This window comes from Miscanthus floridulus, chromosome 4, assembly GCF_019320115.1.
Source record: "Miscanthus floridulus cultivar M001 chromosome 4, ASM1932011v1, whole genome shotgun sequence".
Classification (NCBI taxonomy): domain Eukaryota; kingdom Viridiplantae; phylum Streptophyta; class Magnoliopsida; order Poales; family Poaceae; genus Miscanthus; species Miscanthus floridulus.
In genome coordinates this window covers 117,987,052-118,053,439 of record NC_089583.1, presented here as the reverse complement: position 1 = coordinate 118,053,439, position 66,388 = coordinate 117,987,052, and the positions used below count along the sequence as shown (strand labels likewise).

Sequence of the window (66,388 nt, the reverse complement as noted above, 5' to 3'; positions counted from 1 at the left end):
GTTTTTGGACTGGGATCTATAGGCAGTTATAAAAAGCCCAACGGTTTATAATGGGTTAAGTTTCTAAAAAAAAGAAATATGTGGATTCTGATTTTGTTTAGAAAAAAACATTTGTACCGAAGTCTTACAAACTTTAGGGTAGAAGAATGATGCCGAAATTTACGTGTGATAGCTTTGTGTGTGTATTGGAAAAATAGTCATTTTTTCTATAAAATAGTGCAAGGCATGTTTGGGTCACCTAACAAGAAAAGTAAGAATGAGATCCAGACAACTAGATTCTAGAATGAGATTTCAGATTTCAATTATATCTACCTAAACCTTAATATTTAGATATATAAGTTATCCAAAGACAATAATCGCTATGACAATAAGATCTAAATACCTCTTATCTTCTTTATTTAAAATTCAGATTCTCTATATCACTATCTAGCTTCATTGTGAGAATGAGATACAAACAAGGCCTAATTAAAACGCAGCAACACAGATGAAAGCGATAAAATTCATACTAAACTGTATCAAGGCAAACCAGATGAAAGCTGGTTCTGGGCCAAAGGCGTTTTGGAGAAACAAATCAACAGAGCAAGGCAGCCAAGTAGCAGGTGGGGAAAACACATCACATATACGTACTTGTACAGTTGCATGTACACGCGAGCACGTACAAGTACAAACAACATACATGGCATGGCTAATTGGTTATACACTGTGAGTGTGACGCAATCGATCGTGCGACAGCTGCGAAGAAAGGGAAACAAATGGAGCTCGATCGATCCCAACTCGTCATCGGCGCCCTACTGCGGCGCTAGCGCGCTCGTCCCGGGCTTGGACGGCGGGTACCCGATCCCGTGGCGCGTGGAGGGGAACACGACGAAGACGACGCTGGCGACGGCGCCGACGACGACGGGGAGCGCCATGACCACCTCCTTCTTCTTGTCCCTGAGCGACGGGTAGAAGCACGCCACCGTGTTGGCGTCGGCCAGCAGCGACACCGCCGCGAACACGGCGACGGCGAACGCCGCGTGCACGAAGTCCCCGAACCGCAGCCGGTACTTGGAGAAGTCCCTCCCGCTGGTTGCGGCGCCGCCGTCGGTGAAGGGGAGGAGACCCCGGGGCGTGACGAGGCCGTACTTGACCTTGCCGTCGTCGGCGCCCACGTAGCTGTCCGTGAAGGTGGAGAAGGCGCAGAAGAAGGCGGAGACGGCCAGGAGCACCCCCGTGGCGATCTTGTACCCGACGGCGCCGCAGTCGCCCGTGTTGGTCACGATCGGGTTTCAGCACCTCGTACACGATCACCGTCGCCGTCGGCAGCAGCTTCAGCACGTCGCCGATGCTCTTGAACGTCACGTCCGCCATGCCCGACGACCCCGCGACGGCGCTCGTCGTCGTGCTCTTGTTCGCCTCGCCGCCTGCTTCGGTGGTCGCCGCTGCTTTGTTTGGCCCCTCTTTGATGCCTTCTTCCATTAGCCGGCTCTTCTTCTTGCTTATATGTACTGCCGTCTGCCGGCTAGGCTGCTGCTGGTATCGATCTGTCTGCTTATTGCCTCATCGTGCAGTATTTATAGACCACTTGGGTGTAAGGAAAACCTCAACCCATATTTCTTCAAAAAAAAAACATATGGGATTAGGAAGTACTTAGCTTGATTTGGATGTAACGTGATATATAAATACATGCTATGATGATCGACGTGCCTACCGTGAAGGTGCATTTGAAGAAAAAATATTTGTTCCATACGATAAGCACGAAATTAATTATGGTCTTGACTCTTGACGGGGATAGATCGATAAATATAGATGCACGTATTTGCAGTTTTCTACTTTCATGTGCCCATAGTTGTTGAGTGCCTTGCTTGTCCTTCACTGAACATTGCTATAAACTGGCTCAAGTCGTTGTAGCAACTTTGCTGAACTCAGTTGCTCCGGATTGGCCTGGAGTTCCTTGCGACAGTGGACGAGAGAAATGGTCGTGTTAGTTTATCGTCTGCTGGTCAGTGGTCAGTGGTCACCGTAATGTAGTATCTTAACGACGGCGGTTTGGAAGCTGATCTGGCAATCATTGGGTGGTTGGTTGTCTGTAATCGCCACCTGGGATTTCGGGAACACCTTCCCTTCTGATTTCTCAAGGATGCATTTTCTATTTCCCTGCTCGATTCCGGCGGCTATTTCTCAGTCATGCATTTTCTATTTCCCGGCCTGAATCCGGCGGCTACGTATACCAGCTGGAACAGAGAGGGAAAAAATTTGGGTGGAGCTGTGATCCTCGTTAATCTATGAAACAGTTTTTCTTTCCAACTGTAGCTCTAGATCTATAGTACGAAATAGTCTTACGTGATTATTTGGGAAGTGTCAGGCGCCCGGACGTCCGATGGATACGGTGCCGCGGATGCAACCCCTCGCACGTCTATGTGACGGAGACCCACGATGCTCCCCCTATTTGTCTTCTGTGCTTGTTTCCCCCGCGCTGCACGCGACCCCAGCTCGCCCCCGCAGCCCGTCTCCACAGCCCGCCGCGTCCGCCTTCGCACCGCCCCACGTGCGCGACGAGCATGCCCTATCGCCCCCCTGACCGCAGCACCCCCATCCGCTCGCCCCAACACTTCCGTCCAATATCCCTCCGGCGAGCCACGCGCCCCCGGCCGCCTGGCTCATCCCCTGGCCGAACAACATATAAAGCTGGAATAAAACACGTGCAACAACGTGGAAACAATTACTACAATATTAGGCTGAAACAGCTGAAACACCATGAACATATTATTGCAACAACACGGAAACAACCACTGCAACATTAGCCTGAAGCAGTTGAAACACCATGAACATATTATTGCAATAACACGGAACAAACTGCTGCAACAATAGGTTGAAGGAGCTGAAACATCTGGAACATATTATTGCAACACTGGATGTGAGGCATATGAAACAACGCTCGAATAAAAACACTTGCAACAACATGGAACATCTACTGCAACATGAGATTGAAGCAACTGAAACATTTTAAAAATATTATTGCAACATTTGTGTCAAGCATATGAAACATCCAGATCAGAACGATTGCAACATCATCTAGAAACAAGTGAAATGTTTTGAAATAGTGCCCGCAACAAAACCTTTGAAACAAAATGCAACATGGGCAAAACATCCCCTAGATCTACTTATGCAACATCCTTATGATTCAACTGTAACATACATCTGAAGCGTCTGAAACAACTAAAAGATACAATTGCAACATATAGAATAGGGGGGAGAGCTTGCACGGGGAGCCCCATGGCCGCCAGATTTGAGGGCGTCAGGGGCTCCCTGTGGGGGAGTACGCCGGTGTCGGGGAGGGACGCCGCCGGTGTGCGGAGGAGGGACCCGGGATGTGGGAGGAGGACACCGGGGTCGAAGAAGGAGACGTCGTTGTGGGCGAAGGAGCTGCCGTGGTGGGGGAGGACGCCAGTGTCAGGGAGGGGCACCGCCGGGGTGGGGAGGAGGGAGCCAGGGTGGGGGAGGAGGGAGCCAAGGTGGGGGATTAGGACGCCGGGGTCGGAGAAGGAGGCGTCGGTGTGGGGGAAAGAGACGCCGTGGTGGGGGAGGAGGATGCCGGAGTGGGAGAGGACGCCGCCACCACCGGCCAGGAAGGGAGCGAGGTGTGTGGAGGACGGGCGGAAGGCGGGGAGGAGCGCGACTGCTAGCTCGTGGCGCTGCGGAGCCCAATCGGGGTCGCGCGGGGCTCCTGGATCCATGGGGGAGGAGAGAGAGAGGAGGGGAGCAGTGGCAGCGGCAACGAACGTGTGGACGGGCTGAACTGCTATGCGAGCGGATAAGACCATGAGAGACGAGTAGAGGAGGACGCACGGCGCCGTATCGAATCGTTATATGACGTGTGTCAGAATCGTCGAACGTCAGAGTCATAGCAATACCGTCATTAGATATTTATGTATGGACACGGATCCGTGATCCGTGATAGATCCTCACGACGCCACTGTGGGATGAGTCTACCTAATATTTTCCCCAAACATCACATGCGTCTCTGGCTGCTAATGATAAGGATTTTGCCTCGCAAAGTCAGAGCTTGCATACACTTTTGTTAAATCCAGCGGATATAATCTTCGAGAGATCTATGTCTCGTCGTGTCCCAGTTGGTGCCTGAAATTGAACCGTGATTGTTAATTAAACAGATAGTAGAGTGGGAGAAGCACGACGCCACAAGCAACAAGGCTTAATTTTGGCAATCTTGCAAGGAACTCCAGGTAGGGACGAGTGAGTGACCTGGGGACACGGCGATGGCCGTACCGTACCTGTCTAGACGATGCATGCCGGCCGTTGTCTTTCGGCGTCACGTCCCGGGCGGTAGACGGAGCGTGAGTGAACGAACCAAGGAACCATCAGAGTCATCAGATCAGAGGGGCTCGGTGGTAGTTAGCAACACGCGAAGCACGTCAGGAGGATTAGGACCGCCGGGAGCTATTCGGTTTTCGTCCCCGCACCGGGTGGAGGAGGGCTGGCGGGTGGTGACCGGCTTTGCCGTACCGGGTGGGGGAGACGTTGAAGTAACCACCACCTTGCCTGCTACCTAGAATGGAATATATTTGGCCATGCAGCCCGCGGCCCGCCGACCCGGCCCGTGGCCTGTTGTTTTGGCCCGGCCCGAGCCCGACCCGGCCCGGTGACCGCCGTGCCCGTGCCAGCCCGGCTCGAGACACCGGGCCGTGCCTGGGCCGCCGGCCTGGCCCGTGGCACGGCACGGGCATGGCACGGTGCATGAGGCGGCCCGGTGGCGGCTCGGTCGGAGAAACGGCCCACAAAGGCAGGCCGCCGGCCCACCCCACGCACCCTCGTCGTATATAAGCTGTCCGCCCGTCCGGCCACGGCGCATCCCCCTCCCAAACCCTAACCTAATCCTCTTCGGCTCTTCCTCTCCCCCACCGTAGCTCTCTCAGTCTCTCACTCTCGGCCTCTCGCTCCGCTCTCCCATTCTCGATCTAGATCCACCGCCGCCGTCGCCGACGTTCGTCCATCCTCCCCGTCACCGGTGAGCGGTGACCGCGCCGGCGCTCCTCCCTAGTCCCTGCTTCCCCGCCATCTCCTCCTCCCTCCTTTTCCTCTACTCTCACTCCCCTCTCGGTGAACCATGCGAGTGTTCATGGCAGTCCCTCCTCCTCCACCACCTCGCCGTCGATTCTAATCCATGTCTGTCTGTCTCATCTGCTGCTTGGCTGGCCTCTTCATCATTGGCACCGGGCTTCGGGTACACAGGTTGGACTTCTTCCCTAACCCTAACCCTAGATCTGTCATCTGTTCTTCTTCTTCTCACTTCTTCGTCTTCTTCTCACTTCTTCTTCTTCAGTTCTTCACTTCTTCTTCTTCTTCTCGCCGTCGATTCTAATCCGTGTCTGTCTCACTATATGTCTCATTCGCTGCTTGGCTAGCCTCTTCATCACCAGCACCGGGCTCCGGGTACACAGGTTGGACTTCTTCCCTAACCCTAATCCTAGATCTGTCATCTGTTCTTCTTCTTCTCACTTCTTCTTCGTCTTCTTCTCACTTCTTCTTCTTCAGTTCTTCACTTCTTCTTCTTGTGTGCAGGTTGGCGCCTGACGCCGCGTCTTCCTCTTCTAGAGTAGACATGGCCAGGCCACCCAAGCGCCCGTTGAGGGGCGGTGCTAGTGCTGCTGGAGGTCGAGGTCGGGCACGACTGTCCGGCTCGTCCGCGGGCGGTTCCGGCCTCGTAACGCGGGGGGAGAATCAGCATCCCCTCGGCGACGGCGAGGACCAGGCGCTGTCGCAGATGACCTACTGGAAGTCGAGGACGACGACAACATACGTGATGATGCAGCCGGTCTGTTCGGCGTCGACCTCGGTGACGGCAACCAGCCCATTGATGTCGATGGCGACGACGACGATGGTGGAGTTGAGGTATCCACTGACACTCATGGTACCTCCTCTGGTAAGAAAGTTTCTGCTGTTTGGGAATACTTCCATAAGATTAAGGAGAAGGGAATTCGAGTACGTGCCATCTGTAAACATTGTCATGCACGATACACTGCTAGATCGGTCGCTGGCACTGGCCATTTGAGACGGCACATGAATTCTTGTATGAAAAAACGTGATCAGGCTAGTCTTGTCCAGTCTAAGCTTGCTCTGAATCCTGATGGTTTGAACAATTGGGTGTATGATCCTTTGATTGCTCGCACTGAGTTGTGCCGTTTGATTGCTAGGCTAGACCTTCCTTTAGGGATAGGTGAGACTGATGCTTGGGAGGATTACATTAAGCGTGCTCATAATCATCTGTTCCAAAAGGTTTCTAGGCAGACTACCACTAGAGATATGTATAAACTGTTTGATGAACAACGTGATATGCTTATGAAATCTGTGTTGCCTGCTGCATCTTCTGTTTCTTTGACATCTGATATTTGGTCTGGTAATGCTAAAGATGATTATATATCTGTGGTTGCTCATTATGTTAGTGCTAATTGGGAGTTACAGAAAAAAGTAATTGGTTTAAGGCTGATTGATGTTTCACATTCTGGTGATAACATTGCTGATAGGATTGCTAGTGTGGTTGAGGAGTTTGGTTTGATAGACAAGGTATTTTCTGTGTCTCTAGACAATGCTTCTGCTAATTCTAGGGCATATGAGATTTTTGCAGCCTATGTTATTTGGTTATTTGGGTTCTTATCCTGCACCTACCCCCACTGATCCTAACAAGGTGCAGTACTTGCTTGTGCATCAGCGTTGTGCATGCCATATCATCAATCTTATTGTTAAATCTGGCATGAAGAGGTTAAAACCTTATACTGAAGATTTCAGAACTACAATAAGTTTTTTAAATTCCTCTAATCAAAGAATTGCATTGTTTAAAAACTACTGTAAGGCTCAGGGTCTTAGACCTAGGAAGTTTGGCTTGGACATGGATGTTAGATGGAATTCTACTTTTTTGATGCTCAAACATTTGCTGCCATACAAAGAAGTCTTTGATGTGTTTATTACCTCTAATTATGGTTCTACTTTGTTGACTGCACAGCATTGGCATGTTGCTGAACAAATAATGATATTCCTGGACTCTTCTATAACTCTACTGTTGTGCTGTCTGGGGTTTATTATCCCACAACTCCACTTGTTTTGCACCATATGCTTGACATGGCTGAACATTTGCAAAATGCTGAAAGAGATGCTAATTTTAGAATGATTGCTACTCCTATGAAGCTTAAATTCCTTAAATATTGGGAGAAAATTTCACTCATTTATTCATATGCATTCATTCTTGATCCTAGAGCTAAGATGAAAGGGTTCTTTAGTGTGCTTGAATTGCTTGCTAAGGCAACTGGATGCATTTATAGTTCATACTATGCTGATGTAAAAGATGAATTATATAAATTGTTTGGCAATTATGAACAGAAATTTGGTGCAGTGAGGTCTCAGAGGGTTTCAATCCCTTCAGCTCATACTGGTAAGACAAAACAGGCATGGGGAAGGATCTTTGGAGGTCCTGGTGATTCCCCTGTCTCTTCTTCCCCCTCAGCTCATACTCCATCTATTGTTAGTGAGCTCAAAGCATACTTGGACAATGTCCTTGTCACATGTTATGAGGAATCCTTTGACATAATCCTCTGGTGGCGTGACCACAAGCTAACTTATCCAATCCTGTCTATTATGGCTCGAGATATTGTTTGTCCCTGTGTCTACTGTCTCTTCTGAGTCCTGTTTCAGCTGTACATCCAGGATACTCGAAGATCGGCGGCGGCGCTTGTTGCCTGAGCATGTTGAGATACTCACCTGCATCAAGGACTAGGAGCAAGGTGTAAGAAGAGAACAACATACACCTGAGGACCTGGACCTTGAGGAGGCATTCAAGAACCTCTTCCTCGATGAACAAGGCTAAGGCAGCGGCTCCGGCAGTGTCAGCGGCAGCGGCGGTACTGCTGGTGCTGGTGCTGCTAATGGATAGAAGAAGAAGAAGAGAAGATGAGAGGTAGTCACTCAACATTCAACTATTGAAGTTCCATTTTGCATCTTTTCTTTACATTCAAGTACTGCTGGTACTAACATTGCTTTGCTTGCAGGAACTTTTGGTGTGCTGGAGTGAGTCACTATGATCAATGAAGGAAGAACTTTGCCACTGATGACCTGATGTTGTAATAGGATAGAACTTTTGCTGTTCTTGGCTTCTTGTTGCTGTGATCTGTGAACTCACTAAGTCACAATGATTTTGCCACTAATGTTGGCTATCCTAATATGATAGAACTATAAGACCTCATTTAGAGCTGGCTGCACTCTTTTTTTTTCTAAGGTTTCTCACAAGGATGAGTTTTACCTAGAAAGGTTTTTAATGAGGCAGCATTGCATAAAACAGCTCATTCTGAATATAAGTTCATCATCATATGATCTGTCATATGTGTGCTGTGTGATTGATTGTGTGAACTGTGAAGTGTGCATCATGGGCCATGGGCCGGCACGGCCCGGTGGAAATGGCCGTGCCCATCGGGCGGCACGGCACGGCAAAACGGCCCACGGGTCGTGCCATGGGCCGTGCCATGGGCCGTTGGCCAGGCACGAGCACGACCTCGGCACGGCACGACGACCCGTCGAGGCACGATGGCGTGCCGTGCCGGCACGGCACGCCGGGCCAACGGGCCGGGCCGGCACGGCCCGATGGCCATCTATAGAATGGAATGACCCAAGCCCTACGACTGCGAGAGGGCAAGTTGCGACGGGAACGACGAAGCTTTGGATCTTGAGCCCTTGGTTGCATGCATCAGGTCCGGCCGGCGGCGAGTCGGTGACGTCATCGTCTCTCGCGGTGGGCCAAAGCCCATCTCGTGCAAGATGGGCGTGGGCCTCGGCATGGACTCACAGACCAACAGAATGGAGGCCGTATCTTACGAGGGCTGAGATTTCCTGATTCCTGATCCACCCAAACAAGAAGAAATACCCTCAAGAAAAAAAACTAAAAAAGGCAGTGATGACTAAATATCTGTTTGTTTGGGCTTCCCGTGAGCTTTTGGATCTTCTTTTAGAAGTAAAAAAAAAACTCTTGAAAACCAAAAGCGAGAAGCTTGAGCTTTTGGACTTTTGGCTTATAGGAGCTATTTGGTTTTTGAAAAGTCCAAAATCTAGTCTAAAAGTGACCAAAAGCTCAGACAAACACGCCCTAATCTTTTTTAGGGCTTTTCTAACACCCAAGTAGGCTTGGATTCAATGACTTGGAGGGGAGAGAAATATGTTAAGTCGCTAACCATTTGTTCGCTGCTGGCTTAGAGAACTAGGTTAATTGCTTTGATGTTACTCCCTTCAACCAGGAATACCTGACATTCTGGACAGGATGAATGAATTAAGGCCTGCCCTTGTATGAATGTTACAATTTTTTAGGTTCAATGTAACATTATTGTTTCTATAGACATAGCTACATATATATTTCTGCTTCCTACACCCTGAAATATACCATGTCTTCTTTTATTCTAAGTCAACTTGACTTATGTTTGATTAAAATTATAGGAAAATATATTTAATTCTTCCACATCAAAACGGCAAGTTATAAAAATACATTCCATAGTCTAGTGGTGGCTTTCTTCGTCAGTATAACAAAGTATAGTGGGACATGTGTGGAAGCTATCTTATTTAGCTCTTTTATTTAAAACATATACATTTTCAATTAATCACGCATACAAACATATAGCTAAGGAAAATTGATAAACAAAAACACTCAAACGCATGTCTAGCGCTCTAGGATAAGACGTCTCTAGGTTAATCATTTTATTTACTGTTTAGATGGTGTTTAAATGGAATTAAACAACATAAATTGTTTTGTAAGGTTTTTTCTGTAGAATCTAATATATTCAAAGATATACATATTAATGCATTAATGCATGCAAACGAAATTTTAGCAATTTTTTTGAAGGAAACTAAGTCCCATTTTATTCCATATTTGTACAGTATAAATCCACTAGGTGCCAATGTGATAGTTATAACTTATATCCTTCTATTGACCGAAAGGTGAACTAAATGATTGTTTAACATATTTAATCACGTTAAAATTGATTCTGTTTAGATGATTCTTGATAGTTTAAGCGGTTTTAAACGAATCAAATGTTTAATTGACCGTCTTGAGTCCAAACTCCACAACCGTTTAGGCAAACAAAGCTACAATAACAAAACAATTAACAATAACAATGGTAAGTCTCTGAAAAAACTATACTAAAGCTATAACAATGCTATAATAGATATTTAAAACCAAACTTATTTCTAACTAAACAACAAGTATTTTCTTTTTTAGTCTTGCATAAAAAAGGCAAAGACTTAGCGCTGCACGCCCCGAGGCCTCACACGCCCCCCTCCCTCTCTTTCCTCGGCGACCGGCGAGCTCCTCCTCGATGACCTCCTCCCGGTGCCCACGCCCCACCACCTCCCCACGCCCGCGCCGAGCTCCTCCCCGTCCCTACCTGCGCCGGCCATGGCGAATCCGACGAGGTAGTCCTCCTCCTCTTTTCTGGATCTTTGAGTTAGGGTTCCGGCGAGCTCTCTGCTCATCCTCTCCAACTCCGGTGGGCTTAGAAAGGGAGGGTTTGGGGGAGGGGAGAGGAAGGCTGGTCAGACAATGCAGATGGTCGGAGGGCGGTTAGGGGCTGTGGCGGCAGTGGAGGCGGTCAGACCAGGTCGGGGCGGGGGAGTTCCAGTGAGGGCGAGCTCCGGCGAGTGGGAGTGAAGGCGGTCGCCGCGGCACGCTAGGGCTTGGCGGGAGGGGGCAGCAGCGGGGCGAGTGTCACCAGTGACGAAGAAGACACAGTCGAGGAGGAAGAAAGGGGCTGCGCGAGGAAGGAGTGATTGCACGAGGTTGACGACGGCCGCGCGGTGTGCGTTAGCCACGTCCTGTAAAAAAACGACACCTTCAGCCCAAAACGTCCCTCGGATCAGCAGCAGCCCAGCCACCGGACCCGTGCAGATTCAGCCAGTCACGGGCCCACGGCGTCACGCACCCAAACGCCCGTGGTGGAGTTGACCCGACTCAACCCAACCCACACTGGCAGTCTCCACTCCCCACGCACAAGCTGAACCGCCCTTGCAGGCTTGCAGCGACCGAGCGCTCCTCGGCTCCTCGGGCCCAGCGCCCTCGTCTTCATCCGAGTCCGTCCCCGTCTCTCCCCTCACCCCAAACCCTCGGCTCGCGAGAGAGACCCCAACACGGGGGAGCCATTTGCGTCGGGGGAACCGAGCCTGCGCCTCCCGCCACCGCCCCCGCACACCTCCGTTCGGCCCTACGCTCCTCCGCCAGCTCGCGGAGCCCTTCCGGCGCCGATCTCCAAAACCCTAAGCCCTGGCGCGGTAGGGTTGGAGCCGGACGCGCACGGGCGGGGCGCCCGCCATGGCGCCCATCAACAGAGGCTACATGGAGCAGCACTCGCAGCGGCTCCTCGAGCCCGACCTCCGTGCGTCCCGTATCCCCTCCCCTGTCCCGATTTCCTTCCCATTGCGTTTTTTTGTTTGTTCTCGGCGTCAGCTTCTCCGGTGAATTCCCAGCTGTCTGATTTCCTTCCCATTGGGGTTTGTTTGAGCTCTTGAGAATTTTCTGTCGTTTGATTTGATGAGAAGGACATTAGATGCTTCTCGCTGTTTCCTCTTGTTACTATATCGCACAGTATTTAATTTCTGTCTGAATTTCACACCGGTGGAAGGACTGCATCCAGGCATCTCTGTCCACTGACGTTGTGTTTTTCCGCGGCTGGTGCTTTTTCCTTAACTGATGCCTGCAACTTCTTGCTTCCTATTTGCACTGAATTTCAAATCCAGCTAGCTACTTCCATTCACCTTTTCGAAGACATCTACTGTTGAATCCATTTAAATTGCGTAGCCTTCAACGTTATATTTCAAGCACAACTTTTTTCGCCCACCCAATTTTGCATTTTTGAAGGAATTTTCCTGGCTTGCAGGCTCTGTTCTGTAGCGGGGCGACTTATGGAGTGTACCTGCTATTCTTTATGTTATCCGGGAAGGCGGGAATGAGCATACTTTTTATGCAGCAGTGTTCTGGCACCCCCTCCCCTTTCGAGCTCACTGCCTTACTCCCGCACTTTGTTTTGTGAATTTTGCATAAACAATAAACCTCGTCTACCTCGCCTTGCAAAATAATCACTCACTCACAATCTTTGCTTCCCAAACCATAATGCTTTATCTAGCTGAATGGTCTGATCTGATCGTTTGCTCTAATACTCTGCAGCTGTGCAAGTCCGACTGCAGCTTGCCATGGAAGTTCGGGACAGCCTGGAGATGACACACACTCCAGACTACCTCAACTTTCTTCGCTGCTACTTCAGAGCCTTCTCAGCAATTCTCACCACTTACACCAAGCCACAGGCCACAGAGAATGCTGAGCACAAGCTACGGAATGTTGTGACCGAGATACTCAACCGCCTTCCACTCAGCGAGGTGCTCAGACCATTTGTGCAGGATTTGCTGAAGCTTTCTCTCCGTGTGCTGACACAGGACAATGAGGACAATGCTCTCCTTGCCATCCGAATTGTGTTTGACCTCCTCCGTAACTTCCGCCCTACTGTCGAGGCGGAGGTGCAGCCATTTCTTGACTTTGTGGTTAACATATACCATAAATTTCCCACAACTGTTAGCTACTTCTTCGAAAATCCCAACACAAGTGCCAGTATGGCTGCCTCCATGCCCATGCAGCATTTGGACCCCACTGCTGATGCTCCAGTCACGATGCAAGTGCCTGGTGGTGGTCAACTCAACCCGAGCACACGGTCCTTCAAGATAGTCACAGAGAGCCCTCTTGTTGTGATGTTTCTCTTCCAGTTGTATGCAAAGCTTGTGCAGACAAATATCCCGCACTTGTTGCCACTCATGGTGGCGGCCATCTCTATCAAGGGCCCCGACAAGGTGCCACCACACCTTAAGACACCCTTCAATGATTTAAAGGGTGCACAGGTCAAGGTAGGTCTTCAGATTTTGTTTTTGGTTGCCTTTTCTTTCAAGTTCATGATGGATTGATGATTTTTCTTGCAGACCTTGTCATTCCTGACGTACCTCCTGAAGAGCAATGCAGATTACATAAAGTCATATGAGGAAAGCATATGCAAGAGCATTGTGAACTTGCTTGTTACATGTCCTCCTGATTCTGTCTCCATTAGAAAGGCAAGATTTGACCTGGTGCTTTGTTGAAATCATCTAACTATATGAGTGTTACTTTGGAAATGCTAATATCTTTATCTCTTACACTGAATTTCAGGAGCTATTAGTTGGTCTGAAACAAGTTCTAAACACCGAGTACAAGCGAGGGTTGTTCCCCTTGATTGACACACTTCTTGATGAAAGGTAAATCATTTTTCTTTTGCCAGCAATCATGTGATCAAGCTTTTCTAGTTTATTTTCAAATGTGCTATTTCTGAGATCTCATTCAGATTAAGTTTGATATGGCCACATCTTGATTTCCTGATACCGTGTACTTATTTTGTGATGTGTAATTGATAAACTACTTTGCAAAATGCTTCATTTTGACCTGTGATCAACTCATTTCATCCCCTTTCCCCTTCTTTTCATTGGGTTTCGATATTTTTTAGTTACTTTTGGTAGGCTGAATAATCCTAAGATAAAGAACGCCTAGAAAAGTTAATAAGGTTTTCTCCGTTGATCTAATGGGTATTACAAAGATGAACAACACATGATAATGAACCAGGTCTATTTTTTGCCTGAAATATGACGAGTCCAATTTTCACCATCAACAATGAAATAAGTTGGCTTTCACACAATTAAAACCTGTTCAAATAACCCCCATACTTAAAACCACTTGTGTGACGATTCAAGGGGAGTAAATGAACTTGTTTAAAAACACAGCCTTTCCCTGATTTGTATCTATTTGAAATCAATCTGTTTTAGTTGTAGTTTTCAAAAACTTAATGGAATTATAATTAGCAAAAGAATTTATCCCTTCATGAGGCTCTGTCTTATCGTTTCCTTATGATAGTTATGTATCATTTCCCTTTACTGGTCTTGTAGCATTTATTATTCTACATGTATTAACTCTTAGTTTCTAGTCATGTCTGACACCTTACTTTTGGTGTTGTCAGGGTTTTGATAGGCACAGGTCGAGTTTGCATCGAAACTTTAAGACCTCTTGCTTACACCCTTCTTGCTGAATTGGTGCATTATGTTCGAGAAGATATTTCTCTTCCACAGGTTAAACTTGTCTCTTGTATCATTTATATTGCTTACAGATTTGGGGTAGCATTCTAGTTGTTGAATTTGCATGTACAGCTGTCACTTTTGTGTCCCCCTTCCCCTCCCCATATACCCAAACACATCCTATGGGAATTTTAGGATAGATGCATCACTTAACCTCGGCAAGCGAAGCTGTTATCTGATTTCTTCATTGCAGACACCAGACCATATCCAAATAGTATTATGGTTGAGACATGTATTAGGCATCTGATTTATTAGTAAAGCTAGGTGCCTTGTCAGATCTCCGTCTGTTGTTGAGCTACTATATGACTTTCATGGATACGATATGAGCTACTATATGACTTTCATGGATACAATATTATGCGACTAATTAGTCACTTCAATGATGCTGTGATCCTTAGAAGATAAATCTCTCTTTAAAGGCATACATAGTTCCACTTTGTCAGTATTATTTATGCCTTGGTGTTGATCATGTTGCTGCTGAACTAATGTAACTTTAACTTATTGCAGTTGTCACGGATCATCTATTTGTTCTCTCGGAATATGCATGATTCTTCTTTAACCCTTATAATTCATACAACATCTGCCCGCTTGATGCTGAACCTGGTATATTTGCTATTCTGAAATTCTTTATTAGTGAAAGTAGGATTAATTCATTTAGGTGCAGCTTATCAGTATATGAGTATGAAATCATCAAATATATATCTGTAAAACTAGGCGCTAGTGTTACATAAATCAGTACTAGTAAGTCCCTACCTTTTGCTTTAGGTTGAGCCCATATATCAAAAAGGTGTTGACCAGCAAAGCATGGATGAAGCACGGGGTTTATTGGTAAGAAGTGACTTCCATAATAGTATGTCAGTAATTTTACTTTTTCCTAATCAACTATACTTATTACTTGAAATGATCAGGGGCGCATATTGGATGCATTCGTTGGGAAGTTCAGGACGTTGAAGCGAACAATCCCTCAGGTATACAACATGTTTTGTGATTCTTTCAGTCGATTAGGTTTTAAAACCTTTGCCTAATTTATCAGCTGAGGACATCGAAACATGGGCGCATGCGTTAGATGCTGCTACACTGCAGAATCTAATTTCAAAAATTACTGGTTGAAGAAATGTGGATTGAAAACATATAGAGAAACGGTTATGTTGCAACTATAATACTCATTATAAGCTCAAGGAAATTGAATACTCTCTCCGTCCCTTTATAACTGTCGTTCTCACTTCCCGAGAAGTCAAATGTACTTAACTTTGACCAAATATATAATAAACTTATTTGAAGATATAAATGTTGCTAATATTTTATACATACCTAGTCAAAGTTAAGAAAGTTTGACCAGCACGAATATCATAGCGACACCTAAAAAGGGACAAAGGGAGTATGTAATAATCTTGCAATGAAGGGGCACATTATTGCCCTGTGCTCCTTAGGTCCTTCACTCCCAATCCCCACAGAAACATCAGTACTATCTCCTTACGTTTTCTTGCTGATATGGTCCACCTTACTCCTCTCACTATATAGTTACTTGAAGAAGGCGAGGAAGGGAAGGAACAACCGAATCTGAGAATGAAGCTTGAAGTCCCATTACAGGTATGTACTATGTGAATGTTTCTTTCATGGAGGTAGCAATACCATTCTTTTTTTTTTCTGTTTTCTAACTGCACTCCTCTTTCTTTAGAAAATCACAAAATTATGATTGAATTGATTTTTTTGACCTTATATAGCTGTCTAGATCAAATTTCTCCAGAGATAAAGGCACCGCAACTTATAAATAGCCTTGGTAGGTTATGAAAACCATAGCTAGTTTCTTAGTCATGGGCAGATAGATGATTTTTTTTAAGCTTTGCGTGTTAACAAAATGTGTGAGGTGTTTAGTTGCATCCTACTTATAAAATGAATGTTTTTTTCTGAGATAGGTTAAATCTGATACAAATTGAAATTGTTTTTTTGACTGATGATTCAATGGCCTTTCCTTTTTGGCCAACTTTACAGACTCTGCTGAATTTGCAACAACCTTTGGAATATACTAAGGAAATCAACGATTACAAAAGTCTGATAAAGACTCTTGCTGTGGGTACGTATTAATTTTTGTAAAATTTCTGCCCTGTTCCATGTCTTTCAGCATCTTATTTCAGTTATTGCCTAAACTATTTCATACTGACCTCATACAAGGAATGAAGACAATAATATGGAGCATAACCCATGCTCACTGGCCACGCCCCCAGGTATTATAAACCTCCCAAATATGTCGATATTTTTTGGCAGTTCTGATATTATACTTGAGCTCTAATTAACCCTTTGATGCTGACATTTCTATTTTGGTGAACAGCAACAAAATCAACAGTCTTCTAATTTGTCAGTTCAACCCTTCAGGGGGCTGAGGGAGGATGAGGTCCACCACCTTGAATCTTTCTTCCTCTTTATTTGATCTAACTGTTGCTAATCAGTTTTAATTATCTATTCTAGGTGCGGAAGACATCTGGTGTTCTGAAGTCTGGTGTTCACTGTCTGGCTCTGTTTAAGGAAAAAGACGATGATAGGGAAATTCTGCAATCATTTTCTCAGATGTTGGCTATAATGGAAGCTCGCGATATTATGGATATGTTCTCCTTTTGCATGCCCGACCTCTTTGATTCTATGATAACCAACAACCAGCTGTTGCACATATTTTCGACCCTTTTGCAAGCTCCCAAGGTTCTGTGGCCTTTCACAGATGTATTAATTAATTTCCTTGTTAGCTCAAAGCTTGAAGCCCTGAAGCAGCCAGATTCACCTGCAGCAAAGCTTGTTTTGCAACTTTTCCGGTTCTTGTTCATTGCTGCAGCCAAAGCTCCAGAAAGCTGTGAACGCAAACTTCAGCCACACGTGCCGGTTATAATGGAAGTCTGCATGAAGAGTGTCACTGAAGTTGAGAAACCCCTAGGTTACATGCACCTTCTTCGTAACATGTTTCGTGCATTGAACAGTGCTAAATTTGATTCATTGATGCGTGATCTTATACCATCTCTGCAACCCTGCCTCAATATGTTACTCTCCATGCTTGATGGGCCGATAAGTGAAGATATGCGGGACTTGATTTTGGAGCTTTGCCTGATTTTACCTGCCCGCTTGAGTTCTTTATTACCCCACATACCTTGTCTAATGAAGCCTCTTGTTCTTGCTCTAAAAGGTAGTGATGACCTTGTGAGCTTAGCTCTACGCACACTCGAGTTTTGGATTGATAGTCTGAACCCTGATTTTTTGGAACCTAGCATGGCAAATTTAATGTCAGAAGTCATTCTTGCTTTATGGTCTCATTTAAGGCCTCCTCCTTACACATGGGGCACAAAGTCTTTGGAACTGTTAGGGAAGCTGGGGGGCCGAAATAGGCGATTTTTGCGGGAGCCTCTTGCACTTGAATGCAAGGAAAATCCGGAACATGGATTACGCTTAGTTCTGACTTTTGAGCCCGCGACACCTTTTTTGGTTCCTCTGGACAGATGCATACACCAAGCTGTTGGTGCAGTTATGCAAGGCAATGGTATGGAAGCTTTCTACAGGAAGCAGGCTCTTCAGTTCATTCGGGTGTGCCTGGATTCTTTGTTAAATCTGAGGGAAAATGTACCTGGCGAGGGTGTGAGCCCTGGTGTTCTTGGTACATTGCTAATCTCTTCCCTGGAGCCCTCAAGACGTCGCAATGATGCTTCAGATATGAAGGTTGGTAGAAGTGATCGACAATTAATGTTCTTTACATTAATTTTTACTGTAGTTTACTAACTCTTATCACAAATTGGAAGTTTGCCCTAAGTCAAACTTTTTATCTTTGACTGTTAATATAAAGTTTGTATGTAGATTGACAACACAAGATTGGCCTTACTAAAGAACATTGCTTTGCTTTGCATCAATTCTTGTAATCTTGTCTGAGCAAAATGAACTCATAGATTGTTGAACTTACAGTTTTCTTTCTGGTGTTCTTGTGCTTTAGTTATCTTACCAACACCTTGGTTTTTTTTTTCACTTTGGTTTATTTATAGGGAGATTTAGGTGTGAAGACAAAAACACAACTACTGGCTGAGAAATCTGTTTTCAAGACTCTTCTTGTAGCTATCATTGCAGCTAATGCTGACACCAGTCTTCATGATGAGAAAGATGATTATGTTGTAGATATATGCCGGCATTTTGCTATGCTTTTCCATGTTGATTCACCATCCTCCAGTCAATCTGGATTTATGCATCCTATTGGTTCTTCACTCCCATCTAGCATCAACATGGGATCAAGATCAAGATGCAACACTTCATCTAATCTCCGGGAGCTGGACCCTTTGATATTTTTGGATGCTTTAGTTGAAGTGCTATCCAGTGAAAATCGCCAACATGCAAAAGCTGCCCTATCTGCTTTGAATATTTTTGCTGAGACATTAATCTTTCTTGCACGGATGAAACACACTGGTATGCTAAGGGGTGGTCCTAGCACCCCTATGCTAGTCTCCAGTCCATCTTTAAATCCAGTATATTCACCTCCCCCAAGTGTGCGGGTTGCTGTATTTGAGGAATTGTTACCTCGGCTATTGCATTGTTGCTACAGTAGCACATGGCAAGCTCAGATGGGTGGTGTAATGGGTCTCGGAGCATTGGTCGGTAAAGTGTCTGTGGATACCCTCTGCATCTTTCAGGTCAGAGTCGTGCGTGGTCTTCTTTTTGTTCTTAAGAGGTTACCAGTGCATGCAAACAAAGAGCAGGAGGAGACAAATCATGTCCTAACACAAGTTCTTAGGGTAGTAAACAATGCCGATGAAGCAAACAGTGAACCTCAACGGCAAAGTTTTCAGGGAGTTGTTGAGTTCCTTGCACAGGAGTTGTTTAACCCAAACGCTTCAATGGTTGTGAGAAAGAACGTGCAGGCTTGCTTATCACTGCTTGCAAGCAGAACTGGCAGTGAGGTCTATTTGCCATTGCTTCAGCCTCTGATTTCACGATCTCTTCGTTCGAAGAATATTGAGCAACAGGTACGTTAGATTCTTAGTTCTGAATTATTCAAACATGAAGTCCTTACCATTGACTGATTTTCCTCCCTTTTATGACAGGTGGGCACTGTTACTGCTTTGAACTTTTGTCTTGCACTCAGACCACCTCTTCTAAAGCTATCTCCTGAGCTTGTCAATTTTTTGCAAGAAGCACTGCAAATTGCCGAGGCTGATGAAACAGTGTGGGTCACCAGGATGATGAATGCAAAAGTAATTCTCACATGGAACAAACTCAGAACTGCATGTATTGAACTACTTTGTACTGCAATGGCATGGGGAGATCTAAAAGCTCAAAATCATACTGAATTGCGAGCAAAGATTATTTCTATGTTTTTCAAATCTCTAACATGCAGAACGACAGAGATTGTCAATGTTGCTAAGGAGGGACTTCGTCAGGTACTCTTTTAGCTGTACCACTTTGTATATTGACATGAAAATTTAATCGTTTTATTATCTTTTTACTTGGTTTCTGTACTTTGTTCTCACTATTCCGATCTTCTCATGTTCTAACTGATAACTTCATTTCTGTAGGTTGTTCAGCAGCAAAGGATGCCAAAGGATCTTCTACAGAGCAGCTTAAGGCCCATTCTAGTAAACTTAGCAAACACAAAGAGCCTTACCATGCCATTGCTACAGGGGTTGGCTCGTCTGCTTGAATTGCTATCAAACTGGTTTAATGTCACTTTAGGTGCCAAGCTATTGGATCACTTGAAAAAATGGCTGGAGCCAGAAAAGCTTGCCCAGACTCAAAAATCTTGGAAGGCTGGAGATGAACCAAAAATAGCAGCAGGTCTGCATTTCTTATATTGCTCTGCTGGCTTTACTTTTTTCATCAACATGAGTCTCAAAATAAATGCACATACCTGGAGCAAGCTATATGTTGGATTACTTATTACTTATTTATGGTTGTTGAATTACACTAGATTTGTGGAGTAGATGATTCTGGTCTGCTTTTACAAACAATCATTACAAAACTACCAATCTCTTAACAAGATTGAAATTGACTACTTTGACCTTTTCTTGTAACTAACCTTGTCCTGTGTGCTCGAGTTGGAGTTATTCTTGTCTCTTGTCTGATTTTACTTTCTTTTTGGGCAGCTATGATCGAGCTGTTTCACCTTCTTCCCCCGGCAGCAAGCAAATTCTTGGATGACCTTGTTACCTTGGTAATTGATCTGGAAAGGGCACTTCCTGAAGATCAGTTTTACAGTGAGATCAACAGCCCATATCGTGCTCCACTTGCTAAATTTTTGAATCATTATGCTGTGGATGCTGTTGACTATTTTCTTGCTCGATTAAGCCATCCAAAGTATTTCAGGAGGTAAACACTTGGCAAATTCAACTCTTCTTTTGATGTTGCACATATATTCTTCCCTATTTATCTGAAAACACTTTTGTTTTTTATGTGAGCATTCTTTTGCTAAATGCTTTAGTTTTTTTTTCCTGTTCATTGATGTCATACCAAACTTGACAAGTTCAATTGTTTGAGCTGGCCTTATTCCAAAGAATTCTCGGGTTATGCTGCCTGCATATATTTTGACATGCACCTTGTTGCTACCGCTTTTCTCTGCTATCGTGCTTATTTCTCGTTTTCCTTGATCCTTGTTCAATTTTTAGTTTGAACACCTGTGTTGTAATGAAGATGGATAAACAAATTGAATGGTTGTTGCATAGCATTAAATTGTCGATCTGATTTGTATTGTGTGTCCTCATTTTCATTCTTTGGTTGTGTACTATACAACAACAACAACAACAACAACAAAGCCTTTAAGTCCCAAACAAATTGGGGTAGGCTAGAGTTGAAACCCAGCAGAAGCAATCAAGGTTCAGGCATGTGAATAACTGTTTTCCAAGCACTCCTATCTAAGGCTAAGTCTTTGGGCATATTCCATCCTTTCAAGTCTCCTTTTATTGCCTCTACCCAAGTCAACTTCGGTCTTCCTCTGCCTCTCTTCATGTTACTATCCTGGCTTAGGATTCCACTACTCACCGGTGCCTCTTTGGTTGTGTAGAAAAAAAAAAACACCTTACTGTTCTGGTTTACAAGCATTTTATTTGATTACGTGAATAGCCTTTTGTTTTGTAGAAGATGATGCACTACCTATTCCTATGTGACAAAAGGGTACCACAGAAGCTAAAAGGCAAGTTTTATAGGACGACGATTAGACCTGCTATGTTGTATGGTGCAGAATGTTGGCCTACGAAAAGACGACATGTTCAACAGATAAGTGTCGCGGAAATGCGTATGTTGCGTTGGATTTGCGGTCATACAAGAAGGGATCGAGTTCGGAACGATGATATACGTGATAGATTAGGGGTAGCACCAATTGAAGAAAAGCTTGTCCGACACCGGTTGAGATGGTTTGGACATGTCCAACGGAGACCTCCAGAGGCACCGGTGCGTAGTAGAATCCTAAGCCAGGATAGTAACGTGAAGAGAGGCAGAGGAAGACCGAAGTTGACTTGGGTAGAGGCAATAAAAGGAGACTTGAAAGGATGGAATATACCCAAAGACTTAGCCTTAGATAGGAGTGCTTGGAAAACAGCTATTCACGTGCCTGAACCTTGATTGCTTCTGCTGGGTTTCAACTCTAGCCTACCCCAACTTGTTTGGGACTTAAAGGCTTTGTTGTTGTTGTATTTCTTGAAAATTCAGGTTTATGTACATAGTCTGCTCGGATACTGGGGACCTAAGGGACGAACTTGCAAGGTCACCTCAGAAAATACTTGCAAGTGCCTTTTCACAGTTTTACTCTCAAACTGAAGCATCTGCTGCTCAATTATCTTCTGTAAAGGATGAAGCCCTTACTGGGGCTATATCTGAGAGTTTTACAGTACAATCTTCATCCAACATGGTTACTACTTCTGAGAGTTACTTTAATGGATTAGAGCTTGTCTCAGCCCTTGTGAAATTGATGCCAGAGTGGCTCCGTAACAACCGGGTTGTCTTGGACACCTTGCTACTTGCTTGGAAATCACCTGCAAGACTTGCGAGGTTGCAGAACGAGCAGGATTTGAGTTTACCCCAGGTAGCCATAAAAATTGCTATATTAGTTTGTACAGTGCTCGGAAGCTGACATATCGGACTTATGCTTTACTAATTTAATACTAATATCAATTGTCTGTCTTCCGCTGTCAAATCTCTTCTGTCTGTTTCGAGGTTTATTTATTTTTTATTTCAATTTTCATAAATTGTTCAAGTTACTCAAGATGTCTTTCTTTATGTTTATTTTTAGTGCTGGCTTCGTAAAACGAGAGTTATGCTTTATCTTCAAAAAATAGCGGATTGACCTTAAATTCTTAATAAGTAACAAGCTGCTTAGGTAGTTGGAATGTAGGGTCACTTACAGGTAAGTTAAGAGAATTAGTTGATACCGCGACTAGGAGGCGTGTAAATATATTATGCGTTCAAGAGACTAAATGGAAGGGTCAGAAGGCGAAGGAGGTGGACAATACAGGTTTCAAGCTTTGGTACACAGGGACAGTTGCGAATAGAAATGGAGTAGGAGTTTTGATTGATAAGAGCCTCAAGAATGGTGTGGTGGGAGTGAGAAGGCAAGGAGATAGGATTATCTTAGTCAAGCTTGTCGTTGGTGATATGGTCTTGAACGTAATTAGTGCGTATGCCCCCCAAGTAGGCCTCGACGAGAGTGCTAAGAGACAGTTCTGGGAAGACTTAGATGGTCTGGTTAGAGCTATACCTAGTAGTGAGAAGCTTTTTATAGGAGGAGATCTTAATGGACATGTAGGTACTACAAGCGCAGGTTTCGAGGCAGTTCATGGAGGTTTTGGGTATGGTAGTAGGAATCAGGAGGGGGAGGAAGTTCTGGACTTCGCGGTAGCTTTTGACTTGATGATAGCCAACACTTTCTTTAGAAAGAGAGAATCTCATCTAGTGACCTTCAGTAGCGGACAACACTGTAGCCAGATTGACTTTGTCCTCGCAAGAAGAAAGGACAAACGAGCATGCTTGGATTGCAAGGTGATACCAGGGGAGTGTGTTGTTTCTCAACATAAGCTTTTGGTGGCAGATTTTCGTTTTCAGGTGCGTGCCCGTAGGGATAAACAAGCTAAGATTGAAAGAACAAAGTGGTGGAAACTGAAAGGGGAGACATCAGAGGTATTTAGGGAAAGGGTTATCAAAGAGGGCTCTTGGAAGGAAGAAGACGACATAAACAATATGTGGGACAAGATGGCAACCAACATTCGGAAGGTAGCCTCAGAGGTGTGTGGAGTAACCAAAGGAAGGGGACGCGAGGCTAAAGATACTTGGTGGTGGAACGAGGAAGTCCAAAGGGCTATTAAGGAGAAGAAAGAATGCTATAGACGCTTGTACCATGACAGGAGTGTGGACAACATAGAGAAGTACAAGGTGGCAAAGAAGACTGCAAAGCGAGCTGTAAGTGTGGCAAAGGGTAGAGCGTACGAGGATCTTTACCAACATTTGAGTACGAAGGAAGGAGAGAAGGACATTTATAGGATGGCTAGGGTTCGTGAGAGAAAGACACGGGACTTCAACCAAGTTAAGTGCATTAAGGATGAAAGAGAGCATCTCTTGGTAAAGGAGGATGAGATCCGACATCGATGGCAAGAGTATTTTGACAAATTGTTCAATGGTGAGAATATGGACACAACCTTTCAGTTGGATGACTCTTTTGATGACACCAATAGGCGCTTTGTGCGGAGAATCCAAGAATCTGAGATCAGAGAGGCGTTGAAAAGGATGAAAGGAGGTAAGGCGATGGGACCGGATGGTATCCCAATCGAGGTGTGGAGATGCCTCGGGGACATAGCTGTAGTATGGTTAACCAAGCTGTTCAACCATATTTTTCGATCGAACAAGATGCCTGATGAGTGGAGGAGAAGTATATTGGTACCGATCTACAAGAATAAAGGAGATATTCAAAGTTGTACAAATTACCGGGGAATTAAGTTAATGAGCCATACTATGAAGCTATGGGAGAGAGTTATCGAGCATCGCTTAAGAGCAATAACGCGGGTCTCTATGAACCAATTTGGTTTCATGCCCGGAAGGTCAACCATGGAAGCCATTTTCTTAATAAGACAAGTTATGGAGCGGTATAGGGAGAAGAAGAAGGACCTACATATGGTTTTTATTGACTTGGAGAAGGCTTATGATAAAATACCAAGGAATGTTATGTGGTGGCCTTTGGACAAACATAAAGTCCCAACGAAGTACGTCGGGCTCATTAAGGACATGTACAGCAATGTTGTGTCTAGAGTTCGAACAAGCGATGGAGACACGGATGACTTCCCGATTAAGATAGGACTACATCAAGGGTCAGCTTTGAGCCCTTATTTGTTTGCTTTAGTGATGGATGAGGTCACAAGGGACATACAAGGGGACATCCCTTGGTGTATGCTTTTCGCGGACGATGTAGTGCTAGTTGATGAAAGCCGGACAGGAGTGAATCAGAAACTGGAGTTATGGCGGGAGACCTTGGAGTCCAAAGGTTTTAGACTTAGTAGAACTAAAACTGAGTATATGAGATGTGACTTCGGCACTACTACTCGGGAGGAGGAAGATGTTAGTTTGGAAGGTCAAGTAGTGCCTAGGAAGGATACCTTTCGATATTTAGGATCAATGCTACAGAGGGACGGGGATATTGATGAAGATGTTAGCCATAGAATCAAAGCAGGGTGGATGAAGTGGCGGCAAGCGTCTGGTGTCCTATGTGACAAAAGGGTACCACAGAAGCTAAAAGGCAAGTTTTATAGGACGGCGATTAGACCTGCTATGTTGTATGGTGCAGAATGTTGGCCTACGAAAAGACGACATATTCAACAGCTAAGTGTCGCGGAAATGCGTATGTTGCGTTGGATTTGCGGTCATACAAGAAGGGATCGAGTTCGGAACGATGATATACGTGAGAGATTAGGGGTAGCACCAATTGAAGAAAAGCTTGTCCAACACCGGTTGAGATGGTTTGGACATGTGCAACGGAGACCTCCAGATGCACCGGTGCGTAGTGGAATCCTAAGTCAGGATAGTAACGTGAAGAGAGGCCGAGGAAGACCGAAGTTGACTTGGGTAGAGGCAATAAAAGGAGACTTGAAAGGATGGAATATACCCAAAGACTTAGCCTTAGATAGGAGTGCTTGGAAGACAGCTATTCACGTGCCTGAACCTTGATTGCTTCTGTTGGGTTTCAACTCTAGCCTACCCCAACTTGTTTGGGACTTAAAGGCTTTGTTGTTGTTGTTGTTGTTGTTGTTGTAACAAGCTGCTTAGGAATGAAATCTATTATATGTAACAGCTAAATAAAATGCTTTACAATTTGTTTCTATCATATGGAATTTACTTATATCGAAAGGATTATGTATCATTTGTAATTTAGTCCTTGTGTATGCAAAAGCCTAATACTCTGGCAATTGACTCCTGCATATTCGATATGTGCAAAAGCCTAATACTCTGGCAATTGACGCCTGCATGTTCGATATGTGTCCTTCACTGTTCACTCCTTTGAAGTTGGTTTTATTTAATTGCTATCATGGAAGTTTAGTGCTTTCATGCCAATATCTGCACTTGATTCCTTCAACATTCTAGTGCTTTTGGGTTTTGATGATCTTGCTTTCTTAACAGGTGATGGAAAGCAAGAGGCTTATCAAATGCTTCCTGAATTACTTAAGACACGATCGCACTGAAGTTGGTGCACTCTTTGATATGCTATCAATATTCTTGTACCGGAGTCGTATAGATTACAGCTTTCTTAAGGAATTTTATGTCATAGAGGTAATGCCATTTCTTGTTTCTAAATCATGAGGATTTTTGTGTGTATTTATTGATTTCCTATCTCATCTTTACATGTTCATTTTAGGTTGCCGAAGGATACTCCCCAAATTTGAAGAAAACTATTCTTAACCACTTTCTGAACATTTTCCAGTCAAAACAATATGGGCAAGATCATTTAGTTGTTACCATGCAGATTCTTATACTTCCAATGCTAGCTCATTCTTTTCAAAATGGACAAAGTTGGGAAGTTGTTGATCCTACTATAATTAAAGCTATTGTCGAGAAGCTTATTGATCCTCCAGAAGAGGTAACGATATGAATCCTGGCTGCAGCCAAATTATCTTCACTCTTAACACGTGGATGATGAATATTCATTTTCTTCATTTCTCTAGGTCAGCGCTGAATATGATGAACCATTGAGGATAGAACTTCTTCAGCTAGCTACACTACTTTTGAAGTATCTACAGACTGATCTTGTTCACCATCGAAAGGAACTCATAAAGTTTGGTTGGAAGCATCTCAAGCGTGAAGATAACTCCAGCAAACAGTGGGCCTTTGTGAGTGTTTGTCATTTCTTAGAGGCCTATCAAGCTCCTGAAAATATTATTTTACAGGTAATGTGACATAAATTTCTCTTACATTGATGTTGCATCCTTATCATTTTCTTATATCCAGCTAAAAATGTGCGATATCATTTTTCTCAGGTCTTCATTGCTCTGCTACGGACATGCCAACCAGAAAACAAGCTGCTGGTGAAGCAAGCTCTCGATATCCTCATGCCTGCCCTACCTAGGAGACTTCCTCCTGAAAAAAAAGATAGCCGCATGCCGATATGGATCAGATGCACCAAGAAAGTCCTTGTAGAGGAAGGGCATTCAATTCCAAACATGATTCACATATTCCAGCTTGTTGTTCGCCATGCGGAGCTCTTCTATAGTTGCAGAGCCCACTTTGTTCCTCAGATGGTCAACTCTCTTAGCCGCCTTGGATTACCATACAACACAACAGCGGAAAATAGAAGGCTTGCAATTGAACTTGCTGGGTTGGTAGTGGCATGGGAAAGACAGAGGCAAAGTGAGATGAAAGTGGCGCAGGAAAATGAGAGTCTGAATCAATTAGGTGACATGCTTAATCCTTCTGTTATTGGTGGTGATCCAAAACGGTCCTCTGATGTTCCGTCGTTTGCTGATGATTTGAGTAAGAGGGTGAAAATTGAGCCTGGCTTGCAACCTCTTTGTGTAATGTCTCCGGGTGGGGCATCTATACCTAATATTGAGACACCTGGATCTTCAGGGCAACCTGATGAGGAGTATAAACCTAATGCAGCAATGGAGGAGATGATCATTACCTTCCTTATCAGGGTGATTATCGTTTACCTTTTGTCCTGTAAATACATGCTGAACTGCATCCGTAGATTCCCCCTATTAACCATCTAGCTGAGAGGATTCTTTTGTTGTGTATTACGAACTTACGATGCTTGCTTGCTTTTGTGGTATATGTGATATATTCCAACTTGTGCTTGAGAAATTTTAGCATATTTCATTTATGGATAAAGGCATTTGTGTTCAATTGTCCATCAGTCTCATCTGAGTATTGGTCACATAGTGATGGCGTGAAACTACTTTCCACAGCTTTGCTACTATGTTCCACAATCAGCATATGCACAGTTATAGTTTTAGCATTAAAATTGTTTTTTGTTTCTTGCATTGGAGTTGCATATATATTAATAAATTTGTTCATTTGGAGAACAGGTATCTCTTGTGATTGAGCCTAAGGATAAGGAGTCTAGCTCAATGTACAAGCAAGCTCTTGATCTACTGACTCAAGCTCTGGAAGTCTGGCCAAATGCCAATGTTAAATTCAATTATCTGGAGAAATTACTTGGGAATCTGTCACCCACTCCTCAGTCCAAGGACCCTGCGACAGCCCTCGCACAAGGCCTTGATGTTATGAACAAAGTCTTGGAGAAACAACCCCGTCTCTTCATCCGAAATAACATCAATCATATTTCTCAAGTAATTCCAGATTATCCTTGTTCTCTCGACATGGTCTTTGTTGTAATTTATGTTTTCATTGATCAGGACATTCTCATGCTTTGCTTTTGTTTTATGGGTCATTTTGGTTAGATACTGGATCCTTGCTTCGGCAACAAAATGCTGGATGCTGGAAAGTCACTTTGTTCCTTGCTCAAGATGGTGTTCAGTGTTTTTCCTCTTGAAGCAGCAACAACGTCACAAGATATAAAGTTGTTGCATCAAAGGGTTCAAGAACTCATTCACAAGAATCTTGCTGCTGTTACAACCCAACAGATAGCACTTGAGCCCAACAGTGCTAACTCAATCATTAGCTTTTCACTGTTCGTCCTCAATGCACTTGCAGAAGTACAGAAGAATTTCATTGACCCGTTCATTGGCTTGCTTTTCCGTGTACTGCAACGTCATGCACGTGACATGGGATCTTCTGCTGGCGGCCATATCCGACAAGTATGTTAAGTGTATTAATGTCTACTCGCAAACAATCTGGATTTCTCTTATATTCCACTTACTTTTTTTTTTTTTGCAAAGCCTTTAGCTAACCTGAGTACTATTGATTGCTTTTTAGTTATTGAACACTTATTGCACACTATCTTGTCCCATGGTTTTTCTTTTTGGCCTCTTTTGCATGAAAATGTCTCTGAAATTTTGTTTAATCTTGTCTATAAGCTCTGTGTTCTGTTACCATTTCAAGGTGCCATTGACTTTTTTATAATTCCAGGGACAGAGGCCTGAACTGGATTCATCAGTTAACTCACGCCCTACCATAGATTCTACTGTCATATCTAACATGAAGACTGTCTTAAAACTTATTAGTGAGAGGGTGACGTCCTCTTCTGACCACAGAAAATCTATGGGCCAAATACTTCAAGCTCTTCTTTCAGAGAAAGGCACTGATTCCAGCATTCTTCTGTGCATACTAGACATGATAAAAACTTGGATTGAGGAGGATTGTAGGCTTGCTTCATCAACTGGTTCTGTTGGTTCACTTAACTCAAAGGAAATACTAACTTATCTTCAGAAGTTATCATTAGTTGACAGAAAAAGCTTCCCTCCAGCTGCACAAGAAGAATGGGATGCAAAATACTTGCAGCTTCTTTATTCACTTTGTGCAGATTCAACCAAGTAAGGATATCTCTACAAAGCAAGCCTTTTTAGTCTTCTGTAATCTTTTCTTTAATGGTTTCTATTCCTGCAGGTATCCATTGGCTTTTCGGCAAGAATTTTTCCATAAGATTGAGAGACAGTATATGCTTGGACTTAGAGCTAAAGATCCAGAAATGAGGAAGCGATTCGTCAAGCTTTACCATGATACAGTGGGAAAAACATTATTTTCTAGATTGCAATTTATAATACAGGTACAGGATTGGGAAGCAGTGAGTGATGTTTTCTGGTTGAAGCAAGGCCTTGATCTCATTTTGGCAATATTAGTAGAAAATGAACCAATTACACTCGCAGCAAATTCTGCTCGAGTACCAGCGCTTATGATAGCAGGGCCTGTTCCAGATCGCATCACCATGCCACAGCAGGTTCCTGATGCTCAGGAAAGCATGGACGGTACAGCACTATCGTTTGACTCTCTTGTCGCAAGGCATGCTCAGTTCTTAAATGATGCGAACAAGCTTGTGGTAATTTCTTGCGCTCTGAACAATGTGGTGCCCACGATACCTGTGTGGCTGCCTATTGTACATTTTAAATATTTTTGTTAGATCTGAATGTTTGTTGTTCTGAAATCATGTAGGTGGCAGATATCATGGCTCCATTGAAGGAACTTGCATTTGCTGATCCCAATGTTGCATATCATTTGTGGGTGCTTGTTTTCCCAATTGTTTGGGTCACCTTACATAAAGAGGAACAAGTTGCCCTAGCTAAGCCAATAATTGCGCTTCTATCGAAAGATTACCACAAGAGGCAGCAGGGTTGCAGACCTAACGTTGCCCAGGCACTTCTTGAAGGTCTTCATTTGAGCCATCCTCAACCACGCATGCCTAGTGAGCTTATCAAATATATTGGAAAAACTTGCAATGTGTGGTATACTGCAATTGCCTTACTCGAGAGTCATATGGTGCTTATGAATGAGGCTAAGTGCTCCGAGTCATTGGCTGAGTTATACAGACTTCTTAATGAAGATGACACGAGGTGTGGATTATGGAAGAGAAAATCAATCACTGCAGAAACAAGAGCTGGTCTTTCACTTGTCCAGCATGGTTACTGGCAACAGGCACAAAATCTATTTAACCAGGCTATGAATAAAGCTACTCAGGGAACATACAATAACACCGTTCCAAAGGCTGAAATGTGTCTTTGGGAAGAACAGTGGTTATCCTGTGCGTCTCAGTTAGGCCAGTGGGAAGTCTTAGCTGATTATGGAAAAGGGGTGGAGAATCATGAAATTCTTTTAGACTGCCTCTGGAAGGTTCCTGACTCGGCATATATGAAGGATAATGTAATTTCCAAAGCTCAGGTAGAAGAGACACCAAAGTTACGCCTTATTCAAGCATTTTTCACTCTCCATGACAAAGGTACTAATGGTGTTAGCGAAGCAGAGAACCTCATCAGCAAAGGTGTTGAACTCGCACTAGAACAGTGGTGGCAGTTGCCTGAAATGTCTGTACAGTCGCGAATGCCTCTGCTGCAGCAGTTTCAGCAGTTGGTTGAAGTAAAAGAATCATCCAAAATACTGCTTGACATCGCAAATGGTAACAAACCAGCTTCAGCAAGCTCTGGTGCCAATTCCAACCCAAATAACTCATTTGCTGATCTCAAGGATATTCTTGAAACTTGGAGACTTCGTACACCCAATGAATGGGATAATATGACTGTTTGGTATGATCTGCTCCAATGGAGGAATGAGATGTACAATTCAGTAATAGATGCATTCAAGGACTTTGGTCAAACAAATCCTCAGCTTCATCATCTTGGCTACCGAGACAAGGCTTGGAATGTGAATAAGCTCGCGCACATAGCTCGCAAGCAAGGTCTTCCTGAAGTTTGTGTAACTATACTTGACAAGATGTATGGTCATGCTACTATGGAAGTTCAGGTCTGTCCCTACCATCACCACGATAGTACTTCATATTGCAGTATATTTTTATTTCGTTAGTTCACTATTGCTCTGGTTGCAGGAAGCATTTGTGAAGATATGTGAACAAGCTAAGGCTTACTTAGAAATGAAAGGTGAACTAGTCAGTGGTCTTAACTTAATCAATAATACCAATTTGAAATTTTTCCCTGTGAAGAACAAAGCAGAAATATTTCGTCTCAGAGGTGATTTCCTGCTAAAAATGAACGAATGCGATCCTGCAAATCAGTCTTATTCGAATGCTATAACTCTTTTTAAGCATTTGCCCAAAGGATGGATTAGCTGGGGAAATTACTGTGATATGGTATGCTGACCATCCTTTTATGTCGTCAATAGTAACCCTTCAAATTTCCACATTTGTTGACCTTAAGTTTGATTGTTCTCTTTGCAGGTTTTTAAAGAAACAAAAGATGAGGTTTGACTTGAGTACGCAGTCAGTTGTTTTTTCCAGGGCATCAAATATGGAGTTTCAAACTCAAGGAGCCATCTAGCTCGAATTCTCTACCTTCTTAGCTTTGATGGACAAAATGAACCCGTTGGAAGGGCTTTGGATAAATATCTTGGGCAGCTGCCTCATTGGGTTTGGCTTTCATGGATACCTCAGTTGTTGTTGTCATTACAGAGAAGTGAAGCCCAGCACTGTAAATTGGTTTTGCTGAAGATAGCTCAAGTTTACCCACAGGTATAATCATTGTCAGCTGTGTTATTTGTATTTCTTGTAAAAATAGCATATTCCCTTTTTTTGCATGTACATATCTGAGACATGCTGTTACAGGCATTGTATTATTGGCTTCGTACATACTTGATGGAACGCCGTGATGTTGCTACTAAAACTGAAATGGGAAGAAACATGTTGGCTCAGCAGCGCATGCAGCAAGCTATGATGGCAAACAATGCGGCCAATAACTTACCTGACGGGAGTGCAAGGGCGTCTAATCATGCAGGTGGTAACATGACTTCTGACAACCAGTCTCATCAAGCTTCCCAATCAGTTGGTGCTGCAGGTTCTCATGATGGTGGTAATGTCCAAGGACAAGATCCGGACACATCTACTGCTGAAGGTGGCACAAATACTAGCCATGATCAAGGTCAACAGAGTTCTACAGGTGCTGAGGGCTCACAAGTTCCGCTAAGGCGTAATAGCGGACATGGGTGGGTAACTTCTGCAGCAAGTGCATTTGATGCTGCAAAAGACATAATGGAAGCTCTTAGAAGCAAACATACTAATCTAGCCAATGAGCTTGAGGTAAGAAATAATGACATTATGTTCTCTGAACTCATGTTAATGAGGATAACTGGATAAGCATTAGTTTATTTATTTTGCTACAATTTTTTTTTGGTTTTCTTTTACGGTATTAGGCTGGGTGCTTGGTAATACTGAATTTCAAGGCTGATTTGTTTGCCTGTCTAGGAAAAACATAACAGAGTGGATAAGATTCTTACAGTACAAGCTATTTGTCTTAGTTTAGTTATACAATTAGTTTAGCAAAACCATGAAGCATTTAGAAAGGGCAGAGGGTGATGAATGGTTAATGCATAGAATAACCAATTTAGAAAGACAGAAAGTGGTGAATATGTACTTGTGATTATAGAAGCTCATGAATTTTCCAAGAGTAATTTCATTATATGTGCTGATTGGTGGTTATCTAATGTTGTTTATTGCTGGTTCAGCTTTTACTGTCAGAAATTGGATCACGATTCGTTACTCTGCCTGAGGAAAGGCTTCTTGCTGTGGTTAATGCTGTACTTCATCGCTGCTACAAGTACCCAACTGCAACCACTGGCGAGGTTCCACACTCTCTCAAGAAGGAACTCTCTGGTGTATGTAGAGCTTGCTTCTCACAAGATGCTGTTAACAAGCATGTTGATTTTGTGAAGGAGTACAAGCAAGATTTTGAACGTGATCTTGACCCAGAGAGTGCTACTACTTTTCCTGCAACCCTTGCTGAACTTACAGAGAGATTGAAACACTGGAAGAACATTCTTCAGAGTAATGTAGAGGATCGGTTCCCAGCAGTATTAAAGCTAGAGGAAGAAAGTAAAACACTTCGGGATTTTCATGTTGTTGATATTGAACTCCCAGGGCAGTACTTCACAGATCAGGTTGGTTGCATTTTTACTCCGTAGTAAACATATCACTTGCAGGCAGTGCATAATCAAATGGATACTTCAGTACATTGTTTTCAATGTAACATTGTTCTACAACAACAACAACAACATAGCCTTTCAGTCCCAAGCAAGTTGGGGTAGGCTAGAGTTAAAACCCACCAAGAGCCCCAAGTCACGGTTCAGGCACTTCAATAGCTGCTTTCCAAGTACTTCTATTCAAACATAGATCTCTAGGTATATCTCAAGCTTTCAAATATCTTTTTATTGCCTCCCCCCATGTCAATTTCGGTCTTCCTCTACCTCTCCTCATATTATTAGCTTGACTTAGGACTCCACAATGCACTGGTGTCTCTGGAGGTCTCTTTTGGACATGGCCAAACCACCTCAACCGATTTTGGACAAGCTTTTCTTCAATTGGTGCTACCTCTAGGCGATCACGTATATCATCGTTCCGAACTCGGTCCATTCTTGTGTGACCGCAAATCCATCGCAACATACGCATTTCTGCAACACTCAGTTGTTGAACATGTCGAATCTTTGTAGGCCAACATTCTGCTTCATACAACATAGCCGGTTTAATCGCCGTTGTATAGAACTTGCCTTTTAGCTTTTGTGGTACTCTCTTGTCACAGAGAATGCCAGAAGCTTGTCGCCACTTGATCCACCCTGCTTTGATTCTATGGCTAATGTCCGCATCAATATCTCCATCCCTCTGTAGCATCGATCCCACCGAAAGGTATCCTTCTTAGGCACTACCACCTTCCAAACTCACATCTCCCTCCTCCTGTACAACTCCGCCAAAATCGCATCTCATGTATTCGGTTTTAGTTCTGCTCAATCTAAAACCTTTAGACTCAAGGGTCTGCCGACATAACTCTAGTTTCCTATTTACTCCCGCCTAGCTTTCGTCCACTAACACTATATCATCAGCGAACAACATACACCAAGGGATATCCCCTTGTATGCTCCTGGTAACCTCATTCATTACCAAGGCAAAGAGATACGGGCTTAAGGCTGACCCTTGATGAAGTCCAATTTTAATCGGGAAGTAATCTGTGTTACCATCGTTTGTTCGAACACTAGTCACAACATTGTTGTACATGTCCTTGATGAGGGTCATGTACTTTGATGGGACTTTATGTTTGTCCAAAGACCACCACATAACATTTCTTGGTATCTTGTCATAAGCCTTCTCCAAGTCAATGAAAACCAAGTGGAGGTCCTTCTGCTCTCTAAACCGCTCCATAACCTGTCTTATTAAGAAGATTGCTTCTGTGGTTGACCTTGCGGGCATGAAACCAAATTGGTTTGTTGATATCTGCGTCGTTCCTCGCAGGCGCTGCTCGATGACTCTCTCCCATAACTTCATAGTGTGGCTCATCAACTTAATTCCCCGATAATTAGTACAACTTTGGATATCTCCCTTGTTCTTGTAGATTGGTACCAATATGCTTCTTCTCCACTCCTCAGGCATCTTGTTCGATCGAAAGATATTGTTGAACATTGTTCTATTATGTGAAAATGCCACCAGCCTTTCTATGTTCTTATACTATCTATCTGCTGTAGGAAATCGCGCCTGACTACACTGTTAAGTTGGACAGAGTCGGACCTGACATTCCAATTGTCCGGAGGCATGGCAGTAGCTTTCGACGGTTGACACTCATTGGTTCTGATGGTTCACAGCGCCATTTTATTGTTCAAACATCACTGACTCCGAATGCTCGGAGTGATGAAAGGATGCTGCAGCTATTCTGTGTGCTAAATAAAATGTTTGACAAGCACAAAGAATCTAGGCGGCGGCATCTCACTATCCATACTCCTATAATTATTCCTGTTTGGTCCCAGGTGAAATATTCTTTTTCCCCCATCTTTTACATAGTACTGCGGCAATAATTTATTATTGTGAACTTTTTTGCTTCCAAGTACCTAGTACATGGAGTTCTTGACGTGACACCATTTTTTTCTTTTTAGGTACGGATGGTTGAGGATGATTTAATGTATAGCACTTTTCTTGAGGTGTATGAAATTAACTGTGCACGGCATAATAGAGAAGCTGACTCGCCTATTACAATTTTCAAAGAGCAGCTTAATCAAGCCGTTTCAGGGCAGCTCTCTCCTGAAGCAGTTGTGGAGCTACGTCTGCAAGCATACAATGAGATTACAAAAAATATCGTTAATGATAATATCTTCTCCCAATATATGCACAAGATTCTGCCAACTGGCAACTACCTCTGGACCTTCAAGAAACGATTTGCAATCCAAGTGGCCCTCTCCTGCTTCATGTCGTATATGCTGCAGATTGGTGGCAGGGCTCCTAACAAAATTCTGTTTGCTAAAAATACTGGGAAGATCTTCCAGACTGACTTCCATCCAGGTATTATTCATGACAGTAATCGATATTTCTGAATACACCCCAAGGAAGATTCTGATTGTTCATTTATTCCTTTGTAGCTTATGATCCAAATGGAATGATCGAGTTCAACGAGCTTGTTCCATTTAGGCTGACACGCAACCTGCAAGCTTTCTTCTCTAATTTTGGTGTTGAAGGTCTCATTGTGTCTGCCATGTGTTCTGCTGCCCAGTCAGTGGTTTCTCCTAAAGTGAGCATTCACACTCAGCATGCTTTTACATTTCGACATCAATAAATGGTTATTGTACGGTAGCCCAAGACGGTTAATTAGGAATTATTTACCATGCTTTCATGGGGAGAGTCAGTGTATGCCACTGAATGATTTCCTTGTCTCACATTTGGGCTTGGACTCACCTTGTGAACAGCAAACAGGATTTCCAATTCCAATGTCATAAAAGTAATTTATCCCTATTTATTGTGGTTGTAGTGGACCTTGCATATTTTTTGTTTGATATGATTTTATGTTGATGTTTGCCCCCATGTACTTTCTTAGCTTGGAAATTCTGATTGGATTGTTTTCTTGTGTTTCAGCAAAGCCAGCACATTTGGCATCATTTGGCTATGTTTTTCCGTGATGAACTGTTATCTTGGTCATGGAGACGGCCTCTAGGCATTCCATCAGTCCCTGTCGCTGCTGGAATGATCAACCCATCGGATTTCCAACAGAAGGTGGTAAACAATGTGGATCATGTCATCAATCGTATCAAGTCAATATCACCACATTATCTGGCTGAGGAGGTGTGCTATTTCTTGTCTCTTGATTTGTGCCTTTCCAGATGAGATTATATATACTATGATACTTCTGATTGCCTTGTACAAAATAGAGAATAAAAAATGTTTTTGTGGGAGTATCAATATGGCAAAAGGGTCAGGTTATTTGGATGTAGTTCTAGTTTGGTATTTGGACATGGCTACATGGTTTTGAGATTATCAACTATTGTTACTAGTATCCGGGGCTTTGGTGTTTTGCCAATGATAACTCAGGTGCATATCGTTGATGCAAATGCTGCATCTGACTGACGATTCATCTCCTGTTGTACCAGGAGGAGAATGCAACCGAGCCACCGCAGTCGGTACAAAGAGGCGTCACTGAGCTGGTGGAAGCGGCGTTGTCGTCGAGGAACCTGTGCATGATGGATCCGACATGGCACCCATGGTTTTGAAGGCATCCAGCACCTTTCTGATGATTGTAGCCTGACCAAACAGCCGGCGTGTGCCTAGTACCTGGTAGTCTTCTCGTAGATACATACTGTACATATTTCCTTGCCCGGCAACGCTGGTTGAGACTAGAAACTCCTTGTGTTATTTATGTAGATAAAGCAAGGGCTCCATCCTGCCCTGTGTTCGCTACTTCGCTGCTGTATTGGCGTAGCTTATCTTAATCTAATCTAAGGTTAATTAAAGAGAGATTGATCTAGCATTATTACTTGCCTTCTGTTACGGATGCGAAGATAAAAATTGCTTCAAAAAAAGAAGAAGATAAAATCGTTTGGCAAGCAGGTTGAGGTTTGAAGTGACGTGCAGGTCGGGTCTTGAGTCTAGACGGGTTAATCTATATACCCCGTGTTATTATACTGAACGGTCGGTCGTGGGTGGGTGTTGCGCTTGCACGGTTTTTTGACGTGCGGAGTGCGGAGCCAAGCACCCAGCGGTTCCAACATCAAGGTCGTGACTCGTGATGGTGCGCTGTCCCTCCCGACGGTAGTTACGCACCGACGTCCGTGCCGAACTAATCATGCACCTTACATTTCATTTATTTATTATTACTTTTTTTCTTGGGTTTTCTATTTACGGAGTCGCAATCCCCAATTGGTGCATGAGAAGCATGACAGTGGCAGGAAAGGGAGAAACCAGGTGGAGAGTTTTATATAGAATGAAATAAAACTTGGACGAAAACATCAACTCTGAATGCAAAGTTTTTTTCTAGAGTTTTATAGGTATTTAATTTTAAGACTCATAGAGAGTTAGTAATTGTGTTCAGGTGGAGAGTTTTATATAGAATGAAATAAAACTTAGGATGAAAAAACACCCACTCTCAATGCAATGTTTCATTCTAGAGTTTTATAGGCATTTAATTCTAAGATTCATAGAGAGTTTTATAGGCATTTCTTCTCTCTCTTCGTTAAAACATAGCCATGTCATCAAAAATGCATATTTGACAGGTTATTAAATGCAAATGAAACTCAAATGAGACTGGCCTAGAAACGCGTACTCAGCTGGAAGATGGAAAGAAATTGGGTGGAATGCTCCATTTTCGTACACGGTTACAGTTGTTTGATCTGAAACTTTGTTAGCTTTCATGAAAATAACCCGGAAATATTTTCTGTATTAATTCCTCCCGTCTTACTGTTCTCTACGAGTCCGGAAAGGAGACACTAAACGTAAGCACTGAATGAATCATTTAAATGTCCACAAAGCAGAACCGTAAAAGTGGCCTACAAAATCACTGCTTCGAAGTACCATTTATTTATCTACTCTGGATCAATTTATTGGCTTTGCAAAAAAAAAAAAAAAAAAAAAAAAGGATCGCCTTTGGGACAGGCCGGAAGGATGCGTAAAGGGAATGGCGGTGGTTGGTGACAGCAACAGGCCTCCTTCCTCCTCGCGGCGCTTCCGCCTATACCTGTGGCCTCTGCCTCACTCTTCCTTCCACTAGTGGCAGGTCGAGCTGTTGCGGCAGGCAGGCAGGCAACGCCGTGGTGATCTGAGAGGATGGATTCCAGGATCTCCCTCCTCTGCTCCCTCGTCCTCGCCTCCTCCCTCCTGCACTGCGCCAGATCCGACGGTAAGCTTCAGGCTCCTCCCCCCTCTGCCCCTGAGCCCCTCCCTTGTCGTGACGCTAGTCTCCGTTTCGGTCTCTCTGCTCGTGGTCGTGGATCTGGTGCGTTCTTTGCTTGGTTGCTTTAGTGCCAGCGATTCCATTCGTCCGTCCTCCCCTCTGCTGGAGAAAATTGCTATCATAGGACGCAAAACAGTGGGCTTCGACTATTTGAAATGAGAAAAGTGATTAAAAGGACCAAATGTCATGTAAAACAAAGTGTCAACGTTTCAAATGTCGTTTTAGCGAAGTCGACGATTGAAGTCCTGTAATAGCGAAGCCCATTGTTTCGCGTCTATAATAGCAATTTTGCCCCTCTGGTGCAACCAGGCGAACATGGTTTTGAGCCACGGTGATCTGGCAGTGTGCACGAGCTGTGACTTGGACGACTTGGTTAGTTGCTGAGAATTGTTTTAGCAGCCGCACGAGCTCAGGTTTTGTGGGTCTGTTTTATATTGGCTTGGCTTGAGCTGTCCGTCGCACATGTTTCATTCAGTGCTCGGTAGTATTAAGAAATGGTCAAATGCTCGGTAGTATTAAGAAATGGGTCGCTCGGTCACTCCCTGTTGCTACTAGTAGAGTTTGCGTCAAGCGCGATGCAAGCAAGTGGTGCAGTTTGAGTGACCGGCAATTTTAGTGTATTTACCTCAGATGTTGTTGACTGTCATTCCTCTTAAAAAACCATGTGTCAATTGAATGTTCATCAGGATGCATTCGGCTGGATGAATTATGGTTTTGCATATTATAATTGTCATGTCTTCTGAAGATGAATGACACGGGAAAAAAAACTGCTTTGCACTGGCAACATCTGATACATTCATTACACATGGAATTTAGCATTGTTCTGGTAGGAAATTGATGGAATGGAACTGTATCGATTCTGCATTGTTCTCTCATACTGAACCTTTTCAGGCAATGACGCTCAGCTTCTCAAGGGCATCAACAGCTACAGGTCCTCCCTCAAGGTCCCGGCGCTGACTGAGAACAAGAACGCGGCGTGCCTCGCCGAGCAGCTCGCGAAGCAGTTCAAGGGGCAGCAGTGCACCAACACCACGGGCGCCAACACCGTCATCGGCACCGAGCAGCAGTTCCCGGACTACCCCAAGTACCTGGACCACTGCCACCTCAATGCGTCGGTGACCGAGGACGGCCAGGTGATGCCAGCGTGTGTGCCGGGCCTCGTCCCCGCCGTCGTGCTCACCAACTACACCAAGTCGCAGTACAACCGGTTCCTGAATGACAGCCAGTTCTCCGGTGTCGGGATCGCTAATGAGGGCGACTGGGTGGTGGTTGTCCTCAGCACCAGCATGGGCTCCGGTGACTACTCGCCGGCTCCGCCGGGCTCCAACTGGGCGGTTTCGGCTCAGCCCTTCAGCCCACTGGTTCTTTTGTTGATAGGATTTGTGATCTTGCTGATGAAGTGAGAGTTTGGTATGCATACACCACAGGGTGGAGCTTACATTTGTGTGGCTTATCCCGCTTATGTTGTAACATTCAGGCTACAACTGAACTTGGCAGGTCTCATTGGCGTTGTTAAGCATTTTTCAGTTGAAAAGATCGGTTACGCTTGGACGACTGCAAAGTTAATACGGCACGTTTGCATGTGGCAGAGCTAAGGTTGGCAAGATTGTGCGTGTTATTTTGCCTTTATTTTGGGCGGGATTACCTGGGTTCGGGCGTCGCCGTCGAGACGAGGGATTGCTTGTGATGACAAAACTAAAATAATCTATTTTTTTAAAACCAATGATTATTTAACAAGATACACAGCTTAGAATCGAAAAATGAACGAGTATATATAAGTGAAATGTTTCATAAGGTACACGCCAAGAACATGTAGAATGTTTATTACAGCATCTTAGCTACCAAAAATTATTTGGGCTGAGGAGATTATGCCATCTGTAACCTGGGTGACTGACACTTTGCTCGCTCTTATTCTTCGGGAACACATGACCCGTCGAAGAACATAATGGCCTAACCATGGCATCGCAGTCCTCGCATGGCTCCAAATCCTCTCTAAGAACCCCCCTCTCTAAATTGGGTGCCCTCCCTAGTACAGCTCTGATAAATGCTATTTGTTGTTCTAATGGTCTAAAGCCAACCACTTGGAGCTCCTTCAGTAGCAAGTTCTTAGCAGAGCTGTCCAACTCCAGTGCCCAGGAAGGGTTACTTCTTTCAGGGAAGGTAATCCGTCTCGCCTCATCATCCACTTCGCAAGCGTGTTCCCACACCTACATTTGCATGAGAAACTTTGTTATCCACTCTACAACTAGATTGGCCACAAGGAAATGTGTTTAAAAATTGCAAGAAAAAGCTCACATCAACATTAATTTAATGTTAGAAAATCACCTGAATATGTAATAGCTCGATGGACGGAGCCGCTTCAAGAAATGACATTGTCCATACAAGGTCATAATCAACAAAGATACCGTGTATAGAAAGCTTCCGGAGCATCTTGAATGCAGTGCATAGTTGCTTTATTTCGGGGTGCATCCAAAGCTGACAAGAAAAGCAAACATAAGAATGAATCTTTTAACCAAATATTGAGATGATGTATTATCATATCATAATGGTAAAAGTCTGGGAAATTAACCTCAGCTAAAATCAGGTCACTTTAACACACTAAGCTGCACTTATTTTGGGATGAAGTACAAAGAAGGCATAAAGAGTGCCACATCATCACGTTGTCTCTATGTTCCTAAATTCAGCTTGATGAACAAAAACTATCCAAAAGGAGGCTCAATATAGATCATACAATCTAGAACTCACTAGAACTATATTCGAAAAACCATAGTACAATTTAGAACAACCAATTTCTATGAACAAATAAACTAAATAGGCAATGTAACCAGTTCCAAAACAATTATTTTTTTCTACTTAGGTACAGTGCTCTAGATAACCGATTACCTTCAATCAATGATAATACCTAAATTTCTCTTTCGGAATTGCAAGAGAGTGAACGGAAGATTAATCCAGTTGTATATCAAAACAGGAGGGGAATTTGCCACTTCCAAGAATAATGGTAAAGCAGAATGAACTAATAATTACCTTTTCTCCTTGGAAATCCAATGTGAGGGTATGTATGCCTGAGGTTCCACTTAGAAGCTCACTTAAATTAAACCCTTTGTGATCGATGATGTGTTGCACCACATAAGAGGTGTAGTTCCTTGAGGGATGGGACAAAACCAAATGACAAAGGGGAATGGTGAGATGTCCAAGTATCCCAGTGAAGCATCTCCAGTTTCGGAAGACAGACAACCTCAAGTTTCTCAAAGCAACACGAATAGAACTCCAACACGCTGACATTAGAGTTTGGTGCATCTATTTTCCATAGAGATCGATGACCAGCATCACAATGGAGCTATATGCTTCAATTGCTTGCAGCAGTCAAATAAGACATGATGTATGTCCCATTTAGCAAAGCACACATTGTATAAAGAAAGCTTTGTGAGGCAAACAAGCACACTAGGGCAGGCAATAAAAAATCCATTCACATCCTGGGCCTTTTGTAGCATTTCCTCGTCAAGGCAGTCAGAAGGTTCCTTCTCATCCAGAATTACAAGATCAAGGCCTTTTAATATACCATTGTCAATTGCATTACTCAACAGGGAGCCAATTTCGCACGAGAAGCTGTTGAACAAGTAGATATCAAGATGCAGACTCGTAATAGCGGATTCATTTCGTGGTTTCGACAACAAACTCCTTGTTGCTTTGGTTATAGACGTCATCGCATGATCTATTTGACCCACCTCAATAGGATTTGGGCTTGGAATAGGTAGGAAATCCGTGACATCAATGCTGAGCTCAGGCAGCAACCAAGGCAAGTTTCTCCAACGAGTTGATAGTGCACTTGCCCTTGCAGTTGTAGTTATGTCAACTCTCAGCAAGATTGATACTAAAACATCGTCAGTCAACATGCTGAGCCTATCGTCCTCCCCGGATTGCTACAGACACGTATATTCATTTGCTTTAGCTCGTGCAGACAGAAACAGGTCAAAATGGTAACGGCAAAGAGACTAAAACATGGGGGAAAACTGGGACGAAGCCAGAAAAAAATTTAGGAGGGGCTGAACAAAAGAATAGAGGTTTTTTTATCTTCTCTTAATCTTAGCCCCTCATACCTAATACATATATGCATAAAATTTTAAGGGAGAGCTTAGGGGGCTCCACATGCCCAGGATCGGTAGGGGGCTAGAGCCCCCCCAGCCCCACCATTGCCTCCGTCGCTGGAGGAAAAGACCATGGTAACCAATTGGACGTGAAATCTTATCTATGGAGAGTATGTGCAATGGGTCGACCTTAAAAAAATACCTATCATCCACCGAGAACCTATTATATATTATAATGAATTTTAAAAATAAAAAATTTTATTACCTAATACATTACAGTTTCTATTGAGATTCTTTTTTGTGTGTGTAGCTAGAGAATTGCTGATGCTCTAGTAGTTGTTTATGTACCAGGCTAACTCCCAGCTTCTGCCAAATTGTTTGACAGTTTTGCATGCACTTGCTGCAATAAATCTCTAGCGTGATTCCTCAAAAAAATAAATCTCTAGCGTCATTCATGAATAACTTGGAAGATAAAAGTATTCCTCAAAATAGTGCTGTCTCAGTCACTAGGAATAGCATGAATGGAGTAACAATGCAATAGGCATGGGCAGAAAAGAGCAGAGGAAGAAGGGTGAAGAATAAGACTTACAACACTGCGCCCGTTATTTGACACCATTGATAACCGGAATCACCTGCGGAGCTACGTGGTGGCCGGCCATGCCCCCCCTGCCTCCGTGATTTGCTGAAGCCCTTGTCCCTGCATGAGCTGTGAAGTCTGCGAGTTAGCAGTAAGTTTGCATGCGCCTTAAGTCTGCATGCATTGTAAGCCAACGGCCAGGGTCAGGCATGCATAGACATAGAAATCATGTAGCATTTTCTCCATCTAAAACATAAAAAAAAGCAATTATGTAGCAGTGGTCCCACCCGCTCGGCTCAGCCGTTACTCCATTAGCCTGTTTTCTTTGCTTGTGTTGCTATGCACCGTTTTGAGTCTTGTTGATTTTTCTATCTTTTTTCCTTCTAAACTTTTCAATCGATAAATTCTACATAGTATGTGTATTAGAATTGCTAGTTGAGTAATATATATTGGGGTTGTCAATCGATATCTTATGTTGCTTTTTTATAGAATTTTTTATGCTCGGCTATTGTGTTGTCAAATGTATTTTGTATACTGTAGCTTAATTATAAGTACTTTCATTAATTTTGTTCACTGCTTATGTACATGTAGATTCAATTGACAAATAGCCCCCTTTATTTTACAATTTTTTTTAATTAACACTTTTTTAAACTAATTTTAAATCTAACACGCTTGGTTTTTTTAAAAAAAACTAACACTTTTGGCCGCGCCTATTGTCCTGGCGCGGCCAAATGCCTGTGCCACGCCATGCATGGTGGCGCGACAGCGGGCTGACGTGGTGACGACAGGAATCGCAACCGGTGACGTGGCAGGGCTCTGCCGCACCACCGATCTTGGCGCGGCAGGGCCACGCCCTGATCCGTGGCGCGGCAGAGCCGAATAAAACCCCCACGTTGTGGTTGGTATTCGGATGACGAGTTGCTTACTCAGTATGTTTCTGACTGAGGGTTTTTGATTGCGTCGTCTGTTAGTTCCATACTTTATTAATGATCAACGTAGCTATATAGTAGAAATTCTATTGTGTTGTCTTATATTATATTTGAACTACTGTTGTATTGTACGCATGTATCATGTACTCGGATTACTCATGATCGATCTTAAGTGATCACATCTGTTTGTATCATGCGTTCAAAATTTCTAAAACGAACGTAATCGGGTGAAATTATCTCGAATACAGCGCCTTAGCCCACTGGTTCGGCCGCGCCATAGCCCAGGTTCTGTCGTGCCAGAGTCCACGGCGCGTCAGTGACGCGCCATAGACCACGACGCGGGAGTGACGCGAACAGGCAACATCCAGCTTCAATTGAGTTGTTGTCGATGCTGTACAAGTGTTGTCGCGACCGTGCGCAAGTTGAAACAAACATGAAGCAAATAAATAGACGACAAGTTGTCACATAACATTTTCATTGGTCTATGAGTCTGCAAGTTTTCAACGATAATATTCGTTCGACATAAGTTCGACGTAATGAACTAAGTCCCAGGAATGTAAGGATCCCTCGAACACCTCTTGAAAACCTCGTCGTCCGGTGGAAGAAGGGGGTCGTCGTACTCCACCTCAAGAAGGGGGTACAACTGGTGCAGCATGGGAGGGGTCATCCTATTACAAATTGATAAACAAAGGGTTAGAGTATTTAAATTAACAATATTCAGATTAACATTATGTAGCATTGCAAAATTTGAACTACTTGTTATGCAATACGAACACAATATGAAATCACCTGCTGCCCTCGTCTTCTATGACGGCTAGCCTTGTGACCAGATTGTTTGCAAACAGAGCAAAGATTCCTGCCACGGGTCTCGTTGAAGTCTCCCCCGCCGTACATGTCTTCGCCGTACCCTCTCATAGCGTCCATGTCCCCCCTGAGTCGCTTCTTCTTCCTCCTACCCTTCCCTACCTTCATTAGATCGGGATGCGGTACGTAGTCATAACCATTATAAGGTGGTCACTATGTCGGGTCAAGGTATGGTTCGAATCTCATCTCCCAAATACTAATGGTGTTCGAACGGAGATACAAGGGTGACATATATGGTAGATCCTCATAGTTATACCCGCGAACCCTGCAGGCCGTGATCATATGAGAGCAAGGGGCATGCATGATCTGAGGGACATTGCAACTGCACTCTACCTTTTCAAGAACAACTCGGTAGTTTCATCCACCATAACGTTCGCCGCCCAAGCTTGTGCCACCCTTGCCCCCTACACTAAAGATATGGCGGCGGGGTCCATACGGCTCGGCGGTGTGCTGCTTGGCCAATTCCTCGGCCTCCTTCAAATATTCAGCTTTGACATTGTGTTGAATATCATCCCCTTTCTAAGGGTTTCGTTCTCATGGTTGTACAATGAATTTCTACACATCTGGAGACCAGTGTCACAAACTGCCATATCCGTCATGCTGACATCCCTATAGTTCAGAACGCCCCTAAAAGGTACGTTCTTGGACCTTAGTTGCTCAAGCCCAATCGTTGTGTAAGGTGGTGGTGGAACATACTGCTGCGCTTAACTAATTCTGACCCATGAATCATAGGGGTATCATTTGCAACTAAATCTATAACTAGTCTACCCTGAGCCTAGACACCATGCAAAACTTTAGTTGGTACTGGTAATGGCATAGTATGAACCGATACTGGCATGGCATTAGCCGGTGTTGGCATAGCATCTGTACCTCCTTGGTCATTATCAAAATCATCGGAATCACTGCTAACTACATCACTGATCCTGTCCTCCTCCTGCTCCTCCTCTTCCCGTTCGAAATCATTCACATCGAAGTCATTGCTTATATAACCTACTGTAGTTGAATAAAACTGCTCCTGCGTCAACTGACCGTCCAAATCCATGTTATCCTGAGTTGCTTCCTCTTTGACCCCTAATTCTTGGTCATTGCCTCCAAAACCATCAATAGACGGGCCGTCCTAAACACCCTGCATCCTATACCCATTCTCCACCACCACCTCAGCCATGGACACATTGGAACCTTGGAGAACCCTAGTGTAGCGGGACCAGTGAGCAGGGTCATGTAATGACATGAGGACATAGTGTGCCCTAATCTTCCCAGTATCAAACCTCCCTTTCAGTGTGAAATCACCGCCAAACTTTGCATTCAAATGGACACAAAGGTCATTGAAGCTAGGAGGTTCACCAAACCATTTCAATTCTTTTTCTATATCCTTAAACATACCATCTTCTCTCCTAACACTTTCTTCATACAAAACTTTAACATAACAATCCATCTGCAAAAGCATTTCAAGAAACTTCATCAAGTCGTTGAAATCGCCGTACGTAATATCTATAGTAATATTAATACATATTCTAACTATAACTATACTAACTAATCTAATATTAACATCTATACAAGGCTAACTACAACAACTAATTAGACTAAATCCAATGTATAACTAGACTCAATAACTGTACTAACTAAACTACCTAACTTTACTACATATACTAACTTACAATATTACCTATACAAACTAAACTAACTAACTTTACTAATTATACTAATTATACTTTAATAATTTTATTAACTTTATTAACTATACTAACTATATTAGGGGAGTACCTCGCTGCAGCGTGCTAGACCGGGCCGGGAGGCGCGGGCGTAGGCCTCGGCGGGTAGCCGCCGTGCGTGGCCGGAGGGGATGGCGCATCGGCGTACGGGCGCGGCGGCCATGCCATGCTCGACGGTGGGCTGGCTGGCGCGGGCGGACGCGACTGGCTAGCTGGTTGGCTGGCGCAGGCGGACGCGGGCCAGGCGGGCTGCTCGACCACTGGCAGACGCGGGACGCGGTGGGGGTTTTATTCGGCTCTGCCGCGCCATGGATCAGGGCGCGGCAGTGCCGCGCCAAGATCGGTGGCGCGGCAGAGCCCTACCACATCACCGATCAGCGATTCCGGTCGCCGCCATGTCTGCCCGCTGCCGCGCCACCATGCATGACGCGGCACAGGCATTTGGCCGCGCCAGGGCAATAGGCGCGGCCAAAAGTGTTAGTTTTAAAAAAACAACCGTGTTAGATTTAAAATTAGTTTCCAAAAGAGTAAAATGCACCCTGGGTACTTAAACTATTGGGGCATTACCATCTAGGTACTCAAACTGAAAAATCTACCACCTGGGTACTTAAACTATGGGGCATTACCATCTGGGTACTCGAACTAAAAAACCTCCCACTTAGGTACTTAAACTATTGGGCCATTACCATCTGGGTACGCGAGTGGGCCGTCAGGAGCGCGGGAAAATGAATTTTGATTTTTTTTCTTTTTCTGAAAATAGATGAATAGTGCTGGAATTTGTTATTTTTGTAAAAAAATAATTAGAGCTCCAAACATTCTAAAAATTTTTGTGTAGCCTCTATATGATGTACTCTACCTAGGAAAAATATAAAACTTGGAAAATGAATAGTTTTTGTATGTTTAAAAATTACCTCTTTTAATTAATAAATGAACTTCCATAAATTTTATAATTAAAATAAATAAATGTCAAAAAGAGGCGGCCTAACTGTGTGCGAGCGAGCAGACGAGCACAGGTAGGCCGCCTCTTTTTGGATATTTATTTATTTTAATTATAAAATTTATGGAAGTTCATTTATTAATTAAAAGAGGTAATTTTTAAACATACAAAAACTATTCATTTTCCAAGTTTCATATTTTTCCTAGGTAGAGTACATCATATAGAGGCTACACAAAAAATTTTAGAATGTTTGGAGCTATAATTATTTTTTACAAAAATAACAAATTCCAGCACTATTCATCCATTTTCAGAAAAAGAAAAAGAATCAAAATTCATTTTCCCGCGCTCCTGACGGCCCACTCGCGTACCCAGATGGTAATGGCCCAATAGTTTAAGTACCCAAGTGGAAAGTTTTTTAGTTCGAGTACCCAGATGGTAATGCCCCCATAGTTTAAGTACCCAGATGGTAGCTTTTTCAGTTCGAATACCTAGATGGTAATGCCCTAATAGTTTAAGTACCCAGGGTGCATTTTACTCTTTCCAAAAAGTGTTAAAATTAAAAAAATCTATTTTACTTCAGGCTCCGCCACTGACCGGAATGGCTTGGCTTTTGCAGTTTCGACTAACTATCGACAACTGAGATGGAACCGTGTTGAGAAAAACTCAATAAGGTCTCCAAAACAGAAGAGAAGTCCTGCTCCAACTCGAACCGGGAGGCTCCGGTGTTCCAACAATCCCAAAATCGAGGCAAACCACCCAGAGATGTTGCTCTGCTTCCTTACGGCCTTACCGACAGGGAAAGAAGAAATCGCCCGTCCAGTAGATAAAGTAAAGGGTAGGGGGAAAGGGCAGAGACCTGGACGACCGCAAGAGAAACCGCCAGCGCCAGGTGAGGAGGTGCGGCGCCGACCGACGAGCGAAGACCGGAGGAGGGGCAGGGGTTGCGAGTGGCGACTACCGAGTAGGGCGTGATGGCCCAGCCCATTCACAACCCAAACTATCTCGTGGGTTCATCACCGCATGCTGAGCTCGGATGGCCCTTTTGACTTCGCTGTCAAGCTATATAGAATGTTTACTACGTCCTAAAAATAAAGATGGCACGGGGCGGGTTTGGATCGGGTGGAGTGTCTGGGCACCCAAAATCGAAACACGATCCTAAAACCCGAAACCACCCCAAACACCAATTCGGGTGAAAATCCATCCGCGAAACCGAAACCCGCGGATCCACGAAACCCGACGGATAATCCAAAACCTAGAAAATTTGAGATCTAGGGAAGGGATGCGCCAGCGCCGCCGCCCTCTCACTCCTCCGCCAGGCGCGCGCCTCCCTACACCACCCGCTCTCGAGCCGCCAGCCGTCGAGGACAGAGCGCCGTTAGGGACCCACCCACTAGACCTCTACTGTGCACGCCCGTGCCATGTGCGCCCATGCCGACGGACGCAGGAACTGGGCCGAGGAGGCCACACGCCGCCACAGAGAGAGAGAGGTCGTGAACGGGGTGCAGGGAAGGCAGGTGAGGACGCGGACGGGGTGCGGGGAAGGACGGTGAGGTCACGGACGGGGTACGGGGAAGGCCGGCGTGGTCGCGCCGTCGCGGACTGGCGAGGCCGCCCATCCAGGCGTCGGGTGGCTGCGTGCATGCGGCCGTCGTGCGGCGGTGCGGGGCTCCTAGCCTGGGACCTAGGTGCAGATGACGGGATGAGGGATTGAGGGTTGGCTGTTAGCAACAAGGATTTCAGGCTTATATAATAGGGTTCTTAGTTGGGCTTCTAGCGGGCTCAATATTTTGGGGCCCCGAATGGAGCTCCACGGATGAAATTCAGGATCCGCCCAAAAACCATGGTATTTCGGGTATCCGAACCCGTAAATCCGTGGGCGAAAACCAGGACCCGAAACCGAAAACCGCGGACCCGAAGCCCACGGATATCCGCCCTGAACCTGATCCGCTGTCATTCTTACCAAAAAAACGTCCTAAAATCTCCTAAAAAAATACGTCCTAAAAAAATCAGCACTGTCAGCGTCTGAGCGTTCGGATGCACGCTCGTGTCGGGACGAATGCGGTTGCAGTCGCTTTCTCTCTTGAAAGCATCTAGGCCCCTAGTTGGATTTTGGTGATTAATGTCAATACAAGATTATTATGACTAACGTGTGTTTTGTAGAGGCAATTGAGTTAGGTCATAGTAATGGTGATCGATTGGGCAATCGAGATGGTCATGCCCCTACGATGGAAATCGTTTCGGTTTTCAAAGGATGGACGACAAGGTTAAGGATGACTAGTTCTAAGTGTCGATTGGAGTTGGAGAGACACTTAGAGTAGTTTAGGATTTTGTTTTTCCTTTGGCCGTACTATTAAGGGGGGTATGGACGGGTAGCTTGACCTAGTTAAGTCTAGTGAGTTAGGTGTGGTGCACACTTGTTTAAACTAGCTCTAGGTAGCTCCTATGAATGCCTAAGATCCTTTGGAGCAAACTTTATTCACATATGATCGAGAGTTGGAAGTGAATGGAGAGTCAAATGCTGACCGGACGCTGGCTCCGGTGCGACCGGACGTTGGCCGCAGGGTCTGGTCAGTTCATTTGATCAGTAGACAGCGTTCGGTGCGACCGAACGCTGAAAGGCAGCGTCCGGTCGACTCCACTAAGGTTCCAGAGAAGGGAATCTACGATCGGACGTGTCCGGTCAGTACTGATCGGACCCTGAGGGTTCAGCGTCCGGTCGAGTCCAGTAAGCATCCAGTGAGGGTTTCATGTGACCAAACGTGTCTGGTCAGTGCTGACCGGACCCTGCCAGCGTCCAGTCAACACATTTCCACTGGATCGCGGGTTGAACTGACTGGAGCGTTCGGTCACCCCGCAGAAGCTCATAACGGTTCGTTTTTCAGGCTACCTTATAAATAGAAGCTCCACTCATGTGTGGAGTCACTTTTGCTCATTCCAACAGCTGAGAAACATGTTTGTGAGTGCCAAGAAAAGCAAGGTCCTAGTGAGGTGATTGAGATTTGAGAATCCAAGAGAGTAGCCTCATTAGTGAATCAAGAGTAGTCAAGTGTGTATCCATCTTCTCGTTAGGCTTCGCGTGGTCAAGTGAGAGTTCGTGCTTGTTACTCTTGGTGATTGCCATCACCTAGACGGCTTGGTGGTGGTTGGGAGCTTGGTGATCACTTGGTGGAGCTTGTGGGTGACCCAACTCAAGTTGTGAGCGGCTTTGGGTGATTCGCCGCGACGGAGTGTCGAAGAATCAACCCGTAGAGAGCACTTGATCCTTGCGCGGATCAAGGGAGAGCTACACCCTTACGCGGGTGCTCCAATGAGGACTAGTGGGGAGTGGCGACTCTCCGATACCTCGGCAAAACATCGCCGCGTTTCTCTCTCTCTTTACTTTGAGCATTTACTTTAAAGTATTTACTTTGAGCAATTCATTACTTGTCTTTACATTCTTAGAATTGCCATGCTAGAGTAAGTTTGGAACATAGGTTGTAAGTCACTTGTGCTTTAGTTTGATAGAAACACTTTTCTAGGTACAAGGGGTTAATTGGGCTATCCATAGGATTTGATTATTGCAAGAAAACTTAGAACTAGCCCAATTCACCCCCCCCCCCTCTTGGGCATCTTGATCCTTTCACCTCTGTTTCGTGCGTCCAGGCGTGGGATCGCCTTAGCTCGGATTTCGCTCGACCGCGCCTGCGTCACACGCACCCACGCAGGGGCCCACGCCACCCGAACGTCGCCCGTGCGGACGCTGCTCGTGCCCCCTCTCGCTTTCCACGTGCATCCCATGTGCAACACCCGATCTATTTTTGAAATATCCAGATGCAATGCTTACAACATAAGAAAAAGACAGATGAAACACTTAAAATATGCATCTGAAACACCTACAAAAATAATTAAAAAACATACACAAACATTCAGATAAAACACTTGCAACATATGTGTGAAACATATGCAACATCCCGATAAACACATTTGCAATATACGCTTGAAAAAACAGATGAAACATTGGGGACATACACTTGCAACGTACGTATACAACCATTGCAACATATGCAACGTCCCGATCTATTTTTGCAACATTCATGTGAAAACAATTGAAACATACATCTAAAGCATCTGAAACATTTCAAATGTACACTTACAACATGCATCATATCCTAGTGCGGCCACCTCTGCTGCCTACATCGGGGCGTCGCAGCCGTTGCAGGAGGCGAGGCCGAAGGGCTTCTGCGCCAAGGCCCGGTGCTTCTCCTTGCGCCGGCGACGTCGTCAGGCGGGGCAGGCAGCGGAGCAGGGGCAATGACACGAGCAGCAGGGGCGAACGCGCGGAGCAACAGGGCGGGTGCGCGGAGCAGCAAGGCGGGCGCGCAGAGCATCGGGAGGAGGAGTGGGGCAGGCGCATAGAGCATCGGCAGGAGGAGCAGGACGGGGGGTGGAGTTGGAAGTGGACAGATGATGATGAATCGACTAGATATTGTCACATGGCCCCACACCTCCGTATCCATCCGATACTCGAGTAAAGGTCTGACGCTCGGATCAAAGAATTAACGAAAATGATATAAATTTTATGTTTGATACTAATTATTTCTTTTCAAGTTTGAAAAATATCAACATTTGCACCTCCAAATAAACATATATATATATATATATATATATATATATATATATATATATATATATATATATATATATATATATATATATATATATATATAGAACTACTATCCTGTAGCTGGCTACAGAATAACTTATTCTGTAGCCACTTTGAGTTATGATAATTACTATGTTAATTTACGAGATCATAGTAACTCCTTACTAAGTGGTTTAATATAACGTTATGGTAAATATCCCCATGTGTTATAGTAACCCAACTATCGTAAATATGTATTGACATTATGGTAAATTAGTATATAAAATTATAGTAAATGGAGGTGGCTACAGAATAACTTATTTTGTAGCCGGCTACTGAATAGCCTCTCCCTATATATATATATATATATATATATATATATATATATATATATATATATATATATATATAGAGAGAGAGAGAGAGAGAGAGAGAGAGAGAGAGAGAGTATATTCAGTAGCCAGCTACAAAATAAGTTATTCTGTAACCAGCTCCATTTACGATAATTTTATATACTAATTTACGATAATGTTAATACATATTTACGATAGTTGAGTTACTATAACACATGGGGATATTTATCATAACGTTATAGTAAACCACTTAGTAAGAAGTTACTATAATCTCGTAAATTAACATAGTAATTATCGTAACTCAAAGTGGTTACATAATATGTTATTTTATAGCCAGGGTAGTAGTTATATATATATATATATATATATATATATATATATATATATATATATATATATATATATATATATATATATATATATATATATATATATAATCTAATGGTACTTATTTGATATAACTATATAAAAATGTTAGTGTTTTTTCTATAGAGGTGGTTAAAGTTAAATTGTTCGATGCTTTGGAAAGTGATAATTGTATTATTTTTTAGACAGAGGGACGAGGTGAGATGCATGGTTGATGTTGTTAAATTCATCACAAAAATATGTTCACAACATGTAATTCTATTTATGAAAGGTTTTTTTTTTTTTTTGGAAATCACTACTGATAGTGTCACCTTGTACATTGTGCAAATGCGCAGTATCGGTTGGATCAGATGGTTAGGCAGCAATGATTCATATTTCATATTTAAATATGAATTACTGTTGGTTGGATAGCTAGATGTGAAGCAAAATGCAGTACTGTACAGGAAAAGTAAGTTTCTTGAGAGGGGGGGGGGGGGGGGGGTGCAGGGCAGAGGGAGAGAGAGAGAGAGAGAGAGATTACAAAGCAATCACATCTATTCGATGAGGAAAAAAATCGCAAGCTATCCACATTATCTTGCGCCTAGTTGAGGACATCCAATGGGAAGCGGCAAATCCAAGTTATCAACAATCCTGAATGTTCTTGGGACCATCTTGTCAACATACAGCGTGCCTTCAAGATGATCACACTCATGCTGGAGGATGCGTGCTTGCCATCCTGAAGCCTGTACCTTAATGGCGCTCCCATTTCGGTCCAGACCTGAAACCTCAACGTCTAGATGCCGCTCCACGACCGCCCTATATCCATCAACACTGGCATCCCGGGAAGACAAGTATGAGATCATACACAATACAATCTAGCACAATGCAATGCAGCTTCTGTATTCACAGAATAAAAGTATCATCATATATAAACTACCAGAGACAACTGTTAATATTGCACAAAGGAGCATTCTACTATGTGTACCTGAGACATCCCTCAAAGAACAGCGCAGTTCTTTTACTTGTGTTCTTAATCTTGGGATTGATAATGACCTGGGTTCAAGGAAAAGCACAGGGCATGAGAAAGTTCCAAATGTTCTATGGGCGCCGAATGCAACACAATGTGGCAAAATGTACCGACAAGAAGATCAAAAGGACGGCGATCTTGTGCTTCGATGTCCTTCTTGGGTGCATAGCTGATGTACTCTTGCGTATCCTCGAGAACAATAATCTGTAATTCGGTGATTAATTCTCAGAAACATCAGCACGTTTGTAACAGGACAGCATCTTTGGCGACTAATTGGGTGCCCTTGATGATTGAACACTAGCAATCGAACTCCCAAGGCGAAGCGAAGAATCAGCCATACCCTGAGCGGGACGCCGATCTGCGGGGCGGCGAGGCCGACGCCTGGGGCCTTGCGCATTACGTCGACCATCCGGTCGATGACGCCCTGGACCTTCTCGGACCGCACGTCCCCCGGCGCCACCTCCTGCGCGGGCTCGTGCAGGACGGGGTCGCCGGCCTTCACGGTCCCCGGCGTCACCGCCATCGCCGTGGACGCGCCGCCGCCCTTGCCGCCCAGCAGCCCGGATAGCCAGCCCCCGCCGGAGTTCGCCCTCACGCTTCTCCACCGCCTACCGCCGACGGCACTAGCGGCGACTGCGGAACCAGTAGGCGGCGCGGCGGGGGCGAGGAAGGTGGCGGCAGCGGCGGCTGAGAGAGGACGGAGGAGCGCAACCATCTTCTGGACCGCTGGATGGAATGGGTCATTGGGTGGAGTTGGTGACTGTGACGTGGCAAGTGGGCTGGGCTTTTAAATATACTGGGGTTGAGGCCCAACTATATTCTGTCCATGGCCCAACTATATTGTTGCCCGTTCCCTAAAAAAAACTATATTGTTGCCCGTGAGCAAGCCGATGGAGCTGGACTGCTGGAGGCGTCGCTGAGGATTAGGAGCGGCAACAGCTGAGAGACCCTCTGCAGTCAATTCATCTTTACCTTTGTCACTTACAGGTGGACCCGATGCTCATCAGACCTACCTGCCAGTGACAAATGCACCGTGCACCACCAAACCATGGGCCCTCAGCTTCCTCTTCCATGTCTTGTTGGATGCAGTCGGATTCACATCGATCTACATGTGTTGGGGCAGATTGAAATAGAACTTAACTAAATTCTACCCCAATCCATCCAAACACATTTGGATGTGGATTGAGGCAACATCCAAACAAGGCCTCAAAGTTGACACCTCACGGAAGAAAGGCAAGCATGGTACTCCAACAGACATTTCACAAATTGTGGTCGAAGCAACAGCACTCACATGTTTATATGCAAGTAAGATACACACTGTGTCGAGCGACATCTTGCGTTGGACATTACATTCCCCACAGAGGGAGGAGAAAACCCCAACTGAAAAAACTACAGTCTGTTTATGCACATCAGCATACACCTCCTGTGATCTAACAGCCCCACGGGTGCTCCAAAAACCTGACAAAAACTAGATCCAACGAAGCACACAGGGTCTGTCAAAAATCCGGAGGGAAAAAACACTTCCACATCGCAAAGTAGAGCGTGGGCCAAACGACGGTAGGAAAGTAAAGATCATATACTGGTGTAACACCAGTGAAAAACAATATAGTGGACGTAAATGTGCCAGATTTTCATTTGCCAAACTGTCCCTTCAGATCCTTCTTTTGGTGAGGATGATCTTAGGGTTTGGGAGATGAAGGTGGCTTCTGTCAACTGCTGTGTCCATTTCTTTAGACAAACTTGGATGAGGCTGTACCTGAGAGATCGAGTTCCAAATAACATCAGAAGCTTAAAAAGTTAAAACACAAATTATAATGAAAAGGGCAATCTGTAGCTAAACCCAAAACCTAGAAGGGAATAGCTAAAACTTTTTGAACTTCTCCTAAAGGAATCAATTAAGCCCATATTAAACACGAGGAAGCTATCAGTGCATCTAACCTCATAGCTGCGGAGGAGACTGGCAATCAACATCGATATTGCAAGAACCACAAACTTCTGCCCAACACATTCTCGACTCCCAGAACCAAATGGAAGAAATGATTCAGTCTTGGCACACTCGCTGAAAATATTTATCCTATTTGATCCTTTAGGTGCTCCTAATATTTCTGCAGTATATTAAGGAAACAATGCAAAAGATTAATCACCAAGAATCTTGCAAAAAGGGGAAAAATGGTAAAAGCCTAACAAATGTGTGACTAATCTATATGCAGACTGACAATAATGAAGTGATGGAATATAATCTTCAAAATGTTGTTACAAACGGCCTGCTTATACATTCAATAATACTTTTTCATGTCATAAATGAAATATCTCCCAACACAGAAAAGTGCAAAAAGAAGAGGGAGCGAGAGAAGACCTCCAATATCAACGTCCTTTTTAAGGAACCGATGAGGATTGAACTGGTTAGCATCATCACCCCAAACAGAAGCATCCATTTGCACGAGATGCAAAGGAACTACTAATATTGATCGAGCTGGCACAGTGATACCCGAGCCAAGCCTCAAATCTGGACTCAAGGAAAATGAAATCCAAAGTGAGTCAGAATGGAAAACATGTGGTAATCAAAACTGGCCTACAGGTGACTTATGAGCTTCTCTTGTGGCTAGATGTACAGACCAATCAGTATCGAACTTCAAAACATGATGATCTCGACACAAAAAAACAAAAGGATTGGCAAAGGCATTCAAAAGGTCTATAACATGCGTACCATGTTTCAAAGAACATCGCTGCAGAAGAGGTCCAGCAGGCAAAAGGCGAGCAGATTCACATACAGTAGCAAGTAGGACTTGCATCCTAAGAAGATCGTCGACCTCCAGTTTAGATGATTCATTACAGACTGAAACAATCTCTGCGTGTAGCTGAAAATAGAAGTAGCATGAGTGGAGAGGTGTAACTCACACATAAAATATGGGTGGATAATTGTGGTCCATCCCTTCTAATATATATAATGATTGAAGGGCCTTCTAGATTGTCCACACTATTGTAAGATGAGTGAAGTTACATTTTAGAAACCTTTCTATGCAGTCAATGCAACACAAAATGAGATTCTTTCTTATTTAAATAATTAACATGTAAAAAATCCATGAGAGCTGTATTCATTTGAATAAGAAAACACCAACAACCATTCATTAATGTTAATATCATAAGCGAGCAACTTAAATAGTTTGCAACAGAGAAAATAAAGGAGCCAATACATACCTGATCTTGCAATTCTGGGAACAAGACAAGCCTTGTCAAAATGTTACCAATCAAGTTAGCAGAAGCGGAAATACCATGCAACATCAAACCCATGATGTTTCCAAATATTTCCTCTTCTGAATTAAGTGGTCCTCCAGCAGCCCCATGGAGACAATGACTTGCCATTATGTTGTCTAAAACATGTGTATTTGGATCTGTCCCTTCACTTTTCAGACAAGATCTCTGATCAAAATGATTAAGTGAACTGTTTTGTCTTGATTTTCTGATGACGCTCTCTGTTAATATCTTCAGCTTAGCACATAGGGTCCGATACCTCCTATAACTAGGCCTCCAGAACGGTGGAATTGCATAAGAAGCCCAGAAGCAACCATCCTTTGCGACTAGCATAAGAAGTTCCTCATAAGCAGCAGCGTCAGACCAATCGAAGAAGGCATCACCCAAAAGAGTTGCACCAATGATATTGAATGCCATGTGCTGGGAGAAAGATCTAGTGTCCATAAAATCCTTGGACATAATAGTGTTGATTCTATTCAGGACAGCATCGATAATTTTGAATGAGCTTTGACCAGCACCAACTGTAAGTTTTTCATTCAAAAATATTTTGAGAGAATCTCTTGTACTTTTGACCTAAAGATGCAGAACAAAAGGATTACAAGAAGTAATAAAAAGGTCAAAAGTAATTGAACATGCCCTCTGCCGATAAACAAGTGATAATGCATCAATACAGACTAGAAATAGGAGAAATGTAATACTGTAGAGCCCACATGGATTTTGTTGCATGGAGGTGCATACCTTTTGGAATAAGGACACAAATAAGCCAAGTTTTCCACAAGCTAAATTATATGTCCTCCCAGTCAATGGTAACTTGTCTTCAGCCTTTGTTAGCACCTCCTTAACTAGAGTAGGATCTATAACTGATACAAGTAGCTGAGAGGGTCCTACCCACAGGCGAACAACTGGGCCATATCTCCCATGCAATTTTGACAGAAAACCTGCAAAATGAAATAGTTCAGAGGGGAAAGGACATCAGAATCGTTCAATGTGCTGTATACTGTTAAAGAACGACTCATCGTTGCCATAATAAGGCTCAAATGTCAAACAATTGTTTCCATCATTGGTAAAGACTCATAAAGTAGTAGATTGTTAGTTCACGATAGTAAATCTGCTAGCAATACAGAATATTTGATGGAACAAAGTAAGTTGAAGCTTTAATCGCATGGATTCTAAAGTGCTCAAGTGGGCCATCCTATGCCCATGCTCAAGAACAGCACTAACAATGCTGGATCACATGGGACAGAATATTATTCATCAACAAAATAATGCAGCAACCTATGTCTACCCATTTATGGCTGGTAGTATTTAAAACACAGCACCCTCAATCAATGTTTTTAAGGCGTCGCTTTGGCGTCGCCTAATCGGCAAGGCGCTACAGGCGGGACGATTTGGCGGACGACTCGCCTAAGATTGGTATGGCGTCCGCCTTACTACCATGGCGTCCGAAAGTCGTCGATTTGACGTCCGATTCGTCGAAATCGAGCAAGGCGGGCGCCATACGGGGATGGCAAACGCGGGCGCGGGAGAAAGGACGGGGAAAGCATCGCGCGCGCGGGAGATTAGGCGCGCGGGGAGAGAGGAGCGCAGGAGAAATCAGAGAGCAGAGAGAGGAGCGCTCGCAGGGAAGACGGACCTACCCGCGCGAACGCGTTCGCCCGCGCCGCCGGTAGAAGCTGCTGCCGCCGAGGCTCCGCCTCCCCCTCCCCTATTCCCCATCCGCGCGAGGAGCAGCCGCCGGCGGGCTGCTGTTTCCCCGTCGCCTCTTCTGGTCCTCCATTGAGCAGGACACGAGCCGCTTCGCCTCTCCCTTCCCTCTTCCCCACCCGCGCGAGGAGCAGCCGCCGGCGGACTGCTGTTTCCCCACCGCCTCCTCTGGTGAACATCGAGCAGGAGCAGAGCAGACCCGAGCCGCCTCCTCCAGTCTTCCCTCGAGCAGGAGATCTTGAAGGGGAGACGGCGGCGGCTGTCGATCTGAGAGCACTGACCAGAGAGGAAGGGGAAGCAGAGGAGAGAGAGGAAGGGGAAGCAGAGGGGCGGAGGGAAGAGCAGAGCAGCGCATCAGGAGGAGGAGAGGGAAGCAGAGCAGGGCATCCGGAGAGGGGCGGAGGGAAGCAGAGCAGCCACTCGTGCGGTCGTGCCGTCGTGTGGAGGCGGAATAGCAGTGGGGAGCGGCGGCGCCAGGAGGGGAAGGAGCACATGGTCTGCCTAGTGGGCTGGGCGAGCCCACTTCTTACTCGGCTCCTTTCTTTTTTCTTTTTTTTCCTTTCCTTTTTTCTTCATCTACTGCTCTAAGCTGCTGTTTTCATTTTTTAATTAATTTCTTAAGGCGTCGCCTCGCCTCACGCTTTAGTCGCTTAAGCGTAAGGCGGTAGTCAGTCGCCTCGCCTCGCCTCGCCTTACCGCCTTGAAAACATTGCCCTCAATGTTACGTCTACTTGCCCTAGTAAGTTTTACACACACAAAAATGCACATTCCCAGGAAAACTAGCATATAAGTCCATATAACTTATAAGACATACAGTTTACAGAAATAAAATCCAACAGTGATGAGGAAGATTTGTCAATAATAAGAATTTGAAAAGTAACTTGATTTCCTCTTCTGCTTTTTTTCCCACCAAAAAGAGCAGGATGAGGATGCATACTACAACTAGATCATGTCAAGAACAGAAAACCTAATTCACACTATGACCCTAAAGGATAAAATTGTATCAAAGATATAAATATTCTGATCAAAATTCAAACGGCAAGATAAGGTCAATCACAGATCATCAGCGAACCTGCAGAAATAAATCGCTACTTAAGGTAACTGTGATGACCAGTGCAGTTGCTGCGTGTCCAAAGCATCAAAGCTCAGTGAAGCAATTTTGCGAAGTATTGCGCCAATTGTACAAATCACATCTGATATTACCAGTAGCAGCCAAACAAAAAAAAAATGAACATGGATCGCTAGCGCATAGGCCCCCACCTCAAATGGTCTAATCCCACCTAGTCAACTCCCACCTAGATCACACTATACTAAAGCGAAATTCCACATCAATCAATCCAAGCAATACGAAATCCCCAACAGATCAGGGTTAAAGTAGCTAGCTAGTGCCCAACATCTCAAGTAGGAAGGAGCTACAGAAATCTAGAATCGAATGTCTGCAATCTCCATCCAGTCACATCCAGTACCCAATCGAACAGTACCCAAATGGCACATAGGCGCCGAGCAACTAAAACATACTGTACGGAAAAATTTACAAGTGCAGAGGTCGCACCCGCGCCAAATCCCAATCCCATACCAACCACCAAGCTAACTGAACCGAATCCTGTTAAAATGAACAAGGAGTAAGGCGGAGAGAGGAACGACCACCAACCGGTGATGTCGCCGCCGTCGCGCAAGACGGCGGCGAGTCCGGGGTCGGCGAGGAGCGCGCGGGGCCCCGGGATGCGGGAGCCAAGCGCCCAGAGGCGGAGCATCGCGGCGACGCGGAGGAGCAGGACCCAAGTGACGGCGAGGAGGCCCGCCCACAGCAGCGCGTTGGTCCCGCGCCGCGCGTAGTCCCGGAGGAAGGCGCGGCCGCCGCCGACGCAGGCCGGCCAGGCGGCGGGGCCGGCGGTGATGAGCGCGCCCAGCAGGGTGAACGGCACGCACGTGGCGTCGCAGGAGGAGGAGGAGGAGGAGGAAGCCATGGCCTCGAGGGAGGCGAGGGGGAGGGGTGGGAAGTGCAGCTGCCAAGCTGGCGGAGCTGCGAGGAAGGCAGCGAGAGGAGCTCGAGCTCTCCCGGGAAGAAGAGAAGAAAAGGGAGCTCACCTATATCTAGAAAAAGATCTACGCTATTGTCTTCTGTTTTGGTCCTCCTATATTTGAGGAATTCATAAGTACTCCCTTCGTTCTGAAAAGAATATAATCCTGGGTTTTAAATCTGGTCTTAAAAATAATATAAATGTAGATTTGAAATCAACTTTTTTATTAGGACCCACTGTCGGTGTTTTGGACCAGCGGACCCTCAACCAACTAGTGAAAATGTACTGCATGCCCCTAGTCCCGGATGGTGATGCAAAGAGGCACAAGGTTTATACTGGTTCAGGCGATGGATGCCCTACGTCCAGTCTGGGAGATCGATCTTGTATTCCTTGCACCGAGGTGCTTGTAGTAGGGGTTTACAAGCAGGGCGAGAGAGGGAGCTGGTCCCAGGTCTCTGCGTGGAGCGGTGTGGGTTGGTTGAGATGTTGATCGTGTGTTTGTCTGAGCGTCTATGCGTGAGTTCGTGAACCCGTGAGCTCGCGTGCTCGTCTGTCTACCTCTATGTGTCTCGTAAGTGTTTGTCTGTGTTTTTTCCCCGCCTGTTTGTGCATGTCTAGAAACGGTCTCGGTCTCTTCCTTTTATAGTTAAAGAGGGACAGGGGTGATACATGTGTTCGCTACGCGACGTCCTGTGAGCGGAGGTGGCGTTTCCGAGCCCTGTAGCTTGTCACTGTGGCGGCATGGTCGACGGAGCGGTCTTTTGTCCTTGATGCACTGGAGCGACGCGTCGGTCATGCCCGATCCTGTGCGACGTGGGAGCTCCAGTGATAGCTTGACACAGGGCATGGCGGACGACGTGACAGTCGCTGTGTGTCGACAACGTAAAGAGCCGAGGCCCAGTTGGTGCCGAGGCCGAGCCATCGTGGGGGGCTCGGCGGGCGCGAATCCTGAGGCTGCCGAGACCCTGAAGTGGATTGCTGAGGCTCGGAGGGAGAAGTTGGTCCTGTACACTGATTTCGAGGCTACAGTGACCTGGACTTGACTCCCCACGCCGCGTTGTTCTTGGAGCAGGGGTTAGGTACCACAGTGTAGTGCGGACGTCAGTCGTGGGCACAGTACCAGCACAGCGGCCGGTAACCCCCGCCCCGTCCCGTCCCGGACGGCGTGGTGTTGATGCGACTCCCATTTCGTCAGTCGTTCTGCTGTGTTGAGCCGTCGTCCGGCTGACGTCGCGGGAGTGGTTGGTCGCATTAGTTGGACGTGACGTTCTGTCAGGGAAGTCGGTCGAGGCGGAGGCGACGGGGTTGTTGCCGAGCCGGCCTCGAGCGAGGCGGAGAATCGGCAACTCGTCTGAGGCCTCACGTGCGAGGCCTCGAGCGAGACGGAGAATCGGTACCCCATGCGAGGCCTTTCATGCGAGGCCTCGAGTGAGACGGAGAATCGGTTCCCCGTCCGAGGCCTTACGTGCGAGGCCTCGAGCGGGACGCGCGTACCCACCGAGGCCTCGAGTACGAAACGCCATCCCGCCAGGAGCTACCGCGGGCCAAGTCTCGTCAAAACCTCAGGGAGAGCGCTCACACTCTCCCTGAGGCTCGAGGGCTACTATCGGGTACCATAAAAAGGGGTCCCCTAAGCAAAAACCAAAAAATCACTGAGATCCTGTTAAAATCAAAGCCAAGAGACAACTACTGGCTAACCCCCACTTTGTCCGAGGCTACCAGTTCTCTGCCTCGCTCGAGGCCTCGCACGTAAGGCCTCGGACAGGGAACCGATTCTCCGTCTCGCTCGAGGCCTCGAGCGAGACGGAGAATCGGTTCCCCATCCGAGGCCTTACGTGCGAGGCCTCGAGCGAGACGGAGAATCGGTTCCCCGTCCGAGGCCTTACGTGCGAGGCCTCGAGCGAGACGGAGAATCGGTTCCCTGTCCGAGGCCTTACGTGCGAGGCCTCGAGCGAGGCGGAGAATCGGTAGCCTCGGACAAGGTGGGGGTTAGCCAGTAGTTGTCTCTTGGCTTTGATTTTGACAGGGTCTAAGCGATTTTTTTGGTTTTTGCTTAGGGGACCCCTTTTTATGGTACCCGACAGTAGCCTTCGAGCCTCAGGGAGAGTGTGAGCGCTCTCCCTGAGGTTTTGATGAGACTTGGCCCGTGGCAGCTCCTGGCGGGATGGCATTTCATACTCGAGGCCTCGGTGGGTGCGCGCGAGCGCACCCACCGGGTGTAGCCCCTGAGTCCCTGGAGGAGTGGATTTATTCCTCTAGGGGCTTTTCTCATGTCGTGCGAGGGGTTTTATTGCGTTTGCCGAGCCCATGAGGGCGAGTTCGGGTCGTCGGGTCTCGGCTTGGTTGTAGGAAGAGCCCCCAAGCCTCTGCGCGGAGCAAGAGGGCGATCAGGAGTTTCCCTGTCTTTTTTGTGCGGCCCTCATGCATCCTTTTCGTTCGGAAGGAGCGGTAGAGTATGCCAGGCTATCCTCGGTGGGCGCGAGCAGTGACGCCTCCGGTGAGCTGTTATCGGGTAAGTCCGAGTGGAGGCCCATGCCCCATTCGATAAGGGTCGGCTAGCGGTCTAGAGACGCACTCTAAAAGTACCATAGGGCTTCTCTAGTGAGTCCTAGGGCCGTTCGATTGGCCCTGGAGGCTCGATGCCTCCCTTCGATGGGATCCCATTCGGAGACCTCCCTACTGGTTTCGGACATGACTTAGGGCATCCCGAGCGATCGCTTGCTCGGGCCTCGGCCATGTACAGGCTCACCCATAGTCATCCCTGACTCTGTTGTCCTAGAGCGGCTATCGAGACTCTCGGGGGCCCAGCCTTCGAACCCCTGGATCGTAACGGGCTCGATGCCCTTTATCGCGTTTTTTCGAGCTTCCGAGTGCGAGCTCGGGTCACTGGTATTCGACCTGGTTGCGGGAAGAGCCCCCGAGCCTCCGCATGGAGCGAGAGAGCGATCAGGAGTTTCCCTGTCTTTTTCATGCGACCCTCGCGCATCCTTTACGAGGGGCGCTGCACATGGGCGTCAAGCGCGCCAAGTGTGCGAGTGACTCCGAGGGGCCAAGTTGAGCGGCCAAGTGCATGAGTGACTCCGAGGGGCGCTGCACACGGGCGTCAAGTGCGCCCTTGCCATCGCCTCCTCGTACTACGCCGGCGTCGACCTCGAGGCCATCAGTGATGGCTACGTCTTGGCTGAGGATGATGAGGAGGCCGATGAGGAGGCCACGAAGCTGATGGAGGCGGCTGAGGGTCCCGACACGGTGCTAGCCAAGCTGTTCGAAGAGGAGGTGGTTCCTCCCACGCCGTCCGCCGACGCTGGCGACTTTGAGCCTTGACCTGGGCCAAAGGGGCCATGTAAATAAATTAGGATTATTATTGTACCGTAACGCTTGTGGCCATCGAGGCCTTTTCTAGAGTACTTATGCGTCTACGCTTCTTAATTGTTTTTTATTGTACTTCTGAGCCTCTGCCCTCTGTCTCGTCTCTGAACATATCTCTTGCAAAAAACTTCCTCGGAGCCTAAGCTGCCCCTCGGGCAAAAGGTGGTGAGGGAGTGCCGTAGCCCAGAGGCGTAGGCCGTCTCGTGACTCGGCTGGCCTTTTGGCCTTGAGACAGTCTTTTGGTCCTTAGGTTTTTTACAATCGATTTGTTAGAGCACGCTAGAGAGTTTGGTGTAGAAATTTTTTCGAAAAAACGACTAAAAAATGGTGCGTGGGACTAAGGGGGGGGGAGTCCCCCCTTCTAGCCCCTAAGGGAGGCTCGGTTCTGCAGTGGCAAAGCCATGTCTTGTTTGAGCCCCGCAGTGGGCACCTCTGCAGAGGCATAGTTGAGTCTCCCTTATGGTGTTATCGTAATGCTGAGGCCCACGAAGGGCTTGGGGGGTTTCTCGAAAAATTAGAACAACTAAAGAACGCTTCTTTATTGTATTTCGAGAAACAATGTATACAATGCTTGGAAATTTAAGGGTAAAAGCGACGTAGCTGTTCTATGTTCCAAGCATTGGTGAGGATTTCGCCCTTCTAAAAGCTCTAGTTTGGTTTTGGTTAATTGATGAAACCCTAAGTGCTAACCTAGTTTATCAAAGTGATTATGAGATAGGTAGCACTACTCCAAGTGATGAAGCAATGACGAAGATCATGACAATGGTGATAGCATGGTGATGATCAAATGCTTGAACTTGGAAAAGAAGAAAGAGAAAAACAAAAGGCTCAAGACAAAGGTATAAAATGTAGGAGCCATTTTATTTTAGTGATCAAGACACTTAGTGAGTATGATCACATTTAGGATAGATAGCCGTACTATTAAGAGGAGTGAAACTCGTATCGGAATGCGGTTATCAAAGTGCCACTAGATGCTCTAACTCATTGCATATGCATTTAGGATCTAGTAGAGTGCTAACACCCTTGATAATATTTGTGAAAATATGCTAACACATGTGCACAAGGTGTTTGCAGGGTTGAGATGGGTTTGTGAAAATTTGGCGCTTTCAGGAAAATGAAATGTCTATTTTCTATTGCGTCGGATGCAAAATTCTTGGTGGTTAGCATATTTGAGCAAGGGTGAAGAAGTTAGAGTTGAAATGGAGTTGGTCGAAATGATGCTGGCATCGGTCTACTGACTAGACGCTGGGTCACTCAGCGACCAGACGCTGAAAGGCTATGTCCGGTCGAGCTGTCAGACGGCACAGTGGGTTGGGTTGAGCACCGGACGCTGGTCTGCGTCCGGTCAAGGTGGACCAGACGCGTCCGGTCGAAAAAATATGCCTCGGGGAGCTTATTGGAAACGACCAGACGCTGGGGCTTCAGCGTCCGGTCAGTTTTGACCGGAGCGTCCGGTCAGTCTCGTAGCCGTTGGAATCTGACAAACTGTGTTTGAAGCTGGTGACGCGTGGCGTCCATCGGGCGACCGGACGCTGAGGGCCAGTGTCCGGTCAGTATGACCGGAGCGTCCGGTCAGAGCGCGTTTTGCCCAGTGAAGGGGTATAATGGCTCTATTTGATGGGGGCTCTATTTATAGCCCCATAGCCGGCTCAAGGGAGCTCTCTTGCACATTTTTATTGACATAGCAACCTTGTGAGCTTAGCCAAAGCACTCCCACTCATCTCCATCATTGATCCATCATCATTGTGAGATTAGGAGAGAATCCAAGTGCATTGCTTGAGTGATTGCATCTAGAGGCACTTGGTATTCATGTTGCGCTGCGGATTTCGCTTGTTACTCTTGGTGGTTGCCACCACCTAGACGGTTGGAGCAGCGGTGAAGGATCGGCACAAGTTGGTGATTGTTCGTGGCCGCCTTCAGTGATTGTGAGGGGAGTTGTACCTTCCCCGGCGGAGTGCCGAAAGGTAACTCTAGTAAATTGCTCGTGTCATTGAGTTACCTCACTTATGGGTTGGTTCTTGCGGTGTCCTATCGTGTGGACGAGGTTTGTGAAACACCTCTTAGCCACCGAACCACCAAGTGTTGGTCGACACAACGGGGACGTAGCGTGTTGGCAAGCACGTGAACCTCGGGAGAAAATCGGTTGTCTCTTGTCATTTGCATTCTCTCGGTGATTGGTTTGATCTTCATCTTGTGATTGGT

General features: G+C 45.2%; 4 protein-coding genes and 2 pseudogenes across 4 annotated transcripts; 2 read left to right on the top strand and 4 right to left on the bottom strand.

Moving 5' to 3' along the window:
* Nucleotides 1–713: 713 nt before the first annotated feature.
* On the bottom strand, nucleotides 714–1,478 carry LOC136552837 (protein DMP2-like; annotated as a pseudogene).
* A 9,594-nt stretch (nucleotides 1,479–11,072) lies between these two features.
* On the top strand, nucleotides 11,073–36,971 carry LOC136550495 (uncharacterized). Its single transcript, XM_066542083.1, is given in 36 exon segments — nucleotides 11,073–11,396; nucleotides 12,185–12,912; nucleotides 12,985–13,113; nucleotides 13,208–13,293; nucleotides 14,046–14,154; nucleotides 14,668–14,763; nucleotides 14,926–14,988; nucleotides 15,069–15,128; nucleotides 15,682–15,750; nucleotides 16,153–16,234; nucleotides 16,333–16,385; nucleotides 16,490–16,552; nucleotides 16,627–17,856; nucleotides 18,174–19,145; nucleotides 19,224–19,559; nucleotides 19,695–19,953; nucleotides 20,262–20,484; nucleotides 21,820–22,192; nucleotides 25,768–25,917; nucleotides 26,003–26,224; nucleotides 26,310–26,531; nucleotides 26,622–27,278; nucleotides 27,669–27,932; nucleotides 28,044–28,400; nucleotides 28,672–29,075; nucleotides 29,149–29,578; nucleotides 29,692–30,993; nucleotides 31,076–31,336; nucleotides 31,424–31,714; nucleotides 31,808–32,278; nucleotides 32,704–33,135; nucleotides 34,708–34,986; nucleotides 35,113–35,515; nucleotides 35,593–35,741; nucleotides 36,083–36,289; nucleotides 36,595–36,971. Coding segments are annotated over 36 exon segments (11,616 nt in total). The 5' UTR covers nucleotides 11,073–11,332; the 3' UTR covers nucleotides 36,715–36,971.
* A 1,147-nt stretch (nucleotides 36,972–38,118) lies between these two features.
* LOC136552836 (uncharacterized GPI-anchored protein At5g19250-like) lies at nucleotides 38,119–39,958 on the top strand. The gene is made up of 2 exons (XM_066544409.1): nucleotides 38,119–38,336; nucleotides 39,282–39,958. Exons 1-2 carry the CDS (start codon nucleotides 38,264–38,266, stop codon nucleotides 39,791–39,793), a joined length of 585 nt encoding a protein of 194 aa, XP_066400506.1. The 5' UTR covers nucleotides 38,119–38,263; the 3' UTR covers nucleotides 39,794–39,958.
* A 266-nt stretch (nucleotides 39,959–40,224) lies between these two features.
* LOC136552835 (uncharacterized) lies at nucleotides 40,225–43,128 on the bottom strand (annotated as a pseudogene).
* A 10,242-nt stretch (nucleotides 43,129–53,370) lies between these two features.
* Nucleotides 53,371–54,928, bottom strand: LOC136550494 (peptide deformylase 1A, chloroplastic-like). Its single transcript, XM_066542081.1, has 4 exons — nucleotides 54,181–54,928; nucleotides 53,955–54,044; nucleotides 53,799–53,866; nucleotides 53,371–53,644 (listed from the first exon to the last, which is right to left on the bottom strand). The coding sequence occupies exons 1-4, from the start codon at nucleotides 54,553–54,555 to the stop codon at nucleotides 53,404–53,406; spliced, it is 774 nt and encodes a 257-aa protein (XP_066398178.1). The 5' UTR covers nucleotides 54,556–54,928; the 3' UTR covers nucleotides 53,371–53,403.
* Nucleotides 54,929–55,106: 178 nt separating this feature from the next.
* LOC136550493 (uncharacterized) lies at nucleotides 55,107–60,867 on the bottom strand. Its single transcript, XM_066542080.1, has 7 exons — nucleotides 60,448–60,867; nucleotides 57,831–58,030; nucleotides 57,039–57,665; nucleotides 56,548–56,698; nucleotides 56,197–56,346; nucleotides 55,779–55,945; nucleotides 55,107–55,596 (listed from the first exon to the last, which is right to left on the bottom strand). The coding sequence occupies exons 1-7, from the start codon at nucleotides 60,761–60,763 to the stop codon at nucleotides 55,492–55,494; spliced, it is 1,716 nt and encodes a 571-aa protein (XP_066398177.1). The 5' UTR covers nucleotides 60,764–60,867; the 3' UTR covers nucleotides 55,107–55,491.
* Nucleotides 60,868–66,388: the final 5,521 nt, after the last annotated feature.

What these genes read in the sequence shown, in the direction of transcription:
- LOC136552836 (XM_066544409.1), top strand. Translation starts at nt 38,264, where the DNA reads ATGGATTCCAGGATCTCCCTCCTCTGCTCCCTCGTCCTCGCCTCCTCC. An exon ending in GCACTGCGCCAGATCCGACG is followed by an intron (nt 38,337 to 39,281) that starts GTAAGCTTCAGG and finishes GAACCTTTTCAG; the next exon opens with GCAATGACGCTCAGCTTCTC.
- LOC136550494 (XM_066542081.1), bottom strand. Translation starts at nt 54,555, where the DNA reads ATGGTTGCGCTCCTCCGTCCTCTCTCAGCCGCCGCTGCCGCCACCTTC. An exon ending in AGATCGGCGTCCCGCTCAGG is followed by an intron (nt 54,045 to 54,180) that starts GTATGGCTGATT and finishes ACCGAATTACAG; the next exon opens with ATTATTGTTCTCGAGGATAC. An exon ending in TTCTTTGAGGGATGTCTCAG is followed by an intron (nt 53,645 to 53,798) that starts GTACACATAGTA and finishes CCGGGATGCCAG; the next exon opens with TGTTGATGGATATAGGGCGG.
- LOC136550493 (XM_066542080.1), bottom strand. Translation starts at nt 60,763, where the DNA reads ATGGCTTCCTCCTCCTCCTCCTCCTCCTGCGACGCCACGTGCGTGCCG. An exon ending in CGACGGCGGCGACATCACCG is followed by an intron (nt 58,031 to 60,447) that starts GTTGGTGGTCGT and finishes TTCATTTTGCAG; the next exon opens with GTTTTCTGTCAAAATTGCAT. An exon ending in TTGTGTCCTTATTCCAAAAG is followed by an intron (nt 57,666 to 57,830) that starts GTATGCACCTCC and finishes CTGCATCTTTAG; the next exon opens with GTCAAAAGTACAAGAGATTC.